Below are 72,089 nucleotides of genomic sequence, written 5' to 3' on the forward strand. Positions count from 1 at the left end.
TTAAATGTTAGAGAGTCTTCATATAGTTGCATGATTATTCGACTACTCATTGATCTTCACTTATATCTTTCGGAGTAGTTTGTCGTTTGCTCTAGTGCTTCACTTATATCTTTTTAGAGCAAGGTGGTGGTTTTATTTTGAAGAACTATATGAACTCTCGTGCTTCACTTATATTATTTTGAGAGTCTTTAGAACAACATGGTAGTTTGCTTTGGTTATGAAACTAGTCCTAATATGATGGGCATCCAAAAGGGATATAATAAAAACTTTCATATAGAGTGCATTGAATACTATGAGAAGTTTGATACTTGATGATTGTTTTGAGATATGAAGATGGTGATATTAGAGTCATGCTAGTTGAGTAGTTGTGAATTTGAGAGATACTTGTGCTAAAGTTTGTGATTCCCATAGCATGCACGTATGGTGAACTGTTATGTGACGAAATCGGAGCATGATTTATTTATTGATTGTCTTCCTTATGAGTGGCAGTCGAGGACGAGCGATGGTCTTTTCATACCAATCTATCCCCCTAGGAGCATGCGCGTAGTACTTTGTTTCGATAACTAATAGAGGGATAAAGATGTCTTACAAGGCTTGGAAGAGAGGTGAAGAAAATATTGGAAATGAAGAAGAAAGAGATGTTGTAGAAGACAGACCACAGTTTGAAGGTGACAGTGATGTTTCAGAGTTTTGGCAGGAGGAGAAAGAGGCTGACAGTGGAGAGGAAATAGTTGTGGAAAAATGCAGTCCTGAGAAACTCAAGCCTGTGAGAAGAGCAACAACAAATCCAGGTCCAACTTCCAGAGCTCACAGTCAGCCAGAGATCCCAAAGTTTCAAGATTTTGTACCTGAAGCTGATGAGTATTGCTTCCCTGGTGATGTGGGCATTTCTGACTCAGATGGAGAGACTCCAAGACTACCTTCTGGAAGGAAGAGAAGATTGAAGAAGAAGAAATAGAGGAAATGGTATGACCCAAAGGTACCTGATGCACATGAGCAGCTGTGCAAGGACCTTTGCTTCACCAATGTGTATGAGTTTAGAAAGGCATTGAGAAATTTTCATGTTAGGACTTTGAGAAACTTTCAGTACCATAGGAATGAACCATCAAGGGTTATTGTTTGGTGCCTAGAGAGGAAGAATGGATGTGAATTTTTCATGACTGCATCCAAAGTAGCCCATGAAGATACATTCACAATCAAGAAGTGCCACATGGATCATAGTTGTGGAGCTTGTGGAGAGAGTACAAAGGTTACTGGTGAATGAGTTGCAGAAGCTATGGAGGACACAGTTAGATCAAATGTAAAGGCTGATGTAGAGACAGTTCTCAAACATACTAAGAAGAAGTTTGGGGTGCATGTACCTAGGAGTTTGGCATATAGGGCAAGACTGATGGATGTTGATGTTGTGCAAGGTTATCATAGAAAGCAGTATCTGAGGTTGAGGGACTACCTATAATATGTGCTTGACACAAACCCTGGAAGCAGGTGCATAGTGACAACTTTTGAGGATCCTTTGAACCCAGCCCCCACACCAAGGTTCAAGTACATGTTCTATTGCCTCCAGGCATCAAAAGATGGATTTCTTGCTGGCTGTAGGCCTTTCATAGGTACAAATCAGTGATGTAATCACGTTTGAAATGTAATCAAGTTATTCAATTTGGCCCTAACTATCTCTGTTTATGCAGGACTTGATGGTTGCTTCATCAAATTATCCACATGCCAACAGATATTGGCAGCAACTGGGAGAGATGGGAACAACAATGTGTTCCCAATTGCTTTTGGGGTGGTTGACAAAGAGGATGGGCCTAGTTGGACATGGTTTCTAAACCAACTTAGAGTCTGCATTGGCACCAGCAACCAGTTTGGGAACTACACCATCATGTCTGACAGGCAGAAAGTATTTTCTCTGACTCTGTATTATTCTTATGCACATAGCAATGCTGCTATAGTTATCTCATTACTACCTTATGTAATCAAACAACAGGGCCTTCTTAAAGCAATTAATTAAGTATTTCCTCAATCCCCACAAAGATATTGCCTAAGACACATATATGCCAACTTCCAGTCAGCTGGCTTTAGAGCAGAAGAACTTAAGAAATGGGTTGACAAAGCTAACTATTCCTTCACTGAACATGGTCACAAAGAAGGAATGGCAGGTTTGAAAGCAGCATGTGAACCAACCTACATGTGGTTGAATGGCATCCCTAAGGAGTGTTGGGCTAGATATGCAATGGATCATGTGTGCAAGACTGACTTGGTAGTGAACAACCTTAGTGAGGTTTTCAACAAAATGATTCTAGATGTTAGGTCAAAACCAATTAAGACCATGTTTGAAGGGTTGAGGACCAAACTAATGGTTAAGTACCAGGGCATCAGAGAGACAACAGAGAGCTGTAGGTGGGAAATAACCCCACATTACATGAAGAAGCTTGAAGAGAGCAAGAAGTTGGATAAATACTGTGAAGCAAACATGGCTGGTCCCAACATCTGGCAAGTAACTAGTGGAGAGAACACATTGTGTGAAGCTTGATGAAGGGAGCTGTGTGACGCCCCCGATTCAACCGTACACTAATCATGCACGCAAATGTGTACGATCAAGATCAAGGACTCACGGGAAGATATCACAACGCAACTCTACAATAAAAAAAATAAGTCATACAAGCATCATATTACAAGCCAGGGGCCTCGAGGGCTCGAATACAAGAGCTCGATCATAGACGAGTCAGCGGAAGCAACAATATCTGAGTACAGACATAAGTTAAACAAGTTTGCCTTAAGAAGGCTAGCACAAACTGGGATACAGATCGAAAGAGGCGAAGGCCTCCTGCCTGGGATCCTCCTAACTACTCCTGGTCGTCGTCAGCAGGCATCACGTAGTAGTAGGCACCTCCGGTGTAGTAGGAGTCGTCATCGAAGGTGGCGTCTGGCTCCTGGGCTCCAACATCTGGTTGCGACAACCAGGTAGAAGGGATAGGGGGAAAAGAGGGAGAAAGCAACCGTGAGTACTCATCCAAAGTACTCGCAAGCAAGGAGCTACACTACATATGTATGCATTGGTATCAACTGGAATAAGGCTATCATTTGTGGACTGAACTGCAGAATGCCGGAATAAGAGGGGGATTGCTAGTCCTTTCGAAGACTACGCTTCTGGCAGCCTCCGTCTTGCAGCATGTAGAAGAGAGTAGACTGAAGACCTCCAAGTAGTATCGCATAGCATAATCCTAACCGATGATCCTCCCCTCGTCGCCCTGTGAGAGAGCGATCACCGGTTGTATCTGGCACTTGGAAGGGTGTGTTTTATTTAGTATCCGGTTCTAGTTGTCATAAGGTCAAGGTACAACTCCAAGTCGTCCTGTTACCGAAGATCACGGCTATTCGAATAGATTAACTTCCCTGCAGGGGTGCACCACATACCCCAACACGCTCGATCCCATTTGGCCGGACACACTTTCCTGGGTCATGCCCGGCCTCGGAAGATCAACACGTCGCAGCCCCACCTAGACCAACAGAGAGGTCAGCACGCCGGTCTAAACCTAAGCGCCCAGGGGTCTGGGCCCATCGCCCTTAGCACACCTGCACGTTGCGTGGGCGGCCGGAAGCAGACCTAGCCTAGTGGCGTTCCAGTCCAATCCAGCGCGCGCCGCTCCGTCGCTGACGTCAAGAAGGCTTCGGCTGATACCACGACGCCGGGATACCCATAACTACTCCCGCGTAGATGGTTAGTGCGTATAGACCAAATGGCCAGACTCAGATCAAATACCCAGATCTCGTTAAGCGTGTTAAGTATCCGCGAACGCCGACCAGGGCCAGGCCCACCTCTCTCCTAGGTGGTCGGAACCTGTCCTGCCGCTCCGCCTCAAAACTCCACTCGCGGGTGCTCCTCAAGCCGACCCGTCTTTAGTCACCACATGTATCATGTATAAAGTATATAGTATTTACCCGTGATCAACTCCCGAGTGATCACGGCCCGATAGTATAGCATGGCAGACGGACAAGGATGTAGGGCCACTGATGATAAACTAGCATCCTATACTAAGCATTAAGAGTGCAGGTAAAGGTAACAACAGTAGTAGCAAGGACAGGCTATGCATTAGTATAGGATTAACGGGAAACAATAACATGCTACACTACTCTAATGCAAGCAATAAGAGAAGAGTAGGCGATATCTGGTGATCAAAAGGGGGAGGGCTTGCCTGGTTGCTCTGGCAAGAGAGAGGGGTCGTCAACTCCGTAGTCGTACGGGGTAGCAGCGGCGTCGGTCTCGGTGTCTAGAGAGAGAAGAGGGGGAAGAAACAATAAATATAATGCAAGCATATGCATAGTGATGCATGACAAGACAAGTTACGGCGTTAGAGGTGCCCTAACGCGGTAGTAGGTGATACCGGTGAAGGGGGATAACATCCGGGAAAGTATCCCCGGTGTTTCGCGTTTTCGGGCAGAGGAGCCGGAGGGGGAAAGTTGCGAGTTCGATAGGTTAGAGGGGTGTGGCGGACGAACGGGTTGCGTATCCGGATTCGTCTCGTCGTTCTGAGCAACTTTCATGTTGAAAATATTTTAATCCGAGTTACGGATTAAAAGATATGATTTTCTAAAGATTTTATTAATTTCTGAAATTTAATTAATTATTTAATTTAATTCGAAAATGGATTTATGACATCAGCATGATGTCATGCTGATGTCAGCAGTCAACAGAGTTGACTTGGTCAACCTGACATGCGGGTCCAGTGGGACCCACCTGTCATTCTCTGTTTAGTTTAATTACAGATTAGTTAATCTAATTAGTGATTAGGTTAATCTAATCAGGATTAATTAACTTAATTAATCACTTAATTAATTAATTAATTAACATTTTAATTATTATCTATTTATTCATTTAACATTTTTTTAATTCTTTTTAAAAAAAAACGTTATGGGGCGGGGCCCCCTAGGCAGTGGCCCGGGGGCTAGCGGGTCGGGCGTTGCGGCGCCCGACTGGGCGTTCGCCCAAATTGGCGGGCGAGGAGGACCGGGGCATGGCCGGGCGGCCACCGGAGGGGAAACGCCTAGGGGGGAAGCAGCAGCGCGCCAGGGCGCGACGGTGGGTGCGGGCGCGAGCGGAGAGAGAGGGAGGGCCGGGGTCGAGGGTGCGGTCGGTGGTGCCGGAGCACGACCAGGGGCTGAGCCGGGTGGCCGCGGGCGCCGGAGCGTGGACCGCTCGGTGAGTGAGCGAGGGGGAGAGGGGAGAGGTCGGGGGCGGGACGGCCCGACGCGGGCCGGTGGCGCCGGAGCGCGTCGAGCGGCGACGGCCGAGGCGACCTAGGGGGAGAGGAGGGCGAAGGGGGAGCTCACGAGGGGGAGTAGGGCAACGGGGCAGTGGGCTCGGGGGCGGTCGGGGAGGACCGGCGAGGTGATCCTCCGGGCGGCGGTGACGTGGTTCCGGCGAGGAGGCGGTCGAGGCGGCGAGGTGTGGTCCGGCGGGGGAGGTTCCTGGCGGCGGGACGGCGTCGAGCGGCGACGGCGGGCCGTCCACGGGCGCTGGGGACGGCGGGTCCGAGGCGCGCGGCGTGCGGTTGAGGTGGCCGGCGCGGTCCAGGCGGCGTGGGGCGCAGGGGAGTGCGGGAGGGGCGGCGTCGACGTCGGGCCCGATCCCGATTGGATCGGGGGGAGAGGGAGAAAGCGAGTGGGGGGGGGCGAGTGGGTGGCTGTCGGTTAGGGTTTGGGGGAGGGAGTGGATAAGGAGGGGGTAGCGGGCCAGCCGGCTGGGCCTGGGGGTTGGCCCAGTTGGGCCACGGCCCAGGGGGGGGGTTTCTCCTTTTTTTTGGTTTTGTTTCCTGTTTTCCTTTTCTTTATTTCCTCTTCTGTTTTAAATCAAGTTAAATTATTTAGGCATTTTATAAAAATGTGTTTGCTTCATTATAATTACCCTGGCATTTAACTGCACACTCCGAACATTTTAGTTTAACATTTTGAAACTTTTATAATTTAACTTTATTTTAATGTTTGAATTTGACTCGGTTTTGGCCTAACGGTAGATTATCAATAGTAACCGGGGTGACGTGGCACGATTATCGTTGGATTACTGTAGCTTGATTACCCGGGCGTTACAAAACTCCTCCACTACAAGTAATCTCGTCCCGAGATATAGGAGGTAGAAGGAAACAGTGCGGGGTATTCATCACGAAGACGATCCTCGCGTTCCCAGGTGGCTTCGTCTTCAGAGTGATTCGACCACTGGACCTTGAGGAACTTGATCGCCTTCTGACGTGTGCGGCGTTCAGCTTGGTCGAGAATGCGGACCGGATGCTCTTTATAGGAGAGGTCTTGTTGCAATTCAAGCACTTCATGATCCACTGCTCGGATTGGGTCCTTGAAGCAGCGTCGAAGCTGCGACACGTGGAACACATCGTGAACCTGAGAAAGGTTCGGCGGAAGCTCCAGTTGATATGCCACCTTTCCACGCCTTTCAAGAATAGTGAAGGGGCCGATATAGCGAGGAGCTAGCTTGCCTTTGATCCCGAAGCGGTGAGCACCCTTCATTGGTGTAACTCAAAGATAAGCCTTTTCGCCAGGTTGATAGACCATGTCTTGGTGATGACGGTCATACTGACTTTTCTGACGTGACTGAGCAGCCTTGAGATTCTCACGAATAATGCGAACTTGTTCTTCGGCCTGTTGGATAATATCCGGACCAAAGAGTGGACGTTCCCCAGTTTCTGACCAGTTCAGAGGGGTTCGACACTTTCGTCCATATAGCACTTCGAAGGGGGACATCTTCAGACTAGCTTGATAGCTATTATTATAAGAGAACTCGACATATGGAAGAGATTCCTCCCATTTCTTGCCGAATGAGATTACACAAGCTCGAAGCATGTCTTCGAGAACTTGGTTGACACGTTCAACTTGCCCTTGTGACTGAGGATGGAACGCAGTACTGAACGACAGATGAGTCCCCATAGCTTCTTGGAAACTTGCCCAGAATCTTGAGGTGAATAAGCTGCCACGGTCCGAACTGATAACCAGTGGAATACCGTGAAGTGAAACAATTCTGGACATGTAGAGAGTAGCAAGCTGACTAGCAGTGATTGTCTCTTTGACCGCCAGAAAATGGGCAACTTTGGAAAGCCGGTCAATGACGACAAGAATAGCATCATTACCTTTCTGAGATTTGGGAAATCCAGTGACGAAGTCCATTTCAACATGGTCCCATTTCCATTCAGGAATAGAGATAGGTTGCACAGTTCCAGCAGGCCTTTGATGCTCTGCTTTGATTCGGCGACAAATGTCACACTCAGCAACATAACGAGCAATGTCCTGCTTCATATTAGACCACCAGAATCTTTGACGAATATCCTGATACATCTTTGTACTACCAGGATGGATGGACAGAGGCGTATCATGAGCTTCTTGCATAACCCTTTTAGTCTTATCCAGGTTTTTCTTCGAACATGGTACCACTAGGCGGCCTTTGAAATACAAGGCGCCATCGTCGGCGATCGTGAAGAATGAGGGCTTTCCCCTTTTGAGGTCGCGCTTAATCTTGAGGACTTCATCGTCACATTTCTGCATCCATTTGATGGTGTCCACAAGATCTGGTTTCGCAACCAGGGTATTGAGAGAACCCTTGGAAACAACATGGAGGTTCTGTTTGGGAAAAACTTCGGGAGGGGGAGCGAGTGATCCCGGAGGAACAATATGAAGGTTCAGCCTTCTAAATTCTTCGGTAAGCGAGGGCTGAACTTTTTGAACCTGGAGGTGGTTGCAGTAAGACTTGCGGCTCAAGGCATCAGCCATCACATTAGCCTTGCCGGGGGTATATGATATATCCACGTCAAAGTCTGCAACAGTCTCCATCCATCTTTGCTGGCGTAGGTTCCAATCTGGCTGAGTAAACAGATACTTCAGACTTTGATGGTCGGTGAAGATCTCGCAACGATTACCGAGAAGGTAATGTCGCCACTGCTTCAGTGCATGAATGACAGCAGCAAGCTCGAGGTCGTGAACCGGGTAGTTTTCTTCGTGAGGGCGCAATTGACGAGAGGCATAAGCAATCACTCTGCGCTCTTGCATTAGGACACAGCCTAATCCTTGACGGGAAGCGTCGCAGTAAATGACGAAGTCCTTCTTAGTATCAGGTGGAGCAAGTACGGGGGCAGAAGTCAACTTGTCTTTTGAGAGCCTGGAAACTTTCCTGACACTTGTCTGTCCAGTCGAACTTGACACCCTTATGCAACAAATTAGTCAGAGGCCTGGCAATCTTGGAGAAGTTCTCGACGAATCGACGGCAATAGCTGGCGAGGCCGAGAAAACTTCGGACTTGCTTCACATTCTTCGGAGGAGTCCAATCGAGAATAGCCTGAACTCGTTCAGGGTTGACGGCAATACCATCTTTGGAGATGACATGCCCAAGATAGGTTACTTCGGGAAGCCAGAATTCACACTTGGAATACTTAGCATACAGCTGATGTTCTCGAAGCTTCTCTAGCACAAGACGCAGATGTCCAGCATGTTCTTCCTCGTTCTTGGAAAATACAAGGATATCGTCCAAATAAACCACGACGAACTTGTCGAGGTAATCCATGAATATATAATTCATCAGACGAGAGAAGGTGGCGGGAGCATTCGTTAAGCCGAATGACATGACGGTGTACTCATATGACCCATACCGAGTCACGAAGGCGGTTTTTGGGATGTCCTCTTCACGAACACGGATCTGGTGGTAACCCAACCTCAAGTCAAGTTTGGAGAACACTGATGAACCAGCCAGTTGATCGTAAAGATCATTGATCCGAGGAAGAGGGTATTTATTCTGAATGGTAGCTTGGTTTATAGGACGGTAGTCTTGGACCAATCGGTTTGTCCCATCCTTCTTCCTAACAAAGAGAGAAGGTGCTCCCCAAGGAGAGCAACTTGGGCGAATGAAACCTTTGACAAGAGATTTGTCGATTTCCTCCTTAAGCTCAAGGAGTTCATGCGGCGGCATCTTGTAGGGTCGTTTAGCTATAGGGGTAGTGCCGGGTTTCAAGTCGATGATGAATTCGACAGCTCTAGCAGGGGGAATCCCTGGAAGTTCTTCTGGGAATACATCTTGGAATTCACGAACGACGAGAACGTTTTCAATGCCCTCGAGTGGTGCAGCGTTCAACGCATTCAAGGCATAAAGTCGTGCCTCGGCGTTCTGAACTAGACGAGCTTGATAAGCTATTATTTCATCAGAAGGGTGTAGCAAATGGACGACCTTAGTGGCGCAAACTATAGAAGCAGTATGCGCTTTTAACCAATTCATTCCCAGAATGAGATCAATGCTACAGGACTTCAGTACGATGGGAGAGACAAGGAATTCCAGTCCTTCGATTTCTACAGGGACGTCGTTGCAAATCATGGAGGTTCGACATTGGCCCGCAGGGGTGTGTACTAATAGTGAAGCATCCATGTTCTCACATTTAATGTCGTGCAAGCATGCAAACCTTCTGACATGAATGAATGCGATGCACCTGTATCAAATAAAACGGATGCTGGTACTGAATTTACGAGGAGGGTACCCATCACAGTAGCAGGCTGGTCTTGAGCTTCGCTCAGATCAACGTGGTTGGCATGAACACGACCATAAGACTTGGCATTGTTGCTGCGGGGCTGGTTACTTCCACGGCCAGTTGCTGGAAGGGCCAGTTGATTCGGGTTCTGGTTGCATTCCCTAGCACGATGCCCTGGTTGTCCACACCTGAAGCACAATCCATTATTGGGAGTGGGAACAGGAGCTTGTGGTGGTGGAGCTGGGAGTCTTGGCCGCCTAGTCGGAGGAGTAGGCAGACGAGGTGCAGCATAGGTCTGCCTTGGGGTAGGTGCATCCGGCTGGTACAAGCTATTGGGAATCCATATCTTGCGCTTCTGCGAGGACGGGCCCGAAGATGAGACCGTGTCACGGTTGCGCCTGTGAGAGCTCTGGTATTCCTGCAGACCAGTTTCGACATTGATGGCTTTGTTCACCAGAGTGGCGAAATCAGCAAAATCATGCACTAGAAGTGCGAGTTTGATGTCAGCTTGAAGGCCATCCCGGAACTTCTCCTGTCTGCGTGCATCAGTTGCAATGTCCTCTTCAGCATAGCGGGACAAGTCCAGAAACTCCCGCTGATAAGCTTCCACAGTTTTGTTGCCTTGGGTGAGGTTGCGGAACTCACGCTTCTTCCGGTCCATAACTCCCTGAGGAATGAAGCGAGCACGGAAGGCAGCTTGGAAGTCTGGCCAGGTGATGATTGTTCCAGCTGGCAGTGTACGCCTGTGGCTGTCCCACCATTGAGCTGCGGGTCCCTTCAGGAAGAAGGAAGAAAAGGTGACATAGCTGGCAGGGGCTACATCAGCAGACTCCATCTCATAGGTGATGTCACGGAGTCAGTCATCAGCATCCAGAGGCTGAGTTGAGCTGCGGTACACTGTTGGGTTCAGGCGCATGAAATCCTGCAGAGTTACTGGGGTTGGCTGCTGGTTCATATTGGGGCGAGGAAACTGAGCCATCATATTCTCCATGAACTGGCGATTCATCTCAAGCTGTTGGATCATACCAGCCATGTACTCAGGCGGTGGTGGGGCGTTGCCACCACGACCACGACCACCTGGTCTAACCATCCTGCTAATATTTAACAGGGGTAGTTCAGCATTGAGGAATTGCAAAAAACAAGAATCATTCATGACGAAACATGCACAATGAACGTAGCACGATAGATACTACATAGTAGTCGGCATATCTTACAAAAGAGATCAGCATAGAGTTCGTTACACAGAGTTCGGTACATAGGCTAAGACATCATAGGCGGCACACAGGCTCGCGGCGAATGCATATAACACTAATAAGCAAGTCTACGTCAGTCCCATGCGGTACTGCGGAGGTAGGTGTAGCCCGACAGCTGGTAGTGACGCGAAGGGAAGACCTCCACGCGAGTAGCCTGGGGTCCGCGGATACTCTGGTGCGGAACCCGATGCACATGTGGCAGGAGAGGACCAAGTGCAGGAGAGTAGCCTCCCACATCTGGCCAGCCGACGCCCTGGGGCATCACGGTCCGGGCAGGGTAGATCGCAGAACGCGACAGATTACCAGAGCGGACAGAGGGGTGCAACAGCGTCAAAGCACGATACAGGTGCTGACGGGTGGTGTACAATTCGTGGCGAAGAGCTCGGTTAGCTCTATCCAGCCCATCAGCATGCAGAACCAGGTTCTGATGGTAGAATGGCTCTCGGGTGACAGTGGAGTAGGCAGCAGTGTAGTAACCCTCCGCACCAATATCGGATGCAATAGCAATGTGCCTGAAGGGGGAGGTGTCCAACTCCTGATACTCTCCACGGAGACGTGTCAGAGCAGCATAAGCAGCATCGTGGACCGCCATATCGATAGTCACTCCAACACCATGAGCAGTGTGCAGCACGGTAGTGGAGTCATACTCTCGAGAGTAGAGGTGGACGATGGCACGGTACTGCTCCTGGTTGAAGTCCTGATACTCCTCATAGACGGTGTACTCAGGGTGCCAGCGATAACCCAGATAGGTCATCATCTCAGCCAACACAGCAGGTGATCCTGAGGCACCAATGGCCGTCGTGTGGCGCACGACCTGCCCCGTGGGTTCCATCTGAAAACAAAGTTGTTTTCACAGGAGTCAAATGACAATGTGGATAATGTTCAAGTACTACTCTAAAGAATAACTAGGGCTTATCCAACTTTGGGGTGAATGTCGTAACGGGATCCTAGTGTCAGAGTTAGTAAATTCGTTTAACCTGAGTAGAAGGGAGTTCAGAGTCCCAGAGTAAAGGTCGAGGAGTAAAAGATCCTAGCACCACCCGATGGCGACGTGGGCCCGTAAGGCACACAGCCAAATTAGTAAAAGTTTTTGCAATGTCTAGACTCGACTTCGGCCAAGGAGTGTGGAAGGGGGGTTCCTACAGGCAGTCGGCTCTGATACCAACTTGTGACGCCCCCGATTCAACCGTACACTAATCATGCACGCAAATGTGTACGATCAAGATCAAGGACTCACGGGAAGATATCACAACGCAACTCTACAATAAAAAAAATAAGTCATACAAGCATCATATTACAAGCCAGGGGCCTCGAGGGCTCGAATACAAGAGCTCGATCATAGACGAGTCAGCGGAAGCAACAATATCTGAGTACAGACATAAGTTAAACAAGTTTGCCTTAAGAAGGCTAGCACAAACTGGGATACAGATCGAAAGAGGCGAAGGCCTCCTGCCTGGGATCCTCCTAACTACTCCTGGTCGTCGTCAGCAGGCATCACGTAGTAGTAGGCACCTCCGGTGTAGTAGGAGTCGTCATCGAAGGTGGCGTCTGGCTCCTGGGCTCCAACATCTGGTTGCGACAACCAGGTAGAAGGGATAGGGGGAAAAGAGGGAGAAAGCAACCGTGAGTACTCATCCAAAGTACTCGCAAGCAAGGAGCTACACTACATATGTATGCATTGGTATCAACTGGAATAAGGCTATCATTTGTGGACTGAACTGCAGAATGCCGGAATAAGAGGGGGATTGCTAGTCCTTTCGAAGACTACGCTTCTGGCAGCCTCCGTCTTGCAGCATGTAGAAGAGAGTAGACTGAAGACCTCCAAGTAGCATCGCATAGCATAATCCTAACCGATGATCCTCCCCTCGTCGCCCTGTGAGAGAGCGATCACCGGTTGTATCTGGCACTTGGAAGGGTGTGTTTTATTTAGTATCCGGTTCTAGTTGTCATAAGGTCAAGGTACAACTCCAAGTCGTCCTGTTACCGAAGATCACGGCTATTCGAATAGATTAACTTCCCTGCAGGGGTGCACCACATACCCCAACACGCTCGATCCCATTTGGCCGGACACACTTTCCTGGGTCATGCCCGGCCTCGGAAGATCAACACGTCGCAGCCCCACCTAGACCAACAGAGAGGTCAGCACGCCGGTCTAAACCTAAGCGCCCAGGGGTCTGGGCCCATCGCCCTTAGCACACCTGCACGTTGCGTGGGCGGCCGGAAGCAGACCTAGCCTAGTGGCGTTCCAGTCCAATCCAGCGCGCGCCGCTCCGTCGCTGACGTCAAGAAGGCTTCGGCTGATACCACGACGCCGGGATACCCATAACTACTCCCGCGTAGATGGTTAGTGCGTATAGACCAAATGGCCAGACTCAGATCAAATACCCAGATCTCGTTAAGCGTGTTAAGTATCCGCGAACGCCGACCAGGGCCAGGCCCACCTCTCTCCTAGGTGGTCGGAACCTGTCCTGCCGCTCCGCCTCAAAACTCCACTCGCGGGTGCTCCTCAAGCCGACCCGTCTTTAGTCACCACATGTATCATGTATAAAGTATATAGTATTTACCCGTGATCAACTCCCGAGTGATCACGGCCCGATAGTATAGCATGGCAGACGGACAAGGATGTAGGGCCACTGATGATAAACTAGCATCCTATACTAAGCATTAGGAGTGCAGGTAAAGGTAACAACAGTAGTAGCAAGGACAGGCTATGCATCAGTATAGGATTAACGGGAAACAATAACATGCTACACTACTCTAATGCAAGAAGTAAGAGAAGAGTAGGCGATATCTGGTGATCAAAAGGGGGGGGGGCTTGCCTGGTTGCTCTGGCAAGAGAGAGGGGTCGTCAACTCCGTAGTCGTACGGGGTAGCAGCGGCGTCGGTCTCGGTGTCTAGAGAGAGAAGAGGGGGAAGAAACAATAAATATAATGCAAGCATATGCATAGTGATGCATGACAAGACAAGTTACGGCGTTAGAGGTGCCCTAACGCGGTAGTAGGTGATACCGGTGAAGGGGGATAACATCCGGGAAAGTATCCCCGGTGTTTCGCGTTTTCGGGCAGAGGAGCCGGAGGGGGAAAGTTGCGAGTTCGATAGGTTAGAGGGGTGTGGCGGACGAACGGGTTGCGTATCCGTCTCGTCGTTCTGAGCAACTTTCATGTTGAAAATATTTTAATCCGAGTTACGGATTAAAAGATATGATTTTCTAAAGATTTTATTAATTTCTGAAATTTAATTAATTATTTAATTTAATTCGAAAATGGATTTATGACATCAGCATGATGTCATGCTGACGTCAGCAGTCAACAGAGTTGACTTGGTCAACCTGACATGCGGGTCCAGTGGGACCCACCTGTCATTCTCTGTTTAGTTTAATTACAGATTAGTTAATCTAATTAGTGATTAGGTTAATCTAATCAGGATTAATTAACTTAATTAATCACTTAATTAATTAATTAATTAACATTTTAATTATTATCTATTTATTCATTTAACATTTTTTTAATTCTTTTTAAAAAAAAACGTTATGGGGCGGGGCCCCCTAGGCAGTGGCCCGGGGGCTAGCGGGTCGGGCGTTGCGGCGCCCGACTGGGCGTTCGCCCAAATCGGCGGGCGAGGAGGACCGGGGCATGGCCGGGCGGCCATCGGAGGGGAAACGCCTAGGGGGGAAGCAGCAGGGCGCCAGGGCGCGACGGTGGGTGCGGGCGCGAGCGGAGAGAGAGGGAGGGCCGGGGTCGAGGGTGCGGTCGGTGGTGCCGGAGCACGACCAGGGGCTGAGCGGGGTGGCCGCGGGCGCCGGAGCGCGGACCGCTCGGTGAGTGAGCGAGGGGGAGAGGGGAGAGGTCGGGGGCGGGACGGCCCGGCGCGGGCCGGTGGCGCTGGAGCGCGTCGAGCGGCGACGGCCGAGGCGACCTAGGGGGAGAGGAGGGCGAAGGGGGAGCTCACGAGGGGGAGTAGGGCAACGGGGCAGTGGGCTCGGGGGCGGTCGGGGAGGACCGGCGAGGTGATCCTCCGGGCGGCGGTGACGTGGTTCCGGCGAGGAGGCGGTCGAGGCGGCGAGGTGTGGTCCGGCGGGGGAGGTTCCTGGCGGCGGGACGGCGTCGAGCGGCGACGGCGGGCCGTCCACGGGCGCTGGGGACGGCGGGTCCGAGGCGCGCGGCGTGCGGTTGAGGTGGCCGGCGCGGTCCAGGCGGCGTGGGGCGCAGGGGAGTGCGGGAGGGGCGGCGTCGGCGTCGGGCCCGATCCCGATTGGATCGGGGGGAGAGGGAGAAAGCGAGTGGGGGGGGGGGGGGCGAGTGGGTGGCTGTCGGTTAGGGTTTGGGGGAGGGAGTGGATAAGGAGGGGGGTAGCGGGCCAGCCGGCTGGGCCTGGGGGTTGGCCCAGGGGGGGTTTCTCCTTTTTTTTGGTTTTGTTTCCTGTTTTCCTTTTCTTTATTTCCTCTTCTGTTTTAAATCAAGTTAAATTATTTAGGCATTTTATAAAAATGTGTTTGCTTCATTATAATTACCCTGGCATTTAACTGCACACTCCGAACATTTTAGTTTAACATTTTGAAACTTTTATAATTTAACTTTATTTTAATGTTTGAATTTGACTCGGTTTTGGCCTAACGGTAGATTATCAATAGTAACCGGGGTGACGTGGCATGATTATCGTTGGATTACTGTAGCTTGATTACCCGGGCGTTACAAGCTGCTCTTGCAGGAGGTGGGACATGACTGAATCACCTTGCCACCATGCAATATCTGCAATGCAGAAGATAAAAGTTCACCCAGAAGATTATGTGCATCCATTCTTTAAGAAGCCAATGTATAAGGCTGCATACCAGCACATCATCTACCCTGTCCCTGGACCTGAATTCTGGCCCAACACCAACACACCAGACATAGAACCACCAGTTTTTAGGGAGAAGAAAGGCAAGAAGCAGACAGCTAGGAGAAAGGGTGAATTTGAGGTGCCAGCTCCAAAGGATACATCAAGGATGGGCACAATAACATGCAGTAACTGTAGTCTGCAAGGCCACAGGTGGACAATGTGTGGAGACAGACTTAAGGCCAAGTTTATGACAAGGAAAAACAACCACCAGGTAACTAAGACAGTTCATCAAGGAAAATCTGCTACTTGTTTTTAATGCTAACATCTTGTGAGCTGCAACTTGTTTTTAATTGTAGGAAAACAAGGCATCCTACCCAGCAACTTCAGCACCAACCAGGCCACGTCCAGCTAGGGCCACATCATCAGGTCCAGCTCCAGCTTCAGGTCCAGCTCCAACTTTAGGACCAGTTAGGGGCAGGAAACCAGCAACAACTTCAACAAGGGCAACCACATCTGCTTCAACAAGGGCAACCACATCTACTGTAGTTTCAACAGGTGGATCAAGAAAGAGAAAGAACCCACCACCTGCTTCAGCACCAGCCAACAACACCAGGTCAAGTGCATCATCTCCAGCAAAGAACACCAGGTCAAGTGCAAGAGGTTTCAATGCTCCAAGGGCAGCATCAACATCAAGTCAAGCTGATGTTGGTTCTAAGAGGAAGAGGAAGGCCCCAAGCAAACTTTCTTTGTATTTCACAACCAGTGGCAACCATTGAATGTGTTGCACTCAACTATGCTTTATGCCTTGAACTCTGCTTGTTAGGCATGCTTGCCATCTGTGTTTTTTGTAGTGAACTCTGTTTTCATTTGAACAATTAAGTCATGTGGTCTGTGTTTGAACTGCTTGGAACAATTAAGTTATGTGGTCTGTGTTTGAACTGCTTGGAACAATTAAGTTATATGCTGTCAAGCTCTATTTTGATATGCCCTAGGTTATGAATTGTTTCATATGAAATTATTTCTTATGCTGATCATTGTTATGTAGATCAAGTGACTTATTTTGTTGATAATTGATTTATATGATTATGTCACTTTGGGAGGCTAGTTGTCGACCAACCCCAAAAGTGGCTAGTTGTCGACCAACCCCCAAAGGTGCCAAATGTGGCCACTTTGGGTGGCTAGTTGTCGACCAACCCCAAAAGTGGCTAGTTGTCGACCAACCCCCAAAGGTGCCAAATGTGGTCACTTTGGGTGGCTACTTGTCGACCAATCCCAAAGTGGCCACATTTGGCCACTTTGGGGGGAAACTTGTTGACCAACCCCAAAAGTGGCTAGTTGTCGACCAACCCCCAAAGGTGCCAAATGTGGCCACTTTGGGTGGCAACTTGTCGACCAACCCTAAGTGGCTACCTAGGACCAAAACCTAACATATCAAAGCTAAAACATCAAGATTTGCCCATCTAGACACCAAACCCTAAGAGATCAAACCTAAAACAACAATATTTGGCCATCTGACCAAACCATAACACATCTAACTTAAAACATCAAGATCACCAGATCAATTCATTCACACACACAAATATAGATAAAAGATTCACTCATAATGCATCATAGACAGATTGATTCATCACATAGATAGATAGATCATTCAGCATTTTTCTTTCACCAGCTTCATACATTGCATTGCATCATAGACAACTTGATTCATCACATACATAGCTCATTCAACATTGTTCTTACACCAACTTCAGGAACTGATCTAGGAACACAAAAACATAACAGCAACATCATGGGTACAGAATCCTAGTTCACCTCTGCCTAGTGACCTGAAAGGGATGTAAATTTGCCCTCCTCCTTGCCCAGTAGATGATATCATCATCACTAGGGTTGGAGCCAGGGGGGAATGCCTCCAGGAACCGCTCTATGTCCTTGCGGTTGCGTGCTGCAAGGATCATCTCAGCAAGTTGCCTTCTCTCCCTCCTCCTTGCATCTCTGCGCCTGGCTTGCCTGGGCACCTCTTCTTCTCCATCTATGACCTCTCCAGGATCCATCTCTCCCTGGGATTCTAGGGTTTCTTTGGCGGCTGGGGGTGGAGAAGGGTGGGGATGGGGGGATTGACTGTGGTTTCACCCAAGGGGTGTGCTCTATAGACTACTAATGGTTGGTGGTAGGTAGGTGGAGTAATAAAACAGCCCAGTCTAGGCCCACATTGTATACATAATGGTTTTAGGCCCAAAAATAAACTAGTACAACATTTCTAGTTTCAGGAAAACAACCTAAAGAAATAAAACAGTTCTTCACTGCATTACTTAAGATAGATAGGTTCTTGACAGTACAATAACATAAGCCAGACTTAGCAAAGGTTCTCCACCACTCTAGTTACCATAACTTAAACAGTTCATATAGGACTGCACAAAATATACTCCTACCATCATCTTGCAAGGCTTGTTATATGTGTAGCACACCTTACTTACTTAACTACCATCGTCCAAATCTTCAAGCCTCCAGTATGGACTTGATTTCCTCAAGCTTTTCCTTGCTCCCATGGCCAGCATTCAGCAGATCAGCAACTACTTTCTCAAGCTCTATCTTCTCTTGTGCAAGAAGATCCCTGTCCACCTTTATCTCTTTCATTGCCTTCCTGGTGTTGTGAATTATGTCTGCCTGAGCCTGAAGGATACACCTCTGTTCTTTTGCTAGCCTTAGCTTCTCCATCTTCATCTCCAGCTCTAGCTCTTCCTTCTGCTTCTCAAATTTCTCAGCATCCATTGCTTTCTAGTAGTCAATCTTGCCAACACCATCCTGCCAGTCAAACATCTTGCTAACATCATCAACCATTTTATGATACTCAGTGCAGAGATGATCATAGTCCTTCTTCAACTTGGCAACCTCATCCTCATATGCATGCTTGTCTTGAATCCTTCCAAGGTTTTGCTCATGGAACATTTCCCACAACTTGATGAGGCAGTTCTTAAGTACATCAGGCCAGGCAGGATCAACCCACTGAACTACACCACAATTCACACCTCCCTGTAGTTTGATCAGAGAACACATACTTCAGAAAATGCATAAATTCAGTTCTAACTTCAATTCAAAAAGAGGATTGGTACACAAGGAGGACATGTAACCATAAATTCAGTACTAAATTCAGTTCAAACAGAGTTAATGTACAAATTCAGTAACCACAGGGCATAACTGAATCCACTAGGCATAACTGAATCCACTAGGCATAATTGAATCTAGACATTAACTGAATCCACTAGGCATAACTGAATCCACCCAGCATACTCAATTACTCACCTGAACAGGGCATCCATAGAACCTCCTCCCAGTGTTAGCACCTTCAAAAGCAACACACTTCCTAGGCTTCATATCGTGCAAAGTACACTTGGCAACTTCCTCCATGGGAGCACCACACCAGAGTGGCTCTGGGATGGTGTCAGGTGTGTCCTACATGCAGTAAAAGGTAGATCAGAACCAATGCATCAACTAGTTCAACTTGAGTCAGGCTTTGCCTTGCTCAAGGTCAGATCAGACATCACAGTGCATCCATACCCTAGATCAAAACTAATAGATAACCAAACCAAACGAATCCATCCATACAAATATGCAGCTCATCAACCCTCATTCCCAAATCGATTCAACCCTAACCCTAACCCTAGATAATGACAGAGAGGAGGAGGATGAGGCTTACAAAGTACTCCATGTCCATCAGGTTGCCCCCCATGCTGTCGTCGGAGCTCTCATCCCCATCATTCCAAGAAGGCATCTTGGCCGGCGACGAGGAACTGAGGTGGTCGGCGACGATGGAGAGCTCGGCCAGGGGAAACAGAGCGAGGGGGGAGAGTGAGAGTGAGTGAGCGCGAGGGAGACAGAGTGAGGGCCGGATCCGTTTTTACCTGGTCGGGACGGCCCGTGCGCCCGAACGGCCGTCACCCGTGCACCGTGAGCACTGTGGCCGACAAAACCCTGACGGACGGGCCCCACATGTCATAACCCTAGTTAAAACTTAACCGTTCGGACACTTGGGTTTTTTTTGGAACAACCAGCCACTTTTGTGGTAGTTTTTTGAAAAATTAGAAAAAGCGGTAGTTTTTCGGAACGATAGCCCGTAATGTGGTAGCTTTTTGCTATTCACTCAAGGGCGCGCGGTGGGCGCGGTTTTTCATTTCTTTTCATTATAATCTTTTAGGATTGGTGTAAGTGGTGCTACTGCTCGGGTGCTCAACGATTTTTATTTTAAAAACTAGGAGACTGCATCAAAATGGAGAGTTTCTGTTAAAAGCATGACGAAACGAGAGGGGTTCGGCTTCCTCCCAGTTTTATGTCCCACTGAAGATTCTGACCAAAAGAGATCCAGAGGGCGATGCACCTGTCCCTGAACGTCCTCTTGCTATACATATCATTTGTAGAAACCTGCAGAGTGTTATTGGTTCTAGCACAACCGTAACAAATATGGTTCCTACCAACAACAACAAAAAGGTTCCTCGCGCTTCTGCTCCTTCTTTTGTTTCTTTCCTTCACATGTGTTTGAGAGTTCATGGTTATAAATTAAATCAAGTGGTTAGTTTGGAGTTGAAATGTGGGCTTTTCTCAAAAATAATCACCATAACATGGCTTATATCTTTATTTCTTAGACCACATAGAGGTAACCACACCAAGTGGCGTAGACACTCTTATGGCTATTTTCATGCCATAATATGCATACTTTCATTTTTGCTTTGAGGTAATCACTACTAAGTAGTGTACACCTTACTCTTATGGTACTGTGTAAAATGTTGTGTTAATTAAAAGCACTATGAAGGACCAAGGGGCAGTGTAGACCTCACAGTTGTGAACAAAGCCATACATTGTCATAAATGCAATCCATAAGATATGTGAAAAAATTAATAGTATTCATATCATTTTCTTGGTTTTCGCCAGATTTTCCATAAATTAACTCGGCAATTATCTTCTTCTTAATTAATCGATGAGGCAAAACTTTTGCCTCCGTTTCGAAAAATATATATATCATTTTCAAGCTTAATCAACATATAGTAATTAAAATTGCATCCATATATATGTTTACAGAAAATGTGCAGACATCACATAGTAATATGTTAGGAATAACTAACAAACACAGATGTAGAGAAAATTGAGAAACCTAAATCTAATTGAAAAATAAAATAATTTTTTTGTTTGCAATAGGCCTCCCAAAATATGATAGCCCACTATTCATGGCTCAAGCCATCTTTCTTTTCGTTTTTGAAATTTTTTTTTGCTGCTCGTACAAGCATAGGCTAGTGCCCGACTAGGCCTAGCATGATGGCTTTGCAGCAGATGATTACATGATTTATGAAAGGGGAACCAACGCTATGAAGAGGCACGTCTGTTCGTGGGGACGTTGGGAGCGTCGGACGGTTGCCACTTGCCAGATTGCTAACGGCATGAGGGATTAGGCTGGTCATAGTGGGGAGTAACTTATACTAGTGTCATGCATATGACACTAATCTAAGGCCCTGTTTGGTTCATAAGTCCTAGGACTTTTTTTAGTCCCAACTTATAAGTCCCAAGTCCCTAAAAAGTCCCTACCTGTTTGGTTCCTGGGACTTATAAGTCTCTATAAGACCATATTACAACTATAAGTCCCTATAAGTCCCTCATTGAGAGTCTTATTTTATAAGTCCCAAATGCCCACTTTAAGTCCCTATAAGTCCCTCCTGTTTGGTTTAGATGGGACTTATAGGGACTTTTTAAGTCCCTAAACCAATAAGTCCCTGGAAACAAACACCCTCTAAGTTACTACCTTCATAGTGCAAAGTAACATACTAGTAGTGTCATATGTGGCTTTATTTAATGGCTTGTAGACTCATCTTATCTTGGGAAGCGCTATGTTACAATAACATATTATGTTACCACTTCTCATTAATTACATGCCACATAAGCAATTTTTTTTTGAAATGTGTTATGCTACTACCTAAGTTACTCCCACTATGACTAGCCTTAGAATTGAGGAAGGATTGTCCTGTAATTATGAGAATAATTAAATCATATAGTAACACTTTTCATGATGGAACCGGTGTTTCTCCCCGGTCCAGCGATGGTTGGGGAGTGCATGAAGGAGACATTCGTGTGTGGAGGGTGAGAAGAACATGGGAGGTTGAACCACTACAAATAGGAGACGTTACTATGACACACCACTCAGTGTGAGACGTGCGCGGCGGACGGCGACCGACCCTACCCCCTCCCCCCCTCCCCGGGCCAGTCGCCGACCATGGAGAAGTAGCCTGCGGGGGAGGCGCGCGAATCCCATGGGACCACACGGAAGCAGGCACAGAGCGGTGAGACCGCCGACGATTTCATCAGCAGCCCTCCCCCCTCTCGATGACATCCTCGGCACCATCATCTCCCTCCTCCCAACCAAGGATGGCGGCCGCATGACGGTCCTTTCCAGCCAATGGCGCCACCTCTGGCGCTCTCTGCCTCTCAACCTCAAGGTCAACATCCGACTCCCCGGCGCCGCCGGCCCCGTCCCCACCCCCTCCCGCGTCCCACCCTCCACCGTCTCCAAGATAATCTCCCAACACCATGGCCCCGCACGCCGGTTCTCCTTCCACTGACAGCTGCGCTCAGGCGGAGAGCTGGCTTCATTCCCAGGCCCTCGCCAACCTCGAGGAGCTTGATATCGCTTATGGCATATGCAAACCCGAAACGTAAAGAAGCAAATCCAGTACAGAGAGAAGGATATTTGCTAATAAGAAAAATGTACACGCAATAGAAGAGCACGACAACCAAAGTAAAACAAGCAAGAAAGACAGGCGAGTCGAACCTGTCCAGCCGAAGAGGGCAAGGCGAAGCGAACGAACAAAGAACCTGTGGATGGGAAAAAAAAAGAAACAAGGGTACATCAAGTTACACACATTTCGTCTAACAGAAGGAGAGCAAGGAAGAAGGTACCTCCTAGAGCAGCCACTCGCATACGACACCGAGATTGATTGATCTGCAGTAAGAAGGAAACGAAGAGCACAGTAAGCAGCGGAACCTAGTACAGCAGAAGACAAAGAGGAACGGGGAAAGCAAAGAATTTGCAAGTGTGTTGAGCAGAAGAAGAAAGGCCAAGCTGCTATCCAGCGCTGTCACATGAAGCGCGGCCGTCGGAACGCAGGTGTAGAGCGAGAGCCCGCCAACCTCTGCATCCAAGAGGGCGTTGAGCCCCGAGACAGAGCAGCACATCATATGTTCCCTTCTCCTTGCCGCCGGCAAACAGGAGTCGGTGGCGAGGCGGCGGCCGGTCGGCATCACCTCTTACACTCCGCCGTGGATCCGTCACTGATGCCTGACCTTTGGCCACCCTCGTTACTCCTCCCACTGCAACGGCTCCCTTCCTTCTTGATCTACCATCCTTTTACTTGTCGCCCCGTCGTTAATCCACTCCTCCCCTATAGCTGAACTCCGGCGCGGGTAGAGATGGGGGCTACTCGAACTCTATCGCGGGCAGGGATTGGGGCTACTTGGGGCGGGGGGAAGGACTTCGGGTGTGGCGGCTCTGGCGAGATGGGAAGAGCGGAGGGAGGCGGCGGCTGCACTAGGAGTAGAGAGCGCCGAGCGGGAAAGGAGGGACACGGGGGACCGCTCCGACCCGGCCGCCCGCCATGGGGTCGCTGCCGCGCCCGCACACCTGGGAGCTTTTTCCTCTCACTGCCCGCTGCTTTTTTCGCTCGCTCGCGTGCTGCCTCGACACTATTCATTGCCTACGTGGACGCGGTGGTTGTGCCTAGCGCCCCGTTCATCCTTTATATGTTTGATATGTGTTGCCGGCGTTATGTTTATACAGAGTCAAGTTTGCTAGCTGTAGCATTTCAAATAAGATCCACACATGAAGGCCTTCTTTGATTCGTAGGATAAGAATGTTATAGAAATAGGAAAATAATAGGAAGTAAGATGACATGCATCTCAATTCCTATAGAGAAAGAGATGTCATTTGGTGCATAGGATATGAATTTTTCCATTAAGTCTTAGTTAATGTTTTTTTCTCCAAAATGTGAAGGAGTACATAGAAATAAGATCCATTCCTACAAAACAAATGGTTTCAAAGAAAATTTTCCTATGCAAATCCTATCCTATAGAAATCCTATGAGATTCCTACAAACTAAAGATGGCCGAATTGTGAATCACCCGCCCATGGAAGTAAGGCCTCTTTTGGTTCGTAGGATAGGATTATTATAAGAATAGAAAATTTGTAGGAAATGAGATGACATGTATCTCAAATCCTATAAGTAGGAATAGGAAATGAGATGTCATTTGGTTCACACCAAAGGAATTTTTCCATTTGAGTCTATGCTTATTTTTATTTTCCTATGAAATATGGAGGATAGGAACCAATCCTATATAGGATTAGAAATCCATCCCTATGAAGGGCTCTTAAGAAAAAAAATCCAATAAAAATCCTATCCTTTAGAATTTTTATGAAATTCCTCCAAATCAAAGGAGGCCTAAGTTTGTTTACTGGACTGCCTTTTTTTTTTTCTGTTGATGATGTATCGATTCTACTGTCTGTATTCTGCTCACACTCTTGTCATTTAAGTCGGTTATTTTTGGGGACGGTTCAGTTCATCCATTTTTCAGCTAGTTTTGGTGTGGTCGATGGTTCGTGTCCTCGTGATTTAATGCTGGCATGATTCGCATGAAACGTGGTACTCAATCGCTTGGCTGCATGCAAAATCCCCAAGTTAATGCGGGAGAGTGTGTGAGTCAAGTCCCCGGTTGAATATAGGAGGCACCGCTGCCTACCGAGCTCCCCCCAGAACCCAGTGAGCTGCGGCGGGCGGCGGCCAGGCCAACCCTATCCCTCCGTCCCGGTTCCGACTTGCCGGCCGCCGGCCATGGAGAAGGAGGGGGCCGCGGGTACCCATGGGACCGCAGCGAAGCGAGCACGGAGTGTCAACTCCGGCGTGACCGCCGCGGCCGATTTCATCAGCAGGCTCCCCGACGCCATCCTCGGCACCATCATCTCCCTCCTCCCCACCAAAGACGGCGGCCGCACGCCGGTCCTCTCTCACCGGTGGCGCCACCTCTGGCGCTCCGCGCCTCTCAACCTCGAGGTCAGCACCCTATCCCCCGGCGTCCCCACCTCCTCCCGCGTCCCACCCTCCGCCGTCTCCGACATAATCTCCAAGCACCCTGGCCCCGCCCGCCGATTCTACTTCCTCTGCCGCGGCGCCGGCGAGGGCGGTCTCCACGCCCAGGCGGCGAGCTGGCTTCACTCCCCGGCCCTCGCCCACCTCCAGGAGCTCGATATCAGCGACGCCAACCCCCCGCTGCTGGGATCAGTGCTCCGCTCTGCGTCCACCATCCTGGTTGCCAAGATCGACCATTGCGATTTCCCCTTCGAGATCGTGCCGCCCATGAATTTCCCCAATCTCAACAAGCTCACCCTGTTTAACATTTCCATCTCAGAGGAGGTCTTCCACAGACTGCTCTCCGGCTGCCATGCCTTGGAAAGCTTATACATGGCCGATTTTCGTGCTCCGGGTCGCCTCCGTGTGATCTCGCCGACTATTAGGAGCATCATCTTCCGTCATAGCTCTAGTAAAAAAGTGGAACTGGTCATCGAGGATGCTCCTCGTCTTCTAAGGTTACTATTAACTGATTGTAACCGAGATGATTGCGTCACTGTCAGGGTAATTAGGGCGCCTAATCTGGAGATATTGGGCCCTTTCTTAGTGGTCGTCTCAAAGCTCCTACTCTTCAAGGTAGCAGCAGCTAGCGTCAACTTCTAATGTTGCATTCGGCATTCCTACATGTAGATAAATATACTTTATATGTTCATTGTTTGTTTTCTTCAGGGAATAAGCTCAGTCAGCTCCACAAACTCGATGCGCACTGTGAAGGTTTTTGCTCTCAGGTCTTCTGGAGATAAACTGGATGCAGTTCTTAACATCCTCAAGTGGTTCTCCTGTTTGGAAAAGCTCTATGTCACTGTGAGTACTCATTTCTCTCATTTGTTTGACCTATGATGTTATCTAGTTAGCGACAGTTTTAAGTTTTAACATATGCCTCCCTTCCCATTTCGCAGTTTCGTCGATGCAGGGATAAACGAATTGAGCCTCCGTATGACCCACTACATCCAATTGAATGCCTTGAGACCCATCTGAAAAAAGTAGTGTTCAAATCATTCTTGGGCTATGGGAAACAGCTTGAATTTGCGAGGTTCTTTGTATTGAATGCAAAGGTGCTAGACATAATTGAATTTGAAGTATATAATGAGTACAGCAGTGAAACGGCGGCTTATCAGCGTATGCTGCTACAAGTGGAAAACAGAGCTTCCCGAGATGCTCGGTTTGATTTCAGGATTAGCCCTACTAAATATGGACTGATTGACATGTGTTGAGTTCCTTGTAAAGGAGCATATCCACGATTTTGTCAGTGGCAAACCCCTTCGAAAAGCCATAGTCTGGGTTGATGCGTGAAGATTGCACTGTCTTGTGCTCATTTTGTAGATGGGGTTGATGCCTGAAGATTGCCTTGTCTTCCTTCACATAAGTCTGCTCTATTTCTAGTCTAATAAAGTTCCTCTGTAATAGTTCCAGTAACTTATGAAGTTACCCCTGTTAAAACTGGAAAAGATGTTCCTGAATGCAAAAATAGTGCAATGTGGAAATTCTCCGTGGGGAGGGGGTGAGAAATATTACTGCTGAAAGTTGTAACAGGACGGAGCAGGCAGGTGGTAACCCCGTCCACCGAACCTACTCCTATGGTTTACCATATGCAATTGTGGCTTGTTCTGCCTAAGCTGGGCTAGAACCACAAGCTTCTGTGGGAAGCTCAATTGTCTTTTCAGTTATACTCATGCGCGAGATGTTTAATTGCTGATTTGATCTTTTGCGTACATATCACATTTGTTTGATATTTGCAAAAGGTCAACCTGTAGGCTAGGCCCCTATGCTTTTCTAGCTAGGATGAGAGGTTTCTGAAAATTTCAAGGTATGCGATCAGCTTAAAGTTTTTCTGATGGTTGATTTTTAAAAATGTGTTGAGTTTTACTGAAATGAAATTGAGTAGCATCTTGTGTTGAACAAATTTTAGCAGGATCAGCATTGGATTGGGCTGAGAACCTGAAAGTGAAAATAATGTTGGCTCTGACAGGGATCGTTGTGTGTGCTGCTTGACGCTTGTTAACTTGTTCTCTGCATTGTTGCCACAAAGATTTAGTTTTTATACACATGTTTATTGCTTGCAAAACGAGGCTTTCACTGGAACTTTGTTACTGGGTGGGTAGGCTATATGGTGTGGAGCTATAATGTTTATAGAGCGGAAGTATTGGAAAAAAACGACTAGTAGCTGTTAGTACTATATATATATTCCCATGATGGCTGTGAAAAAGAATGCTACTTTACCAAGTGCGGTGGGCACAACTTTTCTTTCTTTGCAACTACCAAGGTGGCCCTCGCAAATGCGGGGGCATCATCTTTAATTTAGTTGATATTTTTTGTAAATTAAATACATTGTTATATAGATTCCAAAACAATGAGATTCCAAATTATATGGTTTTATAGCCACCATAAAGTTATATTATGTAAATTTCACCTGTGGTAAACATAATCTACTGATACCATCAAATTCTGCCCACAAAATAGTTGCGTCGTCATGCCTTAGGTTAATATTTTGATTCACATGGCTAACAAAGCACAAAAAAAAAGACTATGATTGCAAGACATTCGGTAAATCTTAAAGAATTCGAACCATATCCAACCTAAAAGTGTATTTGATTACTTCATGGGAAATACCTACAAACTCATATAAAATATTTTTTCAAAAGGCTTGATCCAAAGAAAGTTTTTCTTTGAAGTTAGTAGTGATCATTAGAGAAATAATTATTTAAATTCTAATCCTATACATTGAACAATCTCAATAGAAAACTTCCCTAGCAATATTTTTTTGGATATTTCCTAATTAAGAAGTCCACATATCTATGTTGTTGATAGCGAAGGTCAAACCTTTGAGTGCGTAGAGTTGAACATACTCAAATATCCTTTATAACTTATTGGTTTGCAGATTCATAGCGGCGAATACAAAAAAACATATGTGGGTAGTGTTAGTAACAACTAACAAATGCAATACGACACAATCGATTTGGTGGACAACAAATATTTTGTTTGATATCATCAAAAGTAGAGTTCATATATAATGCAATAGAACATACCGCATACAACTCTATACGTCCAAAATACTTGAATATATCTATGGTTTGCTTCAGGCCCTTTGTCGTGGTTTTGTCACGGCAGATGTCCTAGAGAAAGGATTTAGTCGTGGAGCCATCGCGACGGGTTAGCTTGAAGGGGTTAAAGCGGACACAAGGACGCAAGAGAGTTTATACTAGTTCGGCCCCTTCGATGAAGGTAAAAGCCTATGTCTAGTTGTGATGGAATTGATGGGGTTTCGATGACTAGGGAGCAAACAAGCTTCGCCTATGTCTCGAGTTGTTTTCTGTTTTTCTTGAACCGCCGCCGGGTCGTCCCCTTATATACACGGGTGACTCCCGTCGGTTTACAGAGTCCCAACACCGATCGATATTCGTATCCGGGTTGGTCTCTCCTTATTCCTAACTTACAATACAAGTTTATATACAAATTCCGGTTTACAGCTACCAGTCTTGAACCGGCTACGGGCCTTAGGCCCTCATCTGCCTTCTTGGGCTTTATCACTTCTGGAACTACTGATGAAGTTGACTCGGCCCAGATAGGCCGGTTTACGCCCAGCAGTAATATCCCCAACATTAGGCCCCAGATTGATTTGAACGGGTTCATGTCAATCCTTTAACAACAACTTCTATCTTCAACGTCTTCTCTTAAATTGGTAAACCGCCATGATGTCATCTTCTCTGATTACTGCAAACCGGAGTGACGTCACCTGTCATAATGAAGCTATCCATTATGCTTCTTTGTTTAATAGATCGGCGGAAATCGAGGCGACAGCTCCGTTTCGTGGCCCCTTGATTGTGGCGCCCGACTCATGTTCTTTCGCCTTATAAATAGGACTGAAGGGTCATTTCTTTTCTCCTTCCGTTCCTTCTTCGTCTTCCTCGCGTCGCCCGCCTCGGAGCTCCGCCGCCGCCGTCGACCTCTGCCTCATCCTTGGCCGCTGCATCAACTTGAACGCACCAGAGCATCGCGGCAACCTTCCGCATCTTCCTCAGCTCCGGTAAATCTTCTGTCCTTTCCCCCGCAGATCTGACCTAGGGTTTCGCAGTTCTTCAGTGTTCATCGTCTACCTCTTGCTCATACGATAGATCTTTAGCTGAATCCGCAAATCTTTACTCTGTGCAATGATAGTTGTTTGACCTTCGCCTTCACTTATGCATCTCAAAAACCATAGATCTATATGAACGTTTTTCTCATTGGTTCGGTACTGCTCCTTTGAACCTCTAAGTATTTATCTCTTTTCTGAACTTGCTTCAGATCCAATGCCATAAGGAAATCTTGTGAAACCTGTTTCTGCGTACTTGTCCATCTGCAATGCTTAGATCAGGCGGTTTAACTTTATAGAATTTTTTTCCAAATCGGTATATGCCCTTAGTCCCCTTATTGAACTGCCAGATGCTTGTTGCTTCATAAAACTCCGGTTCAGATAGTTCTGTCTCCGGTTTAACAGTGCCCATACCAATGTATCTTGATCAAATGCATTTTTGAATCGGGATCTTCTACCTTGTAGATTCCATCATGGCCAAACAAGTGTATGAGTGCAATTGGGTTCCTTCTCGCGTCACAGAGGCTGAACTAGACGATTTAGTCCTGATTGGCGCTTTAGGCAGCAAAGATACCATCCATTGGAGGGCTCCTGGCAAAGAATGCCCTCCCACGCCTCGAGAAGGAGAGGTTGTTGTTTTCGTAGATCACTTAGCCCGGGGCTTTAAGCCGCCCGGTTCTAAATTTTACCGGGATGTTTTAGCCGATTTCCAGCTCCATCCACAAGATACTGGCCCCAACTCTGTTACAAATATGTGTCACTTCCAAGTGCTCTGTGAAGCGTTCTTTCAAGAGGAACCCACAGTGGAATTGTTCAGAGACCTTTTCCATCTAAACCGTCGTACTGAGTTTACTGACGGCTCCAATACGGAGTTGGGTGGCGTGGCGATTCAGAAGAGGAAAGAGGTCACATACCCTCACGCCAAACTGCATAGCCACCCCAAAGAATGGAATCAGACATGGTTCTACTGCAAAGACACCTCCCCTGCTGGTGAGAATCCCTTGCCTGGCTTTCGACCGGAGCGGCTCAGCAATACACACCCTTTTCCACAAAGATTGACTACACAGGAGAGAAGTAAATATGCTCCTCAACTGTCAAAGCTCAGAGCCTTTATGGCCAACGGTTTAACAGGGGTTGATCTCGCTCGCTGTTGGATATCATGGAGCATACTGCCCCTTAGTCAGCGCTCCGGTTTGATGTGCGAGTATACTGGCAGTGTTGATGACCCACTGCGACATTCCAAAATCCAGCTCACCGATGAAGAAATCACAGAGGCTGTGAATAAGATGCTGAATGAACCGGAACACGCCTGTGCTAGAAACGGCCTGCTTCCCTTCTGTGCCACCAACAAACCGCCAGCTGTAAGGCTTTGATTTTTCTTTTTGCTGAATCTGTTAATGATATATCTGGTCTTTGTTTAATATCAGTGTCTGTGTAATCAGGGCAATGATCCGTTTTGGAGCAAGAAACTGCCGCAGGAGAAACCAGAAAAACCAGACAAACCGGAAAGAGCAACACGGCAAAAGACTAAAGCTGTGAAGAAAACTGCCCACAGGAAAAGAATCACTGCATCTTCTAATACGGCCCCTGATGATGAGGTGGATAATCCGGACTTTGAGGTAGAGCTTGACTCACTTGGTTTATTTTTCATGCGTCTTATTGATGATGATATTTGTCAGGATGATGCCGAAGCCAGCCACGCGGATGTTGCAGAGGTAATTATTCTCTCTTCCGATTCAGAAACTTTGCCTTCACAAAAAATCCGCCAGGCAAACCGGAAGTTAAATTTTCTCATCCTCTTGCTTATTTGGATCCTAAACTTCTTATGAAGACCCAACAACACGAAGCTCGTCGCACCACCCGGCATAGTGGCCAGGTAGTTACCTCTGCCGGTTTACCAAACAGTCCGGTTCGGAAATGCCATTCAGAGGTCTCTAATTTGCTTGTCAGTGCTTGTCCTAAAGCGGGCTGCTTTCGTCAACCTCTTAATCCGTCTGACTCCGATTACCAGGTTACTTCCCACTCATCTTCTGGCGAGTCATCGGCTACTCAGCTCCCACCGCTCAAAACGGTGCTTGGATAAGCTGTACTTATTGTGATGTTTGCAGTACATCGCCTTAGAACATATGCTGTATTTGATTTTTGTTATTCTTCTCAGGCCCAAACCTAGGCCAAGCAAGAAGGCCCGCCTGGACAAAGCGGCCGAAGAAGATGTCATTCTTGAACCAGGCAAGACACCCAATCTTGAAGCGGCTATTCCTGAGGATACACCCAACGATCCATCACAGCAGGACGATGATCCTATTACTGAAGAGAGACCTACTGACGCCTCAGGTCCTGTCAATCAGTCCACAGGTTCCATCCGGATTGAAAGCTCCACTGGTCCAGCAAAACCTACTAATAAGCCAACAGCCCCGGTGCAAACCGGCGGTATCCAGGATGATGAGGTTTTCATTACTGGCACTGGCCATACTGAGCCAAGCAATCCTGTCGCTTTATCCAAACGTTCTGCCAAGGAAGAATTTGCTGCCTTTGGCAAAGGCAAGTGGAACGCTGATCTGACGACTTATGCTGCTCTGAATGCCCAAGATATCCATTATGGCTATCTGAACCGGTTGTATACCAGTCGCGACTATGAAGCCGGTCTGGTTAATATGATGAAAGAGAAATATGAGGTAACTTCCATATGCTCCTTCCTGCTTGTATGCTTCCATTCTTGCTGACTCTCCTAGCCCCCAAGGGCCGGTTTGTAATATTCTTTCAAACCGGAACTTACCAATATAAATCTTGATGCTTTGAAATTCGCTGATGTAGCCCCCAAGGCCGGTTCAACTTAACGTAGTTAAACCGGTACTTTAAGTAATTGAAATTGCCGCATCAGAATATATACGAGCAAATAGCCATTAGCCCCCAAGTGCCAAGTTGAATACTTGTATTGATCTTGGGACTTTGTAAGCAATTGAAAGATGAAGATCGAATATGCATTAGCCCCCAAGTGCTAAGTGCATAACTTGTTATGTGATTGGTACTTGAATCCTTATACCGATTTGTTGAAGCACATATCTGTATGCATGCAGGCGGAGCTGAAGACGAAAGAAAACCAAGTCACCGATCTCCAAGAAAACCTGAAAACCCAACAGGCTGAAACCTCCAAAGCAAAAGAGGAATTGGCCAGCGCTTTAAGCGCCATGGAACAACTTAAGGAGAGCTTCAAGAAGAAGCGGGCGGATTGGGCCAGTGAAAAGTCCGCTTTGATCAAACGAGCAGAGGATGCCGAGGCTGCACTAAAACCAGTGGCGGATGAACCGACCAGCATAAAGCGGCACGTGCATGCCATGACTACTGCTATCTTTGGTAAGCCAGTTTTGCCTTCTGAATTGGCTCTGCCTTCTGACAGAGTCACCGGTTTATTAACCCTTTATGGTATTTCAGGGACACGCATTGGTCTGGGGTCAGATGTGTAGAAGAAATTAAAAGCCGCCTATACATTGGTTGAACAATTGTATACTGGTGCCCAACGGATCATCTGTACCGCATCTCATAACAAACCGGCGCCCACTTTGATTCAAGATACTCTGATGAAACTGTCGGTGCTTCCTGCCCGGGTTGAAGAGCTGAAGAAATCTGCTACTCGAACCGGTGCAATCAATGCCTTAATCCGGGCAAAAGCCTGGGTGCCGGATTTTGATCCTATTGAAGCGGCTCAGGGCTATCCCAGCTTGAAGGAAGACGGGTCAGAATTTGGTGAAGCGGATCTGCGAGCAATAAACCGGGAGGTACATCCGCTAGCTTGTCAACTGGCTGAGGAAGCAGACTTGTCTCATTATCAAGCCCAATATGACAGTCAGAACAAGTGAATAGCTGCACCAATCCATGAATCGGAAAATCTGATCCCTCCAATCCGTAAGCATACTTACGCTCCCGATATTGACCCGTCATTGCTGATCCATGATGAAGCTGTTTTTCAAGCATTAATGGGAATCGACTGGACAACTGTGGATTTCCAGCCACCGGGTAGAGAAACGGAGGCTGAAGCGGCGCAGGATGACCCACAACCATCAGGCCAGGCTGGTGACCAAGCTTGAACCGGAAGCCGGTTTTAAAACTGCCTCTCCTTTGTGAAAAACAATTATATTATTATGGGCACCATGTTGCCTTGTAATAGGCTAGCTGATACCTTTGATGTTGATATGCCTTCATGCATAATTTGTTCTTCCTGTGGTAATGAACTTTCCAAAACACTTTCTGAAATGAAAAATTCGTCAAGTGCCACCGCGGTTGTACCGTCAGGCGGAATACGATGTCTGCATATATGAAATCAAAACAAAATTTTAAGTATATGATCAAATTTTTGAGATACATAATACCTGCCATCGTCGAGCGTGAAGTTGGCTTGGCCAATCTTGAAGCGGAGTTTTACAAGCCCACACTATTGGAGGAGATAATAGCTCCTGTATATATATGACGCTGGTTTAGCATGTAAACTGTGCCGAGTTATAATAAACACCGTGTTACTCCATAAGAGGATGTTAACAACAAGGATCAAACCGGGCAAATAGTCTCCGGATTGACGTGAACTGTGTTCCGTCAATTGATTGGTTAAAAAACTTTGTCGGTTTAAAAAACACAATAAAAAGCGAAAACCCCCCCTCCAAGAAAAGTGTAAATCAAGTGCAATGACAAAATGTTGCAAAAAAAGGTTTACTTGAGCTGATCAGATGGTGTTACCATGGCCGAACACGACCAAGCTCCCGTTAGGTGTAACTATGGTTCTAGTCAGCCAGGTCCCCAAATGAAACCGTGGCATTTATGCCGATCAAGTGGCATGGTCATGGTTCGGGTTCGACCAAGCCCCCAAGTGATTCTGTGGCCTTAAGCCGATCAAGAGGCATGCCTGGTTCAGACATGACCAAGTCCCCAAGTGATCTGGTGGCTCTCGCCTATCAAGAGGCATGGTATTGGTTCGGACACGACCAATCCTCCAAGTGATATAACACGATGCTTTTAGCAAAGCGAACTCAAGGGGTAAACCGGAGGCCGCTTTAGAGCAACTCCGTGTAACCTTACATGATGTAAAAGAACAGATACCCCGCTTTAGCTGAGGTTCCGGTTTATTATATTTAATCATAATGTATACATTGTCGTAATATGTACATAAGTATAGCCAATGGCTCAGGTATAGTAAGGCCGAAGATGAGCTATATTCCACGGCCTGTTAGTCTCCTCCTCTGATGTACGTGAGTCCTTATGCTCTCGAATATCGATCAGATAGTACAACCCGTTGTGCAGATTCTTGCTAACCACGGAAGGCCCCTCCCAAGGTGGGGATAACTTATGCATATCAGTCTGATCTTGGATGAGCCGAAGCACCAAATATCCTTCCTGAAAGGTTCTGGTTCTGACCCGGCGACTGTGATAACGATGAAGATCCTGCTAGTAAATCGCCGATCGGGCAGCTGCGATGTCACGCTCTTCATCCAACCGGTCCAAAGCATCTTGCCGTGCTGTCTCGTTGTCCGCTTCAATATAAGCCGTTACACGAGGTGAATCATGACGGATATCACTGGGGAGAACCGCCTCCTCTCCATAAACCATGAAGAACAGTGTATATCCTGTTGATCTGTTGGGTGTTGTATTGATGCTCCATAACACAGATGGTAATTCTTCTACCCAACAACCCGACGTTCTCTGCAAAGGCACCATGAGCCGGGGCTTGATGCCTCTCAAGATCTCTTGATTAGCTCTTTCTGCTTGACCATTGGACTGTGGATGTGCCACTGATGAAACGTCGAGCCGGATGTGCTCCTGTTTGCAGAACTCCTTCATAGCACCTTTGGACAAATTGGTACCATTATTTGTGATAATACTGTGTGGAAAGCCAAACCAGAAAATCACCTTTTTGATGAACTGAACCGCCGTGGCCGCATCACACTTGCTAACAGGTTCTGCCTCCACCCACTTTGTAAACTTGTCAACCGCCACCAGGAGGTGGGTCTTCTTATCTTTGGACCTTTTGAAAGGCCCAACCATATCCAGCCCCCAAGTCGCAAACGGCCAAGTAATTGGAATCATTCTCAATTCTTGAGCCGGTACATGAGCATGCCTTGAAAACCTTTGGCAACCATCACATCGTCTGACCAGATCCTCCGCATCAGCATGAGCAGTTAACTAATAAAAACCATGGCGAAACGCTTTAGCCACCAGAGACTTTGAACCGGCGTGGTGACCACAATCTCCTTCGTGGATCTCACGCAAAATTTCACGGCCTTCTTCAGGAGACACGCAGCGTTGAAAAGCTCCTGATGTACTGCAATGATGCAACTCACCGTTGATGATAGCCATGGACTTGGATCACCGGATTATCTGCCGGGCTAGAATCTCATCCTATGGCAACTCACCCCGGTTCTTGTACGCCAGGTAAGGAAGTGTCCAATCCGGAATAACGTGAAGAGCCGCCACCAATTGAGCCTCCGGATCAGGAATAGCCAAATCCTCTTCACCAGGGATCTTGTCCGACGGGTTGTGCAGCACATCCAGAAAAACATTGGGTGGGACCGGTTTGCGCTGAGAGCCCAGCCGGCTTAAAGCGTCTGCCGCTTCATTTTTCCGCCGGTCCACGTGGTCTACCTGATAGCCTTTGAAATAACATGCGACAGTATCCACCTCACAACGATATGCTGCCATGAGTGGGTCCTTGGAGTCCCAAGTGCCAGACACTTGCTGAGCCACAAGGTCCGAGTCACCGAAGCACTTAACTCGACTTAGATTCATCTCCTTAGCCATCTGGATACCATGGAGCAAGGCTTCATACTCAGCTGCATTGTTAGTACAAGGGAACATTAAGCGGAGAACATAACAAAACTTATCACCTCGTGGGGAAGTTAATACGACTCCAGCCCCCGAGCCTTCCAACTGCCTGGATCCGTCAAAATGGATGGTCCAATACATATGATCCGGCTTTTCTGCAGGTGCTTGCATTTCCGTCCAATCATTGATGAAATCAACAAGTGCTTGAGACTTCACCGCTGTCCGAGGCACATACTTCAAACCGTACGGCCCCAGCTCTATGGCCCACTTTGCAATCCGGCCAGTTGCTTCCCGGTTCTGGATGATATCTCCCAAAGGAGCAGAACTGACCACCATAATTGAGTGCCCTTGGAAATATTGTTTAAGCTTCCGGCTTGCCATAAAAACTCCATACACCAGCTTCTGCCAATGCGGATACCTTTGCTTGGACTCAATGAGCACCTCGCTGATATAATAGACCGGACGTTGAACTGGATGCTCCTTACCTGCCTCCTTTCGCTCCACCACAATAGCTACGCTGACCGCCCAAACATTAGCAGCAACATATAGCAGTAACGGCTCCTTGTCAATGGGAGCGGCGAGCACAGGCGGATTGGCCAATTGCCGCTTTAAGTCCTCAAATGCTTCATCAGCAGCAGAACTCCAGACAAACTGATCCGTCTTTTTCAACATCTGATACAAAGGGATTGCCTTCTCACCAAGGCGACTGATAAACCGGCTTAGCGCAGCAATCCGGCCTGCCAGGCGTTGAACATCGTTGATACACTTCGGTTTAGCCAAGGAGGTGATAGCCGTGATCTTCTCCGGATTAGCCTCAATTCCCCTGTTGGACACTAGAAAACCCAATAGCTTGCCTGCTGGTACACCAAAGACACACTTGTCCGGATTAAGCATCATCTTGTATGTTCTCAGGTTATCAAAGGTTTCCTTCAAATCATCAATCAGAGTCTCCTTCTTCCTGGATTTAACCACGATATCATCCACGTAAGTATGTACATTACAGCCAATCTGCTTGTGAAGACAATTTTGTACACACCGTTGGTAAGTTGCCTGGGCACTCTTGAGCCCGAAGGGCATAGACACATAGCAGAAGGCTCCAAAGGGAGTTATAAATGCTGTCTTATCCTGGTCCTTAACTGCCATTTTGATCTGATGATAGCCAGAATACGCATCCAAAAAACTTAAACGCTCACAACCCGCCGTAGCATTAATAATTTGATCAATACGGGGGAGGGCAAAAGGATCTGCTAGACAGCTTTATTAAGATCTGTGTAATCCACACACATGCGCCAGGTGCCGTTTTTCTTGAGGACCAGCACCGGATTGGCAAGCCACTCAGGGTGAAAAACTTCAACAATAAAGCCAGCTGCTAAGAGCCTGGCTACCTCTTCTCCAATCGCCTTGCGTCTTTCTTCGTTAAACTGGCGGAGGAACTGTTTCACCGGTTTATATTTAGGATCCACATTAAGTGTGTGCTTAGCGAGTTGCCTCGGTACACCTGGCATGTTGGAGGGCTTCCATGCAAAAATGTTCCGATTCTCACGGATGAACTCGATGAGCGCGCTTTCCTATTTCGGATCCAAGTTGGCACTGATGCTGAACTACTTGGACGAATCGCCAGGTACGAAGTCAACAAGCTTAGTTTCTGCTGCCGATTTGAACTTCAGGGCCGGATCATGCTTCGTAGTTGCTTCTTCAACGGAGTCATGTCCGCCGGATCAACATTGTCTTTATAGTACTTCAACTCCTCGGTTGCACAAACCGACTCCGCATAAGCCGCATCTCCTTCCTCGCATTCCAAAGCGATTTTGCGGCTTCCGTGAACCGTTATTGTCCCCTTGTGACCCGGCATCTTGAGCTGCAAATACACATAACAGGGCCGAGCCATAAACTTGGCGTAGGCCAGTCGCCCAAACAGGGCATGATATGGACTTTGGATTTTCACCACTTCAAACGTCAATGTCTCCGACCTGGAATCATGATCATCCCCAAAGGCCACTTCCAGAGCTATCTTACCAACGGGATATGCTGATCTGCCAGGCACTACACCGTGGAATACTGTATTAGACGGTTTGAGATTCTTATCTGTTAGTCCCATACGACGGAAGGTCTCATAGTACAGGATGTTAATGCTGCTCCCTCCATCCATGAGCACCTTGGTGAACTTATAACCTCCCACCTGAGGCGCCACCACCAGAGCCAACTGACCCGGATTATCGACCTGGGGTGGGTGATCCTCTCTGCTCCATATGATTGGCTGTTCAGACCAACGTAGATAACGGGGTATGGCCGGTTCAACAGAGTTGACTGCCCGCCTCTGAACCTTTCGGTCTCGCTTGTCCAAGCTAGTGGTGAAGACATGGTACTGCCCACTACTCAACTGCTTTGGGTTGCTCTGGTAACCTGACTATTGCTGCTGTTGGTTGTAACCACCCTGGTTGTTCTGACTATTTTGACCATTATGTCCGCCCGGATTACCATTAAATCCTGAATCGGAACTTCCTCCACCGTAACCCGGCCCGGATCCTGAGCCACCGCCAGATTCATGATCATACCGGAAATTATTAGAATTCTTGAACTCCTGCATAATAAAGCAATCCTTCCAAAGGTGGTTTGCTGGCGCCTCCTTCGTCCCATGTCTTGGACAGGGCTGGCTTAGCAGATAGTTTAAGCGGTTTGGGTTAGGGTTGGGTGCTCCATTACGATTTTTCGGCCTACCCTTGTGTCGCTGGCCATTGTCCTGTGCGTTGGTATTAGCCACAAAATCCATGTTACCATCCGCTTTACGCTTGCCTCCTCCACCATTGCCTGCCCAGTGATGCTGCTGACCTTTGGAGCTGCTGTTCTTCTTCCCTTTCCCTGTCTTGTCATCATCAGATTCGGGATCCTTGGTACTATCAGAATCAGCATATTTCACCAAAGCGTCCATGAGGGTCCCCATGTCGGTGCAATGACGCTTCATCCGTCCCAATTTCAACTTCAGGGGCCCAAACCGGCAGTTGCCTTCTAGGGTTAATACTGCGGTGTCAGCGTTGATGCGGTCTGAGGAGTGCAACACTTGTGAAACCCGGCGCACCCAATGAGTCGTTGATTCTCCTTCCTCCTGGACGCATGCAGCTAAGTCCACTATCGACATAGGCTGTTTACAAGTATCCTTGAAATTGCTGATAAACCGGGCTCGTAATTGGGCCCATGAACTGATAGAATTAGCTGGCAAGCTTTTTAACCAACTACGGGCCGTTCCTTCAAGCATCATGGTGAAGTATTTCGCACATGCCGTGTCATCCACATAAAGCATCTCCATGGCCATCTCATAGCTCTCCACCCATGTCTCTGGAGGTTGATCCGCCGTGTAATTTGGTACCTTGCGTGGGCCTTTGAAATCCTTGGGCAGGCGCACATTGCGTAAAGCGGGGATAAGGCAAGGAACCCCCAAAGAACTAGAAGTAACACCAGGTTCGATCGAGATGGTTGGACAAACCGGTGTGAGCTGCCGAGCCTGATGCTGTGCGGCTAACTCGGCCTCCTTGCGCGCTCGGGCCCGGTTCACCACTTCCTGAGCGTCATCAGCACCACCCGTCGGGTTGTTGCCACGGGGTGCTCCACGTCATTCATTACTCGACACTGCTGGTTCATCCATATGTCTGCTATAGCTCCGGCTTGGACGGGGGGTCGAGTGGATCCGGTCGCGGCTGTACGAGTACGCTTCCTGTTGGGCCAAAGCTGTCCTCAGAAGTTCCTTGACCCGTCGCATCTCTACTGCCTGCGGTGAGTCACCTTCAATTGGAATGGCCTCCAACCGTGCAGCAGCGGCGACAAGATTGTCCATTGGGTTGGAGTAGTGACCCGGAGGTGTTAAAGCATCCCGAGGTATAACGGTGTTTTGACGAGGCGGGTCCATCTGACGAGGCTGAACTGGTGCACCGGTCCCAGGGGCTTCTGCCCGGTTCCCCTCCAGCGGATTGCCGGCTCTTGGTCCTGGAGTGTTGAAAAGGTCTCTGGCCTCGAAAAACGGAGGTAAGCGGGATCGGTGCTTCCTCCTCATGACTTCATGCGACGCGCTCTGGTCCAACATAAGCCTGTAGGCCTGTGCATCTAAAGCGGCCCGCTCTGCGGCCATCCTGGTGTCCTCAGCCGCCAGATCCACCTTGGCCTGGGTGATCTGTTCCTTTACCTTTGCAATCTCCGTGTTGTGAACGTCCTGATCTGGCGGATTAACTTCCGCCATAAGCATAGCCAACGCATCAAATAGTTCTGGTAGAACCTGAGCCGGCGGGCGCACAGGGCCTCCTGCCCCGGCAGCCGTCGCCACTGCTGAACCGGAGATCGTTGCCGCAGCTGTCGAAGAATGAAGTGCTGCTTGTGTTCCGGCCATGAATATTCCAACCCGGTTGGGCAGATCAGAGGGGTCCGGAATACTGTCGCCATCGGAACCGCTCCCAATCCGGCCATCTTGTAGCTGATAAAGAGATTCGGTTTCTCCGGTTGAAGATTCGTCACCGGAACAAACGACGGTCGCCCCGCAAAATTCCGATCCATCCTCATAACTTCCTCCATGGATGACTCCCACGAAGGCACGCTTCACGGCCGGTTTAACTCGGGCAGATTGCGCACGCTGAGCTGTCTCGACGAGGTCGGTGCAGATGTCCGGCTCAGGGCCCGGTTCACCGATCTTGCCAATGAAAACGTGAATGCTACCAAAGGGGACCCGGTACCCGTACTCAATTGAGCCGGCCTCGGTGCCCCAGCCTGCGTCGTCGATGTAGAGCTTGCCGCGACGACTCTTAGTCATCCGGCCTACAGCGTAGCCCTCGAGTCCTTCAAAGCGGCCCTCCAAGAACCGGAAACCATCGTGCGATGGCCCCACAGTGGGCGCCAACTGTCGTGGTTTTGTCACGGTAGATGTCCTAGAGAAAGGACTTAGTCGTGGAGCCATCACGACGGGTTAGCTTGAAGGGGTTAAAGCGGACACAAGGACGCAAGAGAGTTTATACTAGTTCGGCCCCTTCGATGAAGGTAAAAGCCTACGTCTAGTTGTGATGGAATTGATGGGGTTTCGATGACTAGGGAGCAAACAAGCTTCGCCTATGTCTCGAGTTGTTTTTTGTTTTTCTTGAACCGCCGCCGGGTCGTCCCCTTATATACACGGGTGACTCCCGTCGGTTTACAGAGTCCCAACACCGGTCGATATTCATATCTGGGTTGGTCTCTCCTTATTCCTAACTTACAATACAAGTTTATATACAAATTCCGGTTTACAGCTACCAGTCTTGAACCGGCTACGGGCCTTGGGCCCTCATCTGCCTTCTTGGGCTTTATCACTTCTAGAACTACTGATGAAGTTGACCCGGCCCAGATAGGCCGGTTTACACCCAGCAGTAATATCCCCAACACCCTTGATATGCCAGACAAATGTGAAAAATAAATATGCTCGACTTTGGTTGATTTAATGGGATCTATCCACTGCGCCAGTAAGTTGTCCAACCTATCCCACCACACAAAAATAACACTGATGTAGAACAATGAGTTTGCAAAAGTGATGAACCATGAACCATACAATATATAGTGATCACAAATGACAAGAAAGAAGAGCATATCAGCCAAAAAAGGAGGACAAAACAAATCAGACAATAACAGTCATAGTCCAATCAACGCGACAAATAAGGTGGCAACCATCATCAGCTATAAGAAATGGATAAGTGTCATAAATCCCCTCCAAAAAGGTATTTTAGTCTTAAATGCAACAATAAGAAAGAACAGAAACAATGTTTGAGCAGGAAGATGAGATTAGATTGAGCTCTAGGATGAGAATCGGTGAACTTTTAGGTGACAGTGATGTTGCATGAGGCAACAACAGCGCTGAGCATGGAGCTTGGAAGGCAACAACGAGACTGCAGGAGGGCGACAATAAGGGTAGACCTTACTCTTATGGCACTTTCTAAAACCTTGTGTTTTTTTGAAAAGGAGGAATGCCCCCGGCCTTTGCATCTCTCGATGCACATAACCATATTATTAAAGGTCCAGGTTCAATACAAGGTCTCAAAAAGTCTTACGTAACTCATAAAAAAGAATGATATGCCACTACCGACGAAAATAGGTTAAGATGACTAAACACCTATCCTATTGTTGGACCGCCATCCAAATCGGTTGTATGTATCATGTGCAACCATCTCTCATCTATTGCACCAATATCCATAAGCTCCCTGTGGTCCACACGGCAGAGTAAGGACCATGTACGGATCCAAGCCAACGCCCTGAACATAACCTGTAAATTTTTTGTGATGGTTTGTCTGTTAAAAGCAAAATCATTCCGATAATTCCAAATAGCCCAAAGTAATGCACACACTCCTACTCGAATATGTGCCACGGTTTTAGGCTCAATCCCATTTAACCAAGTCCCAAAGAAATGTGTAATCGAGACGGGTGGAGCAACGTTAAAGGCTACGTGAATGATCTGACACAGGAACTTAGCAAGTGGGCAAAGGAGAAACATATGTTCTATTGTTTCATTCTGATCACAAAAGCAACTACCTTAACTACCTTCGCAGCTACGCTTTGCCAAGTTATCCTTTGTTAAAATGACCCCCTTATGGGGAATACCTTGATTCTCAACGACACCTTAATTTTCCAAATGTGAATCGACCTCGGGATAGTCCCGGTGTTTATCAAATTTGTATACATACACTTAACCAAGAGGACTCCTGACACGGACAATTTCCAATGAAAGGAGTGCTGCATCGGAAAGGTTAACCTTCATTAACCTATGCACAAGATGCAGCCATCTATCCCAATGTTCGCCCACTAGCTGTTGTCTAAGGTGAATGTTAAGAGGAACAGACCGCAACACTATACAAACAAAAACCTCTTTCCGTTGTACAATGTTATAGAGCGAAGGGTACTACATAGCTAGTGGGGTTTCACCCAACCAGGTGTCTTCCCCAAAACCTGGTACCCTGTCCATTCCCTACAATGAATTTGCTCCTGTTAAAGAAGGCATTCTTTGTCCTCATAAGCCCCTTCCAAAAAGGAGAGTCGGACGGTTGTGCTATAACTTGTGCCAATGTTTTAGAATGTAATTATTTATTACGGAACAACTGTATCCATACCCCATTCGTGTCTACTGACAGTCTATATAGCCATTTGTAAGCAGGCACTTATTTTTTACTTTGAGATTTTCAATGCCCAAGCCCCCTTGGTCCTTCGGCCTACAAATAATATCCCATTTGGCCAACCTATATTTCGTTTTGTTCTCGTCAATTTGCTAGAAAAATTGGGATCGATAGAAATCCAATGTTTTCCGTGCCCCTACGGGTACCTCAAAGAAGGAAAGGAGGAACATCGACATGCTCATGAGTACGGAGTTGATAAGGATCAAATGCCCCCATAAGATAAGAGTTTGCCCTTCCAGCAACTCAATTTATTTCCAAATCGATCTTCAATACATTTCCACTCTTTCTGGGTGAGTTTTTGATGATGAATTGGGATTCCCAAGTATGTAAAGGGTAAAGAACCTAGCTCGCAATCGAACAACTGTTTATAATCACCCTATTCTTTTTTGGCATGTCCAAAACATAATAGTTCACTCTTATTGAAATTAATCTTCAATCCAGACAGTTGTTCGAAAAGGCATAAAACTAATTTCACATTCCTTGCCTTAGCTAGATCATGTTCCATGAAAATAATGGTGTCATATGCATATTCTAGAATGGATACCCCACCATCCACCAAATGTGGGATAAGACCACCTACTTGGCCGTCTTCTTTCCCTCTATTGATGAGAACAACCAACATATCAGTGTGTCGTGGAATTGTCACGACAGATGTCCTAGTGAAATGACTTAATCGTGGAGCCATCGCAACTAGGAAGCTTAAAGGGGTTAAACGGGACAAATGACACGAGGAGTTATACTAGTTCGGCCCCTTGCGGTGAAGGTAAAGGCCTAGTCCAGTTTGAGGTGATATTTTTGATGACCAAGGAGCTAATACGCTTAACCTGGCTCTCGATCTGTTGTCTCTTGCCCTAAGCCACCGCCGGGTCGTCCCCTTATATACACGGGTTGACGCCCTGCGGCCTACAGAGTCTCGGCCGGCTCATACAACATGTCCGGCTCGGTGACGTATCTTACATGCCTTACATTACAAGTCTATTCATACATGGTGGTCTATACTTACGGGCCTTAAGCCGCCTCTGGGCTTGGGCCTATCATAAGCCTAACTGTGAACCGCCACCTTGTATACCCTTGGGCTTCATACAGGTGAACCGCCATTGTGGTTGACCCGGCCCCTTCTGGGCAGGTCAAATCTGGTAGTCATATCCCCAACATTAGGCCCCAGGTTGATTTGAACTTCGTTCATGTCAATCTTCAACACTTAGAAAAAATCCATCTACAACTACTGTGAAAACCTTGTAACCCTCCATGACGTCATCTCCAAGAATTTTGGAAACCCGCCACGACGTCATCTTAACGGATCTTTATCTTAAACGTCTTTCCAAAAATCGAGGCGTTCACTTAGCTGGATAATCATCATTTTGGCCTCCTCGGCTTTCGCGCCTGCCTATTGCCCCTTTCCTTATAAATAGGATCCGAAGACATCTCACATTTTCTCCTTCTCCCTTCTCTCACAACCCCTCCGCCGCTCGAGCTCCACCGTCGCCGCAGAGCACTTCGTCTTCCTCAACCTCGGCCGCTACATTAACCTGAGTCGATCCAGATAACGGCGGCGACCCTCCATAGCAGATCGGTAGCTGTAAGTTTCTCCCTTTTCATACCTTAGATCCGCACTAGGGTTTGCGAGCTCTTCCGTGTTCTTCATAGTTCGTCGTGGTTCATCGTAGTTCATCTTCCAGACCATATTGTGAGCTTCTTTGATCTGAAAATGACGTTAAACCAATGCGGTAGTTGTTTTATTTCCACTTTCAGTATCAGTAGATCCCCTTTCCTGGAAGAACAATCTCGTGCAAGCTTATGAACTCATCTATACTAGTTTTTAGGTCTAGATTTATTTTTTCTTTCCTGAACAACCTTTGATCCAAAATAGTAGCTGCAGCCTGTGAAACTTGTTTATCTCAGTACTTAGCCAATTTTTTTTTGCTGGCCACTCTTGAATATCTTTAGTCATGGAGGCTTACCGTGCCGGCTTATTTTTCCTCATATACCATTAGCCCTTGTTTAAGTCGCCATTACACATCTGTACTGCAATCACTAGCTTGTGATTCCACCAATTAATTTTGAGCCGGCAAATTACTTCCTTTTAGATTGTCTGTTCGCCATGCCGCCGAAGACGACGACATTTTGCAATTGGGTCCCTTTGACAGCCACCGAGGACACTCTAAAGGATTTTGTCACCGGTAGATACTTACCAGAGAAGAGAGTCATGTCCTACCGTGCCCCTGACCCGGCCGAAGAAAGACCTTAGCCAAAGGATGGTGAAATCATCGTCTTCACTGATCATATGAACCGGGGCTTTTCGCTGCCCGGCTCAAAATTCTTTAGAGATGTTCTGCACTTTTTCAAGCTTCATTCACAAGATATTGGACCCAATTCCATATCAAACATCTGTAACTTCCAAGTTTTCTGCGAGGTTTATCTTCAAGAAGAGCCTACTGTTGAACTCTTCAGAGAATACTTCTATTTGAACCGCCAAAATGAGTATACCAACGACCCTAGTTTAGAACTTGGCGGGATTTCAATTCAACGCAGACAAGATGCTGTCTTTCCTCTAGTAGTCTTGCCGAGCCATCCCAAGGACTGGAACCAAACCTGGTTCTATTGCAAAGATACGTCGATGGCTAATGAGAAACCGATGCCAGGTTATCGCGCTGAGCGTCTTGACGCTAAATATTCACTCCCTGATAAACTTTCTACCGCTGAACGCAAGAAACTTCACCCAACAAGGGTTCAAGCCTTGATGGGAAACGACTTAACTGGAGTTGACTTGATCCACTATTGGATAGCATGGCGGATCATCCCTCTGAGCCGCCGATCTGATTTGATGTGCAACTATACCGGAGGAACAGACGATCCATTATGTCATAGCTCCCTTCATTTGACCGAAGAAGCCATTATTGAAATGGCGACCACCCTCGTCAACAGCAAATACGAAGACTGCAACAAAGTAGGGTTGAATCCTTTCTGCAAGCTTAACCTGGCACGAGAGGTAAGCCTCTTCACTTCATTTAGTTTTTTTCTTTTTCTCAGCAGTTAAGTATTTGCCTGATTTTCAACATGCCATCTCTTTACAGGCTAAATCTGAGTTTTGGAAAGCCAAATATGATCATGAAGCTGCCAAAAAATCTAGAGCCGCTGCAATAGCTGCCAAGAAGACCGTCAGAAAATCTAGGAAGAAACCAACTACTTCTGATTTACTCAAGTTGGATGACATCTCTGAGTCGGAGGTAGCTCTTGACTCTCTTGGCCTACTTTTTAACAACCTTATTGACACTGACTATTATCAGGAGGACATGGGGGCCAGCTAGGCAGTTGAAGAAGAGGTAACTATTATTTTCTCCGACTCAGAACCTTTACCAAGGCAGAAACCTCAGCGGGTAACTCGGGAAGTAAGGTTTTCACACCCCTTGGCTTATTTAGACCCTCATTTTCTTTTGAAAAAGCAGTAACATGAGAGCCGCCGTCAGACCCGGACCATTGGAGACGATGAGTTACCCTCCGGTTTACTGAAAACTCCTCGGAAACGCCAAAACGAGGTTCTTTTACATCTTAACTCTGATGAACGAGTCACTTTTATAAGTCACTCAACTATAATTCCATTTTGGTAGGAGATTGCTCGTTCCTCCTCTGGTGATTCTTAACAGACTAAGCTGCCGACTTTTAAGACCGCCCCCGGGTAAAGATAATTATCCTTCTTCTGCATCTTTATGTGCATATCATTATATTGACTCAGCAAATTCTTCTTAGTGGTCAAGCAAAGCCCAAGAAAGCCAAGGTGGCCAAACTGGCCGAGGACCCGAAAGCCGCTGAACCGGCGCAACCGACTCTTGCCCCGGAGCAACCTGAAGCACCGAAAGACCCCGCTATCAATGTTCATCAGATCTTCCTGAGCCGTCTATTGACGAAACCGTTTGCAATCCATCCACTACTGAACCGTCAAGCTCAGCTAACCCACCGGAGACTTACGACACTGATGTTTTAATCACTGGTAGCAGATTCGTTGAACCGGGTAATCCAACTGTGCTGGCAAGACACTCCGCCAAGCAAGAGGTCATGGAGAGGCAGAAAGTGAGGTTTGATGTCTCCCACTACACCCATCTGAGTATTGGCGAAGTACTATCTGGCTATCTTAGCCAAGTCAACTCCAGCCGTGACTCAGAGATTGAAATTGTCAAACAGATGTATCAGAAATATGAGGTATGTCATCTGGCTTATATATACATCCTGTCAGCCCCCAAGGATTCTGATTATGAGAAACTTGAATAATCTATAGACTTTGAAATGTTTAGAAGCTTCTATCCTAGACTCCCTCCATGTCCGGTTTAAATACTGTAAACCCGGATTCTGATGATAGCATAACTTTTGCATTTGTAGTCCCCAAGGGCCGGCTTAATCAGTATGAATGAGCCGGTTCTTAAGTAGGAAAAGTAGCAATATGCATTTGCCCCCAAGTGCCAAGTGATCTTGCTTGCAAAGCACTTGGGACTTCTGGAAAAAATACAATTCCTTTGACAATAAGATTGCGCTGACAGACATTAGCCCCCAAGTGCCAAGTGTTATTGCTTGCAAAAGCACTTGGTACTTGCTTTTATAATCTGCCATGAAACTAACAACCTTACTCTGTATACAGGCTACAATCGCAGAACTGGAATCCCAATTGACTGAAGCCAAGACCCGGCTGTCGACTCAGGAGACTGAAGCAAAGAAAATTGAATCCAAACTCCAGTTGAGCATGTCTGATGCAGAGAAACTGAAGACCAGTTTTAATGTAGAGAAAAAATCTTGGGCCGATGAGAAGACTGCCCTGACGCAGCGTGCTGAAACGGCCGAGGCGGCTCTGAAAGAAGTTACCGGTGAACTCACCGGTTTAAAGAACCGTGTGTCTCAGATGGTTTCTGCAATCTTCGGTGAGTCACCTTATTATTTACTTAAAGTCTATATTTGTCACCATAATGTAAGCCGCCTGCTTAACTTATTGGAAATACCTCACAGGTCCCCGAAGCAGCAATCTGAGTAAAGATAGTCTGATAAATCTCAAGGCGGTTTACACTCTTGTCGAGCAATTGTACACTGGAGCTGAGCGGGCTCTTGCCATTATCTCTCCAGTGAACCAAGGACCAAACTTATTGAGTGACGTCTTGAAGAAGCTGTCCATCTTACCTGCCAGGTTTCAGGAAGTCAAGCGTTCCTGTGCGAGAGCCGGAGCCATAACTGCTTTGAGCCGCTCCAAAGCCTGGGTGCCGGAGTTAGACCCGGTGGACGTAGCCAAGGGGTACCCCAGCTTTAAGGAAGATGGAAGTCCCTTCGATCAAGAAGACTTTGCTGCCTATGTGAAAGAGATTCGTCCTCATGCCACCATCATCGCTGAAGAAACCAATCTCACCAAGTATCAGCCGGGTTTTGATGTAGAAAATAAAAAGATGGCCACTCCTTCATATAAAGTGACGTATTTAATCCCGTCGGTTCGGCTGCACACTTTTGCCTCGAAGATTGACCCGTCTAGTCTGATTGATGATGAGGCTGAGTTCGTCACCCTTCATGGCTTTGACTGGTCAAAACCCCATTTCCAAACGGTGGAGGAGGACGAACCGGCAAGGGATGAGTCGCAACCATCCATTCAACCCGGCTGGATTCATGAACCGGTGCCAGTCTATCATCTGCTATGTGTGAAAGTAAAAATAGTATTATCTTTTTTGGGCTCCCAGCGCCTTGTAATAGGCTAGCTGAAAACTTCATGTTCTGCTTATGCCATCGTGCGTATTGTGCCGCGTACATCACTTTTGTCCGTCATATGAATATATGCTTTACATCTTTTATAATATCAGTAGTGCTGAATCTGTTCCTGCATACAATATAAAATTGTCCTAGCGGTTTATCGCTGGACGGGTCATAATGCCCAATACACAACCATGGAAACCAACATAACTGTATAAGTAAGGCTGAATAGAAGCATACTTAAGGCTGGAAAAACTCTGATTGAAGAGACACAGATAAGCATGTTATGAATTTTAACTTTGAAACACAACGGCAATATCATACCTATGATCTTGAATTTGACCTGCCGGTTTATGTGACCTGAACAGTAAGGGTGATAACCCAATCTTTAGAAATCGACGCTTCCATATGTATGATGACTATCACACACTGACGATTTATCGTCAAAAACCAAGCCGGTTTAAATTGAAACCATACTTATATTTAGATGTAAACGAAAAGTCACAGAATAAAAAACAAAGATTGTCTTTTAAAAACGTAAGTCAAATAAAAGAAAATTTTGGAGGCTTCTGATTCGAATACGATCAGTAAACCGGACCAAAGGGGTTAAGCTAGGATTCAGATACGATCATGTAGCCCCTAGTGCTTTGGCGTTGCGCCTATCAAGAGGGTACCGATAGCTATGTTCTCTTTGGTTCGAATACGACCTATGTTTGAACAGGAAGCCCCCAAATGACCTTGAGAATTTTTTAACGACTCTGATTCGAATACGATCAAAGTCGGACCCAAAAGGGGTTAAGCTATGATTCGAATACGATCAAGAAGCCCCCTAGTGAGTTTGGCATTGCGCCGATCAAGAGGGTACCGACAGCTATGTTCTCTTTGGTTCGAATACGACCTATGTTTGAACAGGAAGCCCCCTAGTGATCATATGGTTTAACGGCTAGATTCAAATACGATCATGAGCCGGACCAAAGGGTTAAGCTAGATTTGAACACAATCAACCCCCCAATTAGTCATTTTGAAATTATAATGATGAAGACATGTGATTATTGAGAATGAAAAGGACAGAGGTCCTGCTTTATTTCTTATTATAATATATACAACGTCAAAGTATGTACATCATGAGAGCCGGTGGCTCAAGTATAGTAAGGCCGAAGATGAGTGATATTCCATGACCGGCGGGTCTCTTCCTCTGACTTACGTGAGTCTTTGTGCTCTCGAACATCAATGAGGTAGTATGACCCATTGTTCAAGTTCCCGCTGACCACAAAAGGTCCTTCCCAAGGTGGGGATAATTTGTGTGCATCAGTTTGATCCTGGAGGAGCCGGAGCACCAAGTCACCTTCTTGAAAGGTTCTAGACTTAACTCGACGGCTGTGATAACGACGCAAATCCTGTTGGTAAATCGCCGAGCGGGCTCCTGCTAAGTCACGCTTTTCATCTAACAGGTCAGGTGCATCCTGACAGGCTCGTTCTTTATCAGCTTCAACGTAAGCCGCCACACGGGGTGAGTCATGACGGATGTCACTAGGCAAGACTGCCTCTACTCCGTAAACCATGAAGAAACGTGTATAACCCATAGACCTGTTAGGGGTAGTATTGATGCTCCATATTACAAATGGTAACTCCTCCACCCAACAACCCAATGTTCGTTGTAAAGGAACCATAATCCGGGGCTTGAGACCTTTCAAGATTTCCTGATTGGCTCTTTCAGCTTGACCATTAGATTGGGGGTGAGCTACTGATGAAACATCAAGCCGGATATGCTCACGTTGGCAGAATTCCTCCATAGCACCCTTGGACAGATTAGTACCATTGTCAGTTATAATGCTGTGTGGAAAGCCAAAACGAAAGATCGCCTTTTTCATGAATTGAACCGATGTGGCTGCATCACACTTGCTAACCAGCTCTGCCTCAACCCACTTTGTAAATTTGTCAACTGCCACCAAAAGGTGTGTCTTTTTATCTTTGGATCTTTTGAAAGGTCCAACCATATCAAGCCCCCAGACTGCAAATGGCCAAGTAATTGGAATCATTCGCAATTCTTGAGCCGACACGTGTGCCCGTCGTGTGAATTTTTGACAACCATCACACCTACTGACTAGATCCTCCGCATCAGCGTGAGCCATCAGCCAGTGAAAACCATGACGGAAGGCTTTGGCTACAAGAGACTTTGAACCGGCATGATGACCACAATCTCCTTCATGGATTTCACGAAGAATTTCTTGACCTTCCTTAGGAGAGACACAACATTGAAACGCCTCGGTGACACTGCGATGATGCAACTCACCGTTGGCAATTGTCATTGATTTAGACCGCTGGGTTATCTGTCTAGCCAAGGTCTCATCCTCAGGCAACTCGCCCCGGGTCATATAAGCCAAATATGGCACTGTGCAATCTGGGATGATGTGAAGAGCCGCCACCAATTGTGCTTCTGGGTCTGGAACAGCCAAGTCTTCCTCTATAGGCAACTTGACAGAAGGGTTATGCAGAACATCTAAGAAAGTGTTAGGTGGCACCATCTTACGCTGAGACCCTAGCCGGCTTAAAGAATCAACCGCTTCATTCTTTCTGCGATCAATGTGTTCCACTTGGTAACCCTTGAAGTGTCCAACAATGGCATCAACTTCGCGGCGATAAGCCGCCATGAGAGGATCCTTGGAATCCCACTTGCCTGATACTTGTTGAGCCACCAAATCTGAGTCGCCAAAGCACCTTACCCGGCTCAAGCTCATCTCCTTAGCCATCCGAAGACCATGAAGCAAGGCCTCATACTCAGCTGCATTGTTAGTATAGGGAAACATCAACCGTAGCACATAACAAAATTTGTCACTTCGAGGGGAAGCTAAAACAACTCCAGCCCCCGATCCCTCTAATTGTCTGGACCATCAAAATGAATAGTCCAATATGTGTTGTCCGGCTTCTCTTCAGGCATCTGCAGCTCTGTCCAATCATTGATGAAATCCACTAGTGCTTGAGATTTGATGGCAGTGCGTGACACATATTTTAAACCATGAGGCCCAAGTTCAATGGCCCACTTGGCAACTCATCCTGTGGCTTCTCTATTTTGAATAATATCTCCTAAAGGAGAAGAGCTAACCCACAGTGATGGGATGACCCTGAAAATAATGCTTAAGCTTTCGGCTCACCGTGAACACCCCATAAACAAGTTTCTGCCAATGTGGATATCTCTGTTTGGACTCAATGAGCACCTCACCGACGTAGTAAACCGGTCGTTGAACCAGATATTCCTTGCCAGCTTCTTTGCGCTCTACGACAATGGCCACACTGACAACACGTGTGTTAGCAGCCACATATAACAATAATGGCTCCTTATCAATGGGAGTAGCAAGAACCGGCGGCTCAGCGAGCTGTCTCTTCAGATCTTCAAAGGCAGAGTTAGCAGCATCACTCTAGACAAAATCATCCGTCTTATTCATCATTTGATACAGCAGTATGGCCTTCTCACCTAACCGGCTTATGAACCGGCTTAAAGCAGCAACACGACCCGCCAACCACTGAACGTCATTGATGCACGCCGGCTTAGCCAAAGATGTAATTGCTTTGATTTTCTCTGGGTTAGCCTCGATGCCTCTGTTAGAAACCAAAAAAACCCAAAAGCTTGCCCGCTGGCACTCCAAAAACGCACTTGGCCGGGTTAAGCATCATCTTGTAGACCCGGAGGTTATTAAAGGTTTCCTTCAGATCATCTATCAAGGTCTCCTTCTCTCTGGACTTCACCACAATATCGTCCACATAAGCATGAACATTGCGCCTAATCTGATTGTGAAGACAGTTCTGCACACATCACTGATAAGTTGCCTGGGCACTCTTAAGCCCAAAAGGCATAGACACATAGCAGAAGGCTCCAAACGGAGTAATAAAAGCCGCCTTCTCCTGGTCCTTAACTGCCATCTTGATCTGATGATAACCAGAATAAGCATCCAAAAAGCTCAAACGCTCACATCCCGTCGTAGCATCAATGATTTGATCAATGCGAGGGAGAGCGAAAGGATCAGCCGGACAAGCCTTGTTTAAGTCCGTGTAATCCACACACATACGCCAGGTGCCGTTCTTTTTAAGCACGAGAACCGGGTTAGGCAATCACTTCGGATGAAAAACTTCAATATTGAACCCGGCCGCCAAGAGCCGGGCCACTTCTTCACCAATGGCCTTGCGCCTCTCCTCATTGAACCGCCGAAGAAACTGCTTGATCGGTGATACGTCCATTTTGCATCATGCTTTTATATCGATATTTATTGCATTATGGACTGTTATTTCACTTTATATCACAATACTTATGGCTATTCTCTCTTATTTTACAAGGTTTACATAAGGAGGGAGAATGCCGGCAGCTGGAATTCTGGGCTGGAAAAGGAGCAAATATTAGAGACCTATTCTGTGCAACTCCAAAAGTCCTGAAACTCCACGGAATATCTTAAAATAAATAAAGAAAAATCCTCGCCAAAGATGAAGTCCAGGGGGCCCACACCCTGCTCACGAGGGTGGGGGGCGCGCCCCCCTACCAGGGCGCGCCCCCTACCTCGTGGGCCCCTTGGTGGGTCTCCGACGTCCATCTTCTCCTATATGAAGTCTTTCGATGAGAGCAAAAAGAAGAAACCTTTATGGACGAGACTCCGCCACCACGAGGCGGAACCGAGGCGGAACCAATCTAGAGCTCCGACAGAGCTGTTCTACCGGGGAAACTTTCCTCCGGGAGGGGGAAATCATCACCATCGTCATCACCAACGCTCCTCTCATCGGGAGAGGGCAATCTCCATCAACATCTTCGCCAGCACCATCTCATCTCCAAACCCTAGTTCATCTCTTGTATCCAATTCTTGTCTCAAAGTCCGGGATTGGTGCTAGTAGGTTGCTAGTAGTGTTGATTACTCCTTGTAGTTGATGCTAGTTGGTTTATTTGGTGGAAGATCATATGTTCAGATCCTTTATTCATATTATTACCCCTCTGATTATGAACATGAATATGCTTTGTGAGTAATTACGTTTGTTCCTGAGGACAAGGGAGAAGTCTTGCTATTAGTAGTCATGTGAATTTGGTATTCGTTTGATATTTTGATAAGATGTATGTTGTCTAGCCTCTAGTGGTGTTATATGAACGTCGACTACATAACACTTCACCATTATTTGGGCCTAGAGGAAGGCATTGGGAAGTAATAAGTAGATGATGGGTTGCTAGAGTGACATAAGCTTAAACCATAGTTTATGCGTTGCTTCGTAAGGGGCTGATTTGGATCCATATGTTTCATGCTATGGTAGGTTTACCTTAATACTTTTTTTGTAGTTGCGGATGCTTGCAATAGAGGATAATCATAAGTGGGATGCTTGTTCAAGTAAGAACAACACCCAAGCACCGGTCCACCCACATATCAAATTATCAAAGTATCGAACGCGAATCATATGAACGTGATGAAAACTAGCTTGACGATATTCCCATGTATCCTCGGGAGCGCTTTTCCTATTATAAGAGTTTGTTCTGGCTTGTCCTTTGCTACAAAAGGATTGGGCCACCTTGCTGCACTTTATTTACTTTTGTTACTTGTCACTTGTTACAATTTATCCCGTCACAAAACTATCTGTTACCACTTGTTTCCGTACTTGCAGAGAATACCTTGCTGAAAACCGCTTATCATTTCCTTCTGCTTCTCGTTGGGTTCGACACTCTTACTTATCGAAAGGACTACGATAGATCCCCTATACTTGTGGGTCATCAAGACTCTTTTCTGGCGCCGTTGCCGGGGAGTGTAGCGCCTTTGGTAAGGAAAAATTTATATAGTGTGCTGAAATTTACTGTCACTTGTTACTATGGAAAGTAATTCTCTGAGGGGCTTGTTCGGGGTATCTTCACCCTGTCTAGTAGAGCAAAGAGTTGCTCCTCAGCCTACTGAACCTATTAATGAAACTCCTTTTGAATTTCCTATGGCTACGATGGAAAAACTGCTAGCTAATCCTTTTACAGGAGATGGAACAAAACATCCTGATGAGCACTTAATATATGTGGATGAAGTTTTTGGATTATTTAAGCTTGCAGGTATACCCGATGATGTTGCTAAGAAGAAGGTCTTCCCTTTATCTTTGAAGGGAGACACATTGATATGGTATAGGCTATGTGATGATATGAGATTCGTGGGACTATAAAAGATTGAAGCTGGAATTTCATCAAAAGTATTACCCTATGCATCTTGTTCATCATGATTGCAATTATATATATAATTTCTGGCCTCGCGAAGGAGAAAGCATCGCTCAAGCTTGGGGGAGGCTTAAATCAATGTTATATTCATGCCCCAATCATGAGCTCCAGAGAGAAATAATTATGCAAAGTTTTTATGCTCGGCTTTCTGAAAACAATCACAACATGCTCGATACTTCTTGTGCTGGCTCTTTTATGATGAAGACTATTGAATTCAGATGGAATTTATTGGATAGAATTAAACGCAACTCTGAAGATTGGGACCTCGACAAAGGTAAGGAGTCAGGTATGACACCTAAGTTTGATTGTGTTAAATCTTTTATGGATACCGATATTTTCCGTAAGTTTAGCACTAAATATGGACTTGATTCTGAGATAGTAGCTTATTTCTGTGAATCTTTTTCTACCTATGTTGATCTCCCTAAGGAGAAGTGGTTTAACTATCATCCTCCCATAGAAGTAAAAGTAGCTGCACCTATTAAAGTTGAAGAAAAGACTGTCACTTATAATGATCCTATTGTTCCTACTTCTTATATTGAGAAACCACCTTTCCCTGTTAGAATAAACGATCATGCTAAAGCTTCAACTATTGTTCGTAAAAGCAATATTAGAACTTATACACCTCCTAAGAAAGTTAAAGTAGAACCTAATATTGCTATTGTTAAAGATCTCTTGTCTGATAATATTGATGGGCATGTTATTCAGTTCGAAGGTGAAACTGCTAGAATTGCTAAACCGTGTGATAAGGATAAACATAGACCTGTTGTAGGCGTGCCTGTTATTTCTGTTAAAATAGGAGATCATTGTTATCATGGCTTATGTGACATGGGTGCTAGTGCTAGTGTTATACCTCATGACTTATACAAAGAAATTAAGAATGAAATTGTACCTACTGAGTTAGAAGATATTGATGTTACTATTAAACTTGCTAATAGAGATACTATTGCACCAATTGGAATTGTTAGATATGTTGAAGTATTGTGTGGGAAAACTAAATATCCTGCTGATTTTCTTGTTCTTACTTCTCCACAAGATAGCTTTTGTCCCATTATATTTGGTAGACCCTTCTTAAATACTGTCAATGCTACCATAGACTGCACTAAGAATATTGTTACTGTTGGTTTGGATGATAGGGTTCATGAGTTTAATTTCTCTAAATTTAGTAAACAACATCGTGAGGAAGAATTACCTAGTAAGGATGAAATTATTGGTCTTGCTTCTATTGCCGTACCTCCTAGTGACCCTTTAGAACACTATTTGCTAGACCATGAAAATGATATGTTCATGAATGAAAGAAAGGAAATAGATGAAGTATTCTTTAAACAGGAACCTATTCTGCAACACAATTTGCCTGTTGAAATTTTAGGAGAACCTCCTCCACCCAAGGGTGATCCCTTGTTTGAGCTTAAACCGTTGCCTGATAATCTTAAATATGCTTATCTTGATGAAAAGAAGATATATCCTGTTATTATTAGTGCTAACCTTTCATAGCATGAAGAAGAAAGATTATTGAAAACTCTGAAGAAGCATCGTGATGCTATTGGATATACTCTTGATGATCTTAAGGGCATTAGTCCCACTCTATGTCAACATAAAATAAATTTAGAAGCAGATGCCAAACCAGTTCGTGATCCTCAACGACGTCTGAATCCCAAAATGAAAGAAGTGGTAAGAAAAGAAATACTTAAGCTTCTGGAGGCAGGTATAATTTATCCCGTTGCTCATAGTGAGTGGGTAAGTCCTGTCCATTGTGTCCCTAAGAAGGGAGATATTACTATTGTTCCTAATGATAAAGATGAATTGATTCCACAAAGAATTATCAAAGGTTATAGGATGGTAATTGATTTCCGCAAATTAAATAAAGCTACTAAGAAAGATCATTACCCCTTACCTTTTATTGATCAAATGCTAGAAAGATTATGCAAACACACACATTATTGCTTTTTAGATGGTTATTCTGGTTTCTCTCAAATACCTGTGTCGGCTAAAGATCAATCAAAGACTACTTTTACTTGCCCTTTTGGTACTTTTGCTTATAGACGTATGCCTTTTGGTTTATGTAATGCACCTGCTACCTTTCAAAGATGCATGATGGCTATATTCTATGACTTCTGTGAAAAGATTTGTGAGGTTTTCATGGACGACTTTTCGGTCCATGGTTCCTCTTTTGATGATTGCTTGAGCAATCTTGATCGAGTTTTGCAGAGATGTGAAGAAACTAATCTTGTCTTGAATTGGGAAAAGTTCCACTTTATGGTTAATGAAGGTATTGTCTTGGGGCACAAAGTTTCTGAAAGAGGTATTGAAGTTGATAAAGCCAAAGTTGATGCTATTGAAAAGATGCCATGTCCCAAGGACATCAAAGGTATAAGAAGTTTCCTTGGTCACGCCGGATTTTACAGGAGGTTCATTAAGGACTTCTCAAAAATTTCTCAGCCTCTGACTAATTTATTGCAAAAAGATATACCATTTGTCTTTGATGATGATTGTGTAGAAGCATTTGAAATACTTAAGAAAGCATTAGTCTCTGCACCTATTGTTCAGCCACCTGATTTGAATTTACCCTTTGAAATTATGTGTGATGCTAGTGATTATGCTGTAGGTTCTGTTCTAGGGCAAAGAGTTGATAAGAAATTAAATGTTATTCATTATGCTGGTAAGACTCTAGACAATGCTCAAAGAAATTATGCTACTACTGAAAAAGAGCTTTTAGCAGTTGTATTTGCTTGTGATAAGTTCAGACCTTATATTGCTGATTCTAAAGTAACTATTCACACTGATCATGCTGCTATAAATACCTTATGGAAAAGAAAGATGCTAAACCTAGACTTATTAGATGGGTTCTCTTGCTACATGAATTTGATTTGCATATTGTTGATAGAAAGGGAGCTGAGAACCCGGTGCAGACAACTTGTCTAGGTTAGAAAATATTCTTGATGACCCACTACCTATTAATGATGACTTTCCTGATGAACAATTAAATGTTATAAGTACTTCTCATAGTACTCCATGGTATGCTGATTATGCTAATTATATTGTTGCTAAGTTTATACCACCTAGCTTCACATACCAGCAAAAGAAAAAAATTCTTCTATGACTTGAGACATTACTTTTGGGATGACCCACATCTTTATAAAGAAGGAGTAGATGGTGTTATTAGACGTTGTGTACCTGAGCATGAACAGGAACAAATCCTATGCAAGTGTCATTCCGAGTCTTATGGAGGACACCACACTAGAGGTAGAACTGCACATAAGGTATTGCAATCTGGTTTTTATTGGCATATTAGTAGACGTCAAGAAATGCCTATGAATTATTCTCTTGTTATTGAACCGCTTGATGTCTGGGGCTTTGATTATATGGGACCTTTTCCTGCCTCTAATGGATATACACATATTTTAGTTGCTTTTGATTACTTTACTAAGTGGGTAGAAGCTATTCCAACTAGTAGTACTGATCATAACACTTCTATCAAAATGCTTAAGGAAGTTATTTTTCCGAGGTTTGGAGTCCCTAGATATTTAATGACTGATGGTGGTTCACACTTTATTCATGGTGCTTCCCGTAAAATGCTTGCTAAATATGATGTTAATCATAGAATTGCATCTCCTTATCACCCACAGTCTAGTGGTCAAGTAGAGTTGAGCAATAGAGAGCTCAAATTAATTTTGCAAAAGACTGCTAATAGGTCTAGAAAGAATTGGTCTAAGAAACTTGATGATGCACTATGGGCTTATAGAACTGCATACAAAAATCCTATGGGCATGTCTCCATATAAAATGGTTTATGGAAAAGCATGTCACTTACCTCTCGAACTAGAACATAAGGCATATTGGGCTATTAAAGAGCTCAACTATGATTTCAAACTTGCCGGTGAGAAGAGGTTATTTGATATTAGCTCACTTGATGAATGGAGAACCCAAGCATATGAAAATGCCAAGTTATTTAAAGAAAAAGTTAAAAGATGGCATGACAAAAGGATACAAAAGCGTGAGTTTAATGTAGGTGATTATGTATTGCTATACAACTCTCGTTTAAGATTTTTTGCAGGAAAACTTCTATCTAAATGGGAAGGCCCCTATGTTATCGAGGAGGTCTATCGTGCCGGTGCAATAAAAATCAACAACTTCGAAGGCACAAATCCGAAGGTGGTAAACGGTCAAAGAATCAAACATTATATCTCAGGTAATCCCATAAATGTTGAAACCAATATTATTGAAACCGTAACCCCGGAGGAATACATAAGGGACACTTTCCGGAACGTTTCAGACTCCGAAAGGGAATAGGTATGTGGTACGGTAAGTAAACTGACGCCAAAACAATTTCTAAGGCAATATTTCTCCGTTTTGGAATATTTAGAAAAATAGAAAAATAAGTAGCAGTCCGGGAAGGACACGAGGGCCCCACGAGGGTGGTGGGCGCGCCCTACCCCTCTAGGCACGCCCCCTACGTCGTGAGCACCTCGTGTGCCTTCCGGACTTTGTTTTCTTGTACGATACATATTTTGGTTGGTAAAAATTCATTATATATTCCCCCGAAGGCTTTGACTCCCGTATCATGCAAATCTCCTCTGTTCTTGTTTCGAGCTGTTTTCTATCAGGGTTTTCAAGGCCAGGCATCATGTCGTCCCCCTCCTCCAACAATGGTGACAACGATGCTTGGCTAATGAGGATAGATCTGAAGGGGGAAGAACCCATGAAGGTCAACAAGGATGAAAGGATCAAGAAGGCCACGGAGGATCAAGCTCCGGCAGCAAAAGACATCCTTCAACTTGATCATAACCTTCTTACCCCAACTGAGATCGAAGCTTTCAAGATGATTGAGTTAGCTCGTATACATAATAAGTATCTCACACAAGAAAATATTTTGTTGAAGGAGCATACTGTCGCACTCAAGGGCATTATCCGCAAGCTGGAGGACCTCTTACGCTCGATGTGCGATTATCCATCACCACCACCTTCTTCACCGACCAAGGAGATATAATCACATGGGTATGGGCACTCCCCTTGGCAACTGCCAAGCTTGGGGGAGGTGCCCCGGTATCGTATCACAATCACAACTCCTATCTTTACCGTTTTTCTTAGTTCAGTCCTATTAGTAATATCTTGATCTAGTAGAATAAAGTTTATGGCATGATCTAGTTTTGAGTTTTGTTTTATGATCTCTCTATGTAATCGAGTCCGTGAGTTATATATAATAAAGATTAGTGTTGAGTCAAGGGCCTGATTATTTTGCCATGATCTTGGGTGAATAAAAGAAAAGAGAAAAAGAATAAAAAGAAACAACAAGTTCATATTGATCTTATTGAGAGTAATGACTTCACATAGAAAGAGTGTGATGATTAAAAGTTGTTGGGAGTTGGCAGACATAGCTTTGGTCATTGTTGCAATTAATAGGAAGTAATAAGGAAAGAGAGGTTTCACATATAGATATATTATCATTGACATCTTTTATGATTGGAAGCACTCATTAAAATATGACATGCTAAAGAGTTGATGTTGGACAAGGAAGATAACGTAATGAGTTATGTCTTTCTTATATCTGAGATAAAGTATGTTGTCATGGATCCTCTAACTTGTTGAGCTTGCCTTTCCCCCTCATGCTAGCCAAATTCTCAGCACCAAGTAGAAATACTACTTGTGCTTCCAAAATCCCTAAACCAGTTTTGCCATGAGAGTCCACCATATCTACCTATGGATTGAGTAAGATCCTTCAAGTAAGTTGTCATCGGTGCAAAGCAATAAAAATTGCTCTAAATATTTATGATTGATTGGTGTGGGAGAAATAAGCTTTGTACGATCTTGTGATGTGGAAGTAATAAAAGCGATAGACTGCATAATAAAGGTTCATATCACAAGGGGCAATATGAAGTGACGTTCTTTCGCATTGAGATTTTATATATCCAACCATAAAAGCGCATGGCAACCTCTGCTTCCCTCTGCGAAGGGCCTATCCTTTATTATTATCTTCTACCTTATGCAAGAGTCATGGTGATCTTCACCTTTCCTTTTTCATTTTATCCTTTGGCAAGCTCAACATGTTGGAAAGAACATGATATATATATATATCTAATTGGATGTAGGGGAGCATGAACCATTATTGTTGACATTGCCCTTGAGGTAAAAGGTTGTGGGGCAAAACTATAAGCCCCTATCTTTCTCTGTGTCCGATTAAAACTCCGTAACCACAAGTATTGCGTGAGTGTTAGCAATCATGAAGGACTAGATGATAGTTGAGTATGTGGACTTGCTTTTTAGCTCTGACATAGACTCTTTTTGATGTTATGATAAATTGCAATTGCTTCAATGACTGAGATTATAGTTTGTCGGAGCCAAATAAGGTTTATGATTTATACTTTTGCATTGTGAATAGAGCATCACTTGAACATAAGTAATCATATGACAAAACCTATATATGTTGCTGTTATAAGAATAATCATGATGCCTGCATGTCCGTATTTTATTTTTATCGACGCCTCTACCTCTAAACATGAGGACATATTTATTGTTATCGGCTTTTCGCTTGAGGACAAGCGAGGTCTAAGCTTGGGGGAGTTGATACGTCCATTTTGCATCATGCTTTTATATCGATATTTATCGCATTATGGACTGTTATTTCACTTTATATCACAATACTTATGGCTATTCTCTCTTATTTTACAAGGTTTACATAAGGAGGGAGAATGCTGGTAGCTGGAATTCTGGGCTGGAAAAGGAGCAAATATTAGAGACCTATTCTGTGCAACTCCAAAAGTCCTGAAACTCCACGGAATATCTTAAAATAAATAAACAAAAATCCTCACCAAAGATGAAGTCCAGGGGCCCACACCCTGCTCACGAGGGTGGGGGCGCGCCCTCCTACCAGGGCGCGCCCCCTACCTCGTGGGCCCCCTGGTGGGTCTCCGACGTCCATATTCTCCTATATGAAGTCTTTCGATGAGAAAAAAATAAGAAGAAACCTTTTAGGACGAGACTCCGCCGCCACGAGGCGGAACTGAGGCGGAACCAATCTAGAGCTCCGGCAGAGCTGTTCTACCGGGGAAACTTTCCTCCGGGAGGGGGAAATCATCACCATCGTCATCACCAACGCTCCTCTCATCGGGATAGGGCAATCTCCATCAACATCTTCACCAGCACCATCTCATCTCCAAACCCTAGTTCATCTCTTGTATCCAATTCTTGTCTCAAAATCTGGGATTGGTGCTAGTAGGTTGCTAGTAGTGTTGATTACTCCTTGTAGTTGATGCTAGTTGGTTTATTTGGTGGAAGATCATATGTTCAGATCCTTTATGCATATTATTACCCCTCTGATTATGAACATGAATATGCTTTGTGAGTAATTACGTTTGTTCCTGAGGACAAGGGAGAAGTCTTGCTATTAGTAGTCATGTGAATTTGGTATTCGTTTGATATTTTGATAAGATGTATGTTGTCTAGCCTCTAGTGGTGTTATGTGAACGTCGACTACATAACACTTCACCATTATTTGGGCCTAGAGGAAGGCATTGGGAAGTAATAAGTAGATGATGGGTTGCTAGAGTGACAGAAGCTTAAACCCTAGTTTATGCGTTGCTTCATAAGGGGCTGATTTGGATCCATATGTTTCATGCTATGGTTAGGTTTACCTTAATACTTTTGTTGTAGTTGCGGATGCTTGCAATAGAGGTTAATCATAAGTGGGATGCTTGTTCAAGTAAGAATAGCACCCAAGCACCGGTCCACCCACATATCAAATTATCAAAGTATCAAACGCGAATCATATGAACGTGATGAAAACTAGCTTGATGATATTCCCATGTGTCCTTGGGAGCGCTTTTCCTATTATAAGAGTTTGTTCCGGCTTGTCCTTTGCTACAAAAGGATTGGGCCACCTTGCTGCACTTTATTTACTTTTGTTACTTGTCGCTCGTTACAATTTATCCCATCACAAAACTATCTATTACCACTTGTTTCAGTACTTGCAGAGAATACCTTGCTGAAAACCGCTTATCATTTCCTTCTGCTCCTCGTTGGGTTCGACACTCTTACTTATCGAAAGGACTACGATAGATCCCCTATACTTGTGGGTCATCAACCGGCTTAAATTTTGGATCAATATTGAGAGTGTGCTCAGGGAGTTCTCTCGGTACACTCGGCATGTCAGAAGGTTTCCATGCAAAGATGTCCCGGTTCTCACGGATGAACTCGATGAGCGCGCTTTCCTATTTGGGATCCAGATAAGCGCTGATACTAAACTGCTTAGATGAGTCACCTGGAACAAAATCGACAAACACTACAAAAAAATGCACTTTCGTGATGATACGTGTTTGTCACAGTAGGTCGCTTTTTTGTCATGCATGTACATCCATGACAAATTTATGACAGAATCAAGATAGTCATACCTGTGCTGTCGTAGAAGTGTTCCATGACATTACCAAAATTATCATCACGGAAGTGTCCACTTCCATGACGATAAATCGCGCGTCACAGAAGTGCTTTCGTCAAGGGTGACCGACACGTGGCATCCACCGTAATGGAACGCCGTTAAGCTATCGGGTCGGGTTTTGGATCCGATAACCCGTTAACAGCCCCGACCAATGGGGATTTTCCACATGTAAAATCATCATTGGCTAGAGGAAACACGTGTCAGCTCATCAGTGGGTCAGATAGGCGCCTATGATATGTCGACACGTGGCATGGCCCAACAGTGGCCCATTTAGCTTACAAAGCTGGCCCGTTTGACTTGGTCAAAAGTTAACGGGCTGGCCCATGAAAAGCCTGTTAACGGTCTCTTCGCAAATAGCCCATTTTATGGCCCATTAACTCACGACCCGTTAGGCCCCAAAGGAAATCGACCCAACAACGTCATGCGGACCGTCGAATATAATACCAGCCCATTTCACTTTCGGCCCATGTATGTCCCACGACGTCTTTCGGCCCATATGAGGCCTTCGTATCTTTCGGCCCATTACAGGCCCACGGTGACTCTAGCCCATAATGAACAGTAATTTTCTTTATACCTGTTAACGGCCCATGATTTACATGGGCCGTTTCCAGCCCGTGTTAGCTTTCGGCCTATTGACGGCCCATACGTTCTTGGGCTCCTTTTCGGCCCTCGATTACTTCCGGCCCGTTACTGGCCTGTTCCCCTAATGGGCCAAATTCGGCCCATGGCAAGAGTCGGCCCGTTACTGGCCTGTTCCACTAATGGGCCAAATTCGGCCCATGGAAAGAGTCGGCCTGTTACTGGCCTGTTACCCTAATGGGCCAAATTCGGCCCATGGCAAGAGTCGTCCCGTTTCTGGCCTGTTAACCTGTTGCGCCGTTTCTGGCCCGTCCTATATTCTGGCCCATTAACGACCCGTTATGCCTATGACAGAATTAAGCCTTTGCTGTCCTACAGCCTGTTAACGGCCTGTTACCGTGCTGGGCCGATACCAATTACGCCCGATTATGGCCCATGTAGACCCATTTATCCGATGGCCCGAGGCCCACCGATTACAGGCCCATTTATCGACAGCCCGTAGGAGACCCATGGATCCTACGACCCGTATATGGCCCATGGTAGTTGCGGCCACTAGCAATCCAGGGAAAAAGAAGACTAGGAAATAAATAAGGCCGAAACTAATGCTAGGCTATTATGGCGATTGCACAGATTACATCCACTCGGCATCAAAGATCGCCACCAGTGCAAATATAGGGAACACCCTACACTATACAAAAATGCCTTGCTGTTTTCTTCAGGCGGTGGCTGCACGTTAAGAATAAATTTTGTATCGCACCAAAACAAATTACAACTATATAACAAAAGGAAGGTTGGCATAAAACTTAACAGTCTAGCAGATAAATGCACCACCAGAAGTTCAGAAGCTCAGTTCATTTGACCTGACTGTTACGTTTTCATGCTGTATTGTCCGATGGAGCACCATAACCTCGCCTTCATTTCACCTAGGCTCCTGAACAACATAGCAAATTTCTGATAGTCTGGTTTCAAAACCATGCATATCTCGGCGACATTGAGCATTGTTTCTCCTTGTTTCACAAAGGGTCTTTGTTAGGGAATGGACTTGTGTCTGGAGCGCAGATACAACATTGCTTTGAGCTTGCATATCTTGATCATGAGGCAGTTTGGACGATATTGCCTTAACAACCAACCCAGTATTACGCAAGAACATGCTTTTGGCACTGTTAGTGGACAGGTACTGACCCACTGCAGCAAGAGCTGACATTGCGGTTATAGTTGCCTCGCCACCTTCAGAAGGTGGCGGTTCCACCATTTTTTCCATAGCTCGCTGAAAAGTTGAGGTTTTACATTAGTAGTACCAGGACAGAAGATATTAAGGAGGCAGCAAAACCAAACAAAATAGCTTTGGTCTATATACAGAACTTATTCTGGTGAACCCATGTAAAATATTAGTTGTATTGTATTGCAAAGTACATAATAAAACCAGGTTCCAAACATATGACCATGTACCATTGCTAATGTATTGTCTATTTCTTCACATTGTATTGAGGGCTAAGGATAAAGAGACGAAGTTTATAATACGGTAAGCATAGTATGACGTCATTCATATCACAAAACAACTGAGAACAGACAAACATGCAATTGTAACGTTGTGTGGGCAAGTCCAGCACAGAACTAGATTACGGGTCAAGATCAAAGGAACATCACTCCTCTCTTTTAAACCTTGTAAGGTGCAATGATACGCTAAGACAATTGTGTATAAAATTGAAAAGAGTAATAGACATTGGCTGCAAACCATGCAGTTCAAGGCACAAGTCAGAGTAAGTAGTAGTTAAAAGGCATGAGGATTAAGGACTTACAACAGCGGCTTTGACTGGTGTAGTTATGCCCTTCTTCTTGCTGGTGTGACAGTCCTTGAAGATTTCCACAGCATTTGGTTTAGGTACTTTTTGGTCCTTGCGGGCTTTCCTTTGCATTTGGAACAAGTCAATATAGATCTGATAATATGGTACAGCGAAAAGAGTGAAACATCAGCTAATTACAAGAGCCTCGCAGTGTGCAATATAGCTACGAGATCCCGTCGTCTGTTGGAATTTCACTTTCGTACTGTTGGCCTTGTTCTTTGAACAGTTCACCTACAAGAAGATAGATTTGTGTGGCACATGCGTAAATAGGACTTCAACATGTGATCTGATGACATATATATAATGTACCTGATACTTCGGATCGGACCAGTGTTTAACGAGGCCTCTCCAGTCTTCATCAGATATATTTTCCACTGGAGATGTTTGGGCAAGTTCACTGTTAGCCTTGCCTTCAAAGTGAGTTTTCCTCAAGTTATACCGATACTGTCGTAGAGCAGACTTGAAAACATGGGTGCAAGCTTGTCTGGTTGCATCATCTTGGCTATCCAACTTGAACCTGATCTGTTGAAAATTATGGGAGTCTCATTATCAGCAACCTAGAAAGTATTGGACAGAGCAAGACGATATTACTAGTTTCCATACATAACCATACTTACAGATAAATGGTCGAGGAAGATGTTGAACTGGGTTTTGTCTTTGTCATTCCTGTACTAAATCCATGTTGGGAGGATACGTACATGACACCTAACAGCAACCGCTGTCTCTGATACTAACTTGGCTGACTCTGTAGCATCACGTGGCCTTTTTAAACCTGCCTCAAAACGGAACTCCATTCTTCCTCCTCTAGATTTAGTTAACCTATCGAGCATTATCCCTGATGTTTGTTTCCTCTTGCACCTAGGTGCTAGTCCAACAACAAACATAGGAAGTGTTAGTGTACATCAAACTGTGAGACTACATATAAAGAAGCATGCAACTGTAACTTGACTCCAGCAACTACCTTCTTGTTGAAGCTCACAAGGTTCATCTGATATTGCTAACTCGTCTTGTGTCAAGAGTGCTTGGGAAGTAGTGTCAGGTGGAAAGGGAGCTTGGGAACGTGCTGCTAGCTCAGTTGACGCACGAGTACGTCGTGCAGCTGGTAGTACTATGGTAGGTGTTGCAAGAACTAGGGCTGTCTCTGCTTGTTTGGTGGCAGCTATTTGTTTCTGTTTGTCTTTTTTTGCAACTCGTGCAGCATGGGATGCCGTGTTTGTAGAATTTTCTGCTGGACTTTAACCTTCTATTGCGTCATCAGTACCAGCAGAATCTGCAGGATTCATCCGCTTCTCATTCCCTGCCATTCTATGTTTCTTCCTCTTTCTCTGTGGCATGTTAAGTCAAGCCGACAAGAAAAATGAATAACAATTTAGTTCTTCAGAACAAATTGATGCGTGATGCAGACGAACTGAACTTTGATGTTAGACAACCACATGATAGGAGGATGTAATATGTATGAAAAACAGGACGGAAGAGATAACCAGAACTATGATGTGTAAACTAAGAAGAAGACATTTCACCAAATTAGAAGCAATGCAATGGAAGGTAGACACCATATGAAAGATGCTACAAATATCGCTCTGCCAAGTTAACAGCGTCTCATCATAAATGGCGTTTAAAAAAATGTGAAGCAGTACAAGAAATAAATCATATGCAAGATGCAAACAACATCACACTAGCATGTTAGAGGTCTCTCATCATTAGTGCCATTGCATATTCACAGCATTGCATATTCATAGCTTATGATGTGTAAACTAAGGAGAAGGCATTTCAACAAATTAGAAGCAATGAAAGCTAGACACCATATGAAAGATGCAACGAATATCACTCTACCAAGTTAAAACTGTCTCATCATAAGTGCCATTTCAACAAATTAGTAATACAAGCTAGAAAAGAATGTGAGATGTAACCTATATCACACTCCGAAGTCAAACGTGTCTTATGATAAGTGATTGTTGTAGGTTACACAAAAGTAGTAATTTGATGTAAGAACATGGTGTGATAGACAGATATTGTATGTTCTAGAAACAGGAACACATGTCTTATTCAAGTATAATGTGTAAAGTAAGCAGATGGAATTCAACAAAATTAGAAGCAAAAAAGCTAGACATCACACATAACATGCAACCACATATAACAGTGCCAAGTTAGAGGGAGCACCGGTGATGCTGCACTAGGGGAGACGTGCTCATCATAAACACATCTTTGTTGAGTGTCTATGCATGTGTTGTCTTGGAAATCATCTTGGGGGTGTGGAGGAGTAGAAACTGTAGAGACCCTCCGTTCGGAAGGAGCACCTTTATCCGCTGCCTTGCTAACTTCCTTCCACTTTATTGATTTTGAATTGTCAAGTAAAACCGACAAGGAAAAGCAATAAAATTCTCTCTTCAGAACTCATTCATGCATGATACTGACAATCACTACTTTGATGTAAGGCAAACACATGATACCAGGATGGAATATGTACGAAAAACAGGACGACATGGCATGTTCACAACTGTTTGTGTAAACTAAGCAGAAACCATTCCAGCAAATAAGAAGCAATGCAAGCTAGACACCACATGAAAGATGCAACCAATATGACTCTGCCAAGTTAAAAGCGTCCCATCATAAATGAAATTTCAACAAATTAGAAGCAGCGCATGCTATAAATCATATGAAAGATGCAACTAATATCGCACTGCATATACTAAAGGTGTTTTGTCATGTTGATTGATGCGGGATACAAAAAAAACAATAGTTTTATGTAAGGACATGCTTAATAGATAGATGTACTATGTATTAAATACAGGAAGGCATGTCACATTAACAGGTATAATGTATAAGCTAAGCAGACTAGCACATGTAGTTTAACCAGATTGGAAGAATTACAATCTAGACACCATATGCAACATGCAACCACATATCACGCTGCCAAGTTAGAGCAAGCACCTGCGATGCTAGTGTAGGGGAAATGATGTAATCAACTACAGAGCTACGTTCACTATCTTCATCTAGCATTTTTGTTTCTTGAGAATCATGTTGGGAGGCTGACGCTGCATTCTTTAAATGAGGAGTAGTCCCCTTGCCTGCCTGCCTCGTCATAAGTGATTGATGAGGGATACACAAGAACATTAGTTTGATGTAAGAACATGGTTAATACACAGATGTACTAGTATGTACCAAAAATAGAAAGGCATGTCATATTCAAAGGTATAATGTGTAAGCTAAGCAGATGCAATTTAACCAAATTGGAAGCAATACAAGCTAGACATTCGGCTGGAGTGGTGAGCATGATCATCTAGGACCTGAGAGCCTGGTGGGAGGCGGGCTGCTTCGCCACCATCGCAGCTTTTTAGTTGGCTTCCAGGTGATGCCTATCTTTGCTAGGCTTGTCACTGGCTCGGCCAGTGCCCTGACTAGCTATTTGTCTTCTGGTGCTCACGGGATGGTGGTTCATGTAAAAAAATACCTTTCCTTATCTTACCGACTTCGGCCTTTCGAATACAAGCTAGACACCATATGGAACATGCAACCACATATGACACCGCGAAGTTAAAGCAAGCACCTGGGATGGTGGTTCATTGCGAGCGAGGTCATCAACTCCAGAGCTACGTTCCCCGTCTCCATCTGCTGACACTACACCCTTTAAAGCGTTGAAACGTGTCTTGCCTAGCCGCACACCAAACTGGAGCGACTTCTCTCTTTTCTTTTTGGCTTCTCTCATGGCAGCAGAGTCTGAAATACCCTTGCATAAAAACACAACAGTGAGAAGGGTGAAGTGTGTGGAGAACTAGTGCACTGTAAAAGTAGCAGATAGCAGGTGGCTGAAAAATAAATGACAGGAGACATATGATAGCTCTACAACATTGCATGGCAAACAAAATTAGATCCTACTCTGTATGATTTTGTAATATATGAGCACAGGAAATGCAGGTACTCCTCTGCTACGTCTTGAGCTTGCATTGGTTTTTCCCGAAGAGGAAGGGATGATGCAGCAGAGTAGCGTAAGTATTTCCCTTACTTTTTGAGAACCAAGGTATCAATCCAGTAGGAGGCCACACTCAAGTCCCTCGTACCTGCACAAAACAATAGCTACTCACAACCAACGTGATTACGGGTTGTCAATCCCTTCACGGTCACTTACGAGAGTGAGATCTGATAGATATAATATTTTTGGTATTTTTGGTATAAAGATGCAAAGTAAAAAGTAAAAGCAAAGTAAAAAAGCAAAGCAAGATTAAAGTGATGGAGATTGATATGATGAGAATAGACCCGGGGGCCATAGGTTTCACTAGTGGCTTCTCTCAAGAGCATAAGTATTCTATGGTGGGTGAACAAATTACTGTTGAGCAATTGACAGAATTGAGCATAGTTATGAGAATATCTAGGCATGATCATGTATATAGGCATCACGTCCGTGACAAGTAGACCGAAACGATTCTGCATCTACTACTATTACTCCACTCATCGACCGCTATCCAGCATGCATCTAGAGTATTAACTTAAAAACGGAGTAACGCCTTAAGCAAGATGACATGATGTAGAGAGATAAATTCATGCAATATGAAATAAACCCCATCTTGTTATCCTCGATGGCAACGATGCAATATGTGCCTTGCTGCCCCTTCTATCACTGGGAAAGGACACCGCAAGATCGAACCCAAAGCTAAGAACTTCTCTCGTGGCAAGAACTACCAATCTAGTTGGCCAAACCAAACGGATAATTCGAAGAGACTTGCAAAGATAACCAATCATACATAAAATAATTCAGAGAAGATTCAAATATTATTCACAGATAGACTTGATCATAAACCCACAATTCATCGGTCTCAACAAACACACCGCAAAAAGAAGATTACATCGAATAGATCTCCACAAGAGAGGGGGAGAACTTTGTATTGAGATTCAAAGAGAGAGAAGAAACCATCTAGCTACTATGGACCCGAAGGTATGAGGTAAACTACTCACACTTCATCGGAGGGGCTAGGATGATGTAGAAGCCATCCGTGATGACGGCCCTCTTCCGCGGAGCTCCGGAACAGGCCCCAAGATGGAATCTCGTGGATACAGAAAGTTGCGGCAGTGGAATTAGGTTTTTGGCTCCCGTTATGATCATTTGGGGGTGCGTAGGTATATATAGGAGGAAGGAGTACGTCGGTGGAGCACTGAGGGGCCCACGAGGTAGGGGGCGTGCCCTAGGGGGGCGCCCCCACCCTCGTGACCTCCTCTTTGACTCCCTGGAGTAGGGTCCAAGTCTCCTGGATCACGTTCGGTGAGAAAATCACGTCCCCGAAGATTTTATTCCGTTTGGAGTCCGTTTGATATTCTGTTTCTTCGAAACACTGAAATAGGCAAAAAACAACAATTCTGGGCTAGGCCTCCGGTTAATAGGTTAGTCCCAAAAATAATATAAAAGTGGAAAATAAAGCCCAATATAGTCCAAAACAGTAGATAATATAGCATGGAGCAATCAAAAATTATAGATACGTTGGAGACGTATCAGGCATCCCCAAGCTTAATTCTTTCTCGTCCTCGAGTAGGTAAATGATAAAAGAGAATTTTTGATGCGGAGTGCTACTTGGCATAATTTCAATGCAAATCTTCTTAATTGTGGTATGAATATTCAGATTAGAAAGATTCAAGACAAAAGTTTATATTGACATAAAAAAATAATAATACTTCAAGCATACTAACAAAGCAATTATGTCTTCTCAAAATAACATGGCCAAAGAAAGTTATCCCTACAAAATCATATAGTCTGGCTATGCTCCATCTTCACCACACAAAGTATTTAAATCATGCACAACCCCGATGACAAGCCAAGCAATTGTTTCATACTCTTAACTTTTTCAAAACTTTTTCAATCTTCACGCAATACATGAGCGTGAGCCATGGATATAACACTATAGGTGGAATAGAATGGTGGTTGTGGAGAAGACAAAAAGGAGGGGAAGATAGTCTCACATCAACTAGGCGTATCAACGGGCTATGGAGATGACCATCAATAGATATCAATGTGAGTGAGTAGGGATTGCCATGCAACAGATGCACTAGAGCTATAAATGTATGAAAGCTCAAAAATAAACTAAGTGGGTGTGCATCCAACTTGCTTGCTCATGAAGACCTACGGCAATTTGAGGAAGCCCATCATTGGAATATACAAGCCAAGTTCTATAATGTAAAATTCCCACTAGTATATGAAAGTGATAACATGAGAGACTCTCTACTATGAAGATCATGGTGCTACTTTGAAGCACAAGTGTGGTAAAAGGATTGTAGCATTGCCCCTTCTTATTTATTTTCTTTTTTTGGGCCTTCTTTTTTCTTTAGCCTTTCTATTTTTTTGGGACAATGCTCTATTAAATGATGATCATCACACTTTTATTTATTTACAACTCAATGATTACAGCTCGATTCTAAAACAAAGTATGACTCTATATGGATGCCTCCGGCAGTGTACCGGGATATGAATGAATCAAGAGTGAAAAGTATGAAAAAATTATGAACGGTGGCTTTGCCACAAATACTATGTCAACTACATGATCATGCTA

General features: G+C 45.5%; 3 protein-coding genes across 3 annotated transcripts; 2 read left to right on the forward strand and 1 right to left on the reverse strand.

Annotated features, from left to right (window-relative positions):
- The first annotated feature begins 1,276 nt into the window (after window positions 1-1,276).
- On the forward strand, window positions 1,277-2,530 carry LOC147963899 (uncharacterized). The gene is made up of 3 exons (XM_087529749.1): window positions 1,277-1,412; window positions 1,686-1,897; window positions 2,066-2,530. Exons 1-3 carry the CDS (start codon window positions 1,277-1,279, stop codon window positions 2,528-2,530), a joined length of 813 nt encoding a protein of 270 aa, XP_087385875.1.
- A 15,825-nt stretch (window positions 2,531-18,355) lies between these two features.
- Window positions 18,356-19,349, reverse strand: LOC147963900 (uncharacterized). The gene is made up of 3 exons (XM_087529750.1): window positions 19,275-19,349; window positions 18,881-19,030; window positions 18,356-18,610 (listed from the first exon to the last, which is right to left on the reverse strand). The coding sequence occupies exons 1-3, from the start codon at window positions 19,347-19,349 to the stop codon at window positions 18,356-18,358; spliced, it is 480 nt and encodes a 159-aa protein (XP_087385876.1).
- Window positions 19,350-24,303: 4,954 nt separating this feature from the next.
- On the forward strand, window positions 24,304-26,350 carry LOC125515928 (F-box/LRR-repeat protein At3g03360-like). The gene is made up of 3 exons (XM_048681411.2): window positions 24,304-25,311; window positions 25,405-25,539; window positions 25,635-26,350. The coding sequence occupies exons 1-3, from the start codon at window positions 24,442-24,444 to the stop codon at window positions 25,947-25,949; spliced, it is 1,320 nt and encodes a 439-aa protein (XP_048537368.1). The 5' UTR covers window positions 24,304-24,441; the 3' UTR covers window positions 25,950-26,350.
- The last annotated feature ends 45,739 nt before the right edge of the window (window positions 26,351-72,089 follow it).

This window comes from Triticum urartu, chromosome 6A, assembly GCF_056163025.1.
Source record: "Triticum urartu cultivar PI428250 chromosome 6A, HENAU_Tu73, whole genome shotgun sequence".
In the NCBI taxonomy this organism is placed as follows: Eukaryota; Viridiplantae; Streptophyta; class Magnoliopsida; order Poales; family Poaceae; genus Triticum; species Triticum urartu.

What these genes read in the sequence shown, in the direction of transcription:
- LOC147963900 (XM_087529750.1), bottom strand. Translation starts at nt 19,349, where the DNA reads ATGCCTTCTTGGAATGATGGGGATGAGAGCTCCGACGACAGCATGGGG. An exon ending in TGATGGACATGGAGTACTTT is followed by an intron (nt 19,031 to 19,274) that starts GTAAGCCTCATC and finishes TACTGCATGTAG; the next exon opens with GACACACCTGACACCATCCC. An exon ending in TCTATGGATGCCCTGTTCAG is followed by an intron (nt 18,611 to 18,880) that starts GTGAGTAATTGA and finishes ATCAAACTACAG; the next exon opens with GGAGGTGTGAATTGTGGTGT.
- LOC125515928 (XM_048681411.2), top strand. Translation starts at nt 24,442, where the DNA reads ATGGAGAAGGAGGGGGCCGCGGGTACCCATGGGACCGCAGCGAAGCGA. An exon ending in CAAAGCTCCTACTCTTCAAG is followed by an intron (nt 25,312 to 25,404) that starts GTAGCAGCAGCT and finishes TGTTTTCTTCAG; the next exon opens with GGAATAAGCTCAGTCAGCTC. An exon ending in TGGAAAAGCTCTATGTCACT is followed by an intron (nt 25,540 to 25,634) that starts GTGAGTACTCAT and finishes CCCATTTCGCAG; the next exon opens with TTTCGTCGATGCAGGGATAA.
- LOC147963899 (XM_087529749.1), top strand. Translation starts at nt 1,277, where the DNA reads ATGGAGGACACAGTTAGATCAAATGTAAAGGCTGATGTAGAGACAGTT. An exon ending in GGATGTTGATGTTGTGCAAG is followed by an intron (nt 1,413 to 1,685) that starts GTTATCATAGAA and finishes CTGTTTATGCAG; the next exon opens with GACTTGATGGTTGCTTCATC. An exon ending in TCATGTCTGACAGGCAGAAA is followed by an intron (nt 1,898 to 2,065) that starts GTATTTTCTCTG and finishes GCCAACTTCCAG; the next exon opens with TCAGCTGGCTTTAGAGCAGA.